The following is a 72,089-nucleotide window of genomic DNA, read 5'->3' on the forward strand; positions in this document are numbered from 1 at the left end:
CTCTGTTTTGGATTAAAACATAAAATAAGTTGATTAACTAGAAAAGGAGTAGATTTTAAGCAATAGCAAACAGATCAAAGCAGATTACCTTGTAAATAAACAAAACCACAAACTGAGCTTAACACACTAGATAGGCAGGATATGAAATAGCAAATTCTCATCCTGAGTGATAAACAGGCTGGCAGATTCTTAAGGCACAAGCTGCTTTAGCTTTGCAGCTTGGGTTTCCCAGATTTTCATACACAGGCTAGAAATCCCTTTGGCCTGGGACCATCACTTCCCCGCAATTCAGTCTTTGTTACTCAGGTATCTTCAGGTGTGTTGTTGTAGGGAGACTGAGGTACCCACATGATGTCATTTCCCCCCTTTTATATCTTCTTCCCACTTGCTGGAAAGCTCTTTTGCTGGGACCTAGGTCAAAGAGTTCCCATTGTGTAGTGCTATCTCTGAAAGGTTTCTATTGTTCACAGTTCCTGGGGTAACCCTTGTGCTTGTGTGCATTTCCTCCATAACCCACGAACATTGTTTGGCCTTTTTACTGTTGTACTTAAAAGGCTGCTTGTGGGTGTTTTCAATTTCACAACATGTTTCAGGAACACGTACATAGCCAAACTTCATCACTTCACATACGACGATAGCACATATAATCCAATGTGATATTAATGTCTAGCAGATCAAGACTTTTACAATGACACCTCACAAGGCCTACTTTGTACAAAACATGTCCTAATTACATGACAGTGGTGAATATTGGGGTGCCAGGATGTCACAGTGCCCACCCGTGTTTGCCTGCCCATGATGAGGTTTTGCACATTCCACGTACCCTGGCTGGTGCAGGAGATTCCCAATGAGATGTGGGGCTTTCCCTGCCTAGGACTTCAGCCCTACCCCAGCATAGCAATCATTAGTTACTCCCACCCAGCACCAGGCGGGAAGGTGAGTCAGAGGCCTCCGTCCAGCACTCAGGGAAAGAGGCCATGGATGGAGGCTCTCGAGGAAGCAGCAGGCACAGATTCTAAATGGGGAAAACAGATTCGTAAGCTGTCTACCTCCCCTGGTGTGGAGCGGGATGACCCTGACCCAGCACAATAAAGGGCCAGGGAGCGGGACAAGGGAGGGGCAGGATGGTACGAGAGCCTGCAAGGCGCCCCCAGCTAAGCGTTTCCCTGCTTCTCCCCATGCTGCTGGGTTATGTGGCACAACATATGTGGAGCCAAGGGGCAGAACTGTGGAAGGGGCTGCTGTCTGGCGTGTTCTCCTCTCAGGGCTGTGGAACATAATAACTCCTGCTGCCCTGATCAGCAGTAACCCCTGCTCGCTTGGCTGTGGGAAACCGAGAGGTGTGTGCTGGGGAGGATTGCTTAGCAATCTCTCAGTGAGCGGCAGCACAGCACCTCTGCTGGGCGGTGCAGAGGCTGAGGGAGGACCTTGCAGATGGCCATCCTGGCCTTCCCTCTGTGTCCCCACTCATCTCAGTCCAGTGCCCCGAAGTCTCATCTCCGCACAACTGCTGATGCAGAGGGCCAGTGGCTCCCCATGCGGCATATTTGGGGCTGCTTGAGCATAGAGGCTGAATTACCTCCTCAAGGCAGAGTCCCGCCAGGGCATGGCTTGTTCACTGGCAGGGCAGCTTGTGCTGTATGTGTCTCCTGAGTCCGTCAGCCTGGCACCTTATCCAGCACCCAACGTTAACTCCCCTTAAAAAGCAATTCATAGATTCATTTATTCATAGGTATTTAGGTCAGAAGGGACCATTATGATCATCTAGTCTGACCTCCTGCACAATGCAGGCCACAGAATTTCACCCACCACTCCTGCAAAAAACCTCACACCTATATCTGTGCTATTGAAGTCCTCAAATCGTAGTTTAAAGACTTCAAGGAGCAGAGAATCCTCCAATTCAGTTCCTTCCTCCCCAAAAATAACCTCAGCCTGGCTCCAGGCAGTTCCAGGATGGGAGCAGGCTCCAGTCTGCGGCCTTGGGAAGGTGTTTCTTGTAGCCTGATGTGCTATTCTCTGGGTGGTTCCACGAGGCCTGGGCTCCCTGCCAGTCTGCTGACAGCCAAATTGAATTACATCGGGAAGGATGTAAAGCAGGGCTAAATTTATACATTAAATGCTGAAGTTACACAAAGGCCCTGTAGGAAAGGTTCATCTCCCCAGGGCAAGTCAAGCAGAAGGATCTGCAGCATCCCTCCTCCCTGCCCCTGAAGGCTTGGAGCCTTCCTGCATGATACTTAAAACTGAAAGCCAGCTGGGCCTATGGTTTGGAGCTATTCAGATACCTGCCGGATCATTTTGCAGGGATATTTTAAAAGCGGAGGTCAGGAACTAACTACACCAGGCCCCACCCAGTTTGGGTGCATGAGCCGGCCCTTGATGCTGCACATCCATGACTGTTCTGGATGCTCCCTAGCACAATATGTGGAATCGCTGATCTTATTGAACAGGAGGCATTTGTTGAACAAAACAGCCTCGGCTACAGACTCAGAGCATGTCTCCACTGCAGCAGCTATGCTGGTGTAGCCTAGGTGCTTCCCACATTGACAGCAGGAGGTTTTTCTATCGATGTAGTTAATCTATCTCGCTGAGAGACAGTAACTAGGTTGATCTAATTGTGAAGTGCAAACCAGGCATTATACAAGTTTCCATATCATTTGGGTCTCCCCACTTTGTCTCTCTTGTTGACCAGAGACTATGCCCTGCATGGAATGCTACGCTGCACAGGGAGACAGCTAGGGCTAGATTCACAAAGGGGAGTTAGGCTGAGCCTTTGAAGGTCTAACTTTAGGCACACTGCTGCCTAGTGGAATCCACAACCCCGAGATATTGTGTCAGAGAGAGGGTGAGAGTGACTTTCTAGCCAGTGGTTTGAGCATGCCCTTGGGCTGTGGCAAAGTCAGGTTTGAGTCCCTGCTCCCATATATTTAAGTAGTTTTTACAAAGCGGATCAGCTTCACCAGGAGATTGAAAGCAGCCCATTCTGGACTATCCCTACAGCTTAGTGGTGAAGGCACTTAGCTGGGAGATCTGGGATCAGATCCCTGCTCCACATTAGGCAGAGTGGGGATTTGAACCAAGTCTTGCACCTGGCGCGTGAGTGCGCTACTCACCATCCTACTGTATACAAGGGAAGGCTCACCACCACCTCTCACCATGTTCCACGCTCACAGCCTGTGCTCTGCCAGCAACACCCTTTCTCTGTCCTTGCCTCAGCACTGCTCCTGGCCACGGCTTTTCGCCACCCACCACCCAATCCTCAGTCCAGTCCCCTTTAAAGCCTTGCTTCTTTGTGCTGCCCACTCGAAGTGAATTAATAGCGCTACAAAAATGAATGCCAAGCCCCTCCCTCCTCAGGGTCTTGCACTGTGTCCTGCCTTTCTAGACTCCCTGGGGCTGGGCCAGGCCTGCATTGTATTTTGTCAAGCCCTGGTCTGCATATAATAATTCTTACTCCTGCTCACATGGAAAGTCAGCCCTTGTGCTGTGCCTTCTGTGAGAACAAGTCAAGGTCAAAACTGCATTCAGTCTTAGGACAACCTTTCCTGCAGACATGGTTACAGGCTGAGAGCAGATCTGGACTGATCAGGGGTTCTGCCCCATGCTGTATTTTTTTCAAGGCTGTTTTTAATTTTCTCTGTTTTTCTTTGGAGCAGCATATAGATTCCAAAGACTGGGGCAAATTCTGCTGTAAGATAGAGGATCTGTCTGTCCTCACACCCCTCTATCTGTCCATCGTTATCTATCCAGAATTTTGCCCTTTGAGTCAAAGGAACAAATTCAGCCATGGCACTAGAGGGTGCGATTACAACTCCTCTCAAATGAAGGTGTGCCAGTCTACACCTGGGTTGAATTTGAGCCAGACTAAAAAACATAAAGTAACTCTGGGAAGTGAAGCTTTGCTTCAAGGGAAGGGAAAGGGCCTCTGGGCCAGTCCTGTATAGGGAATTTGTAGGGGACAAACACATAGAGGCAGAAGGGTGACCCAATGGGGCATTGGGAGCAATGAGAAAAGCTCTCTGTTCTGACCTTCAGCAGCCCCCTGACCCACCAGCTGGAATGTTATAGCGGATTAAGCTGAGATCACCACTCTCATTTCACATGTGATCTAGTCCTAATATTAAATCAGGTCTGCACAAGTGAAAGGCTGACAGCAATATCCCTCCCAGCACTATTCCAGACATCATTCCCAGGCCGTTATTTCATCACAGGTTGGGCCATGGACATGAACCTGTCAGCCTGCCCTTCTTCCACCTTCCAGCGGCTTGGGAAATCCAGACAGCCATGTTAGGATGATTAATATAATTTTACATATGATTTGATACAAAATCCTGGGTCGCTTTTAAAAAATAGAATAAAATCAAAACAGAACCATTATTTAAATAATCTGTGGCTGAGAGCTCAGTGGCGGGGCATAGACGATTTAAGGGGATTGGACTCCTGCTCTGAAGCCTGCCGGACTGCAATTTTCTGATTAATTCTTCCACAAATAATGGGAAAAACATCCTGCCCCTGATTCTGCTGTCCCTGATGCTGGCTCCACATGGGATGCTGATTGCAGTGGAGTTGCTGCCCATCTACACCAGGGTGAGAGGAGAATCAGACCCTTGGGGTTTAACCAAACTGAGATTATCCTTCCATTATAATTAAGGAGAAGCATATACTCAGCAGTCAGAGTTCAGGCTGACAGGACAGCTCTTTAATTTCCAAGGGCTTTTGGCCAAGGGAGAGTTTCCCTTGAAGCCTCCCACTGCATCAAAGGCTTCTGTGTCAGGTTTTCCTATTCTCTGGCTAAGCCATGCTAGGCATGGCTCCTTCCAGGCAGTAGGGGGCATTAGAGAGTGAAGTGTGCATTGTGAGCACCTTCCCTGCCTGCCCATGCGCGGAGTATGTCATGTTGCCACCAAACTTGTGATCAGCCTGTGACTTTTGGAAAATCTGTATCAAATGCAAATTTTCTGCCTTTCTGCCTTAAACAGCCCTCAGAGCATGATGAGCACCAGAACAAACGTACTGGTGAGCTATCAGATTAGCCACTGAGCCAATGGAGTCTGTGCCCAGGGGCCCTGGCCATTTGAGGGGCCCCGGAAAAATGGGCACCTCCATGCACTGACCCCATTTCCTCACTTGCTCTGGCCCAGGGCCCCACAAAACCATAATCCCGCCACTGCTGGTGAGGAATGTGTGCAATAGACACTGCTGCTCCGTTTCACCCCACCAGTCCCTTGCAAGTATTGGAAATAGGCTCTTTATTACATCCCCACCACCCTGTCTGTTCTGTGTACCTAGTACAACAAAATTCATGGCCATCTACAATTTCCCATTTGTCACCATTTTGCATACCACTATCACTAAGAACTTCACAGCAATAATGTATGTGTGTGGTGGTGGTGGGGGCACTGATCTTCCTGCTCCAAAACACAAATGCCTACCTTCTGAGGTAAAGGAGAATCTCCATTCACACTCTATAGGCCCTAGGACATGCAGTCAAGCACTGCTGACTTGATCCTCCAGCAGGGAATAGGATTGGTCAGTCCCATTCTTGTGGAATGTCCCACTGGGTCCTTGGAGGGGTGTCCATAAACCCTCATCAAATAAAATAGGCTTTTTAAAAATCGACCTTGCAATGAATGTTTGATAGTGAAATTCTGCTATGTGAAGTCATCTATCTGTGTGAGAAATTCACACTGAAGAGGTGGAGATAATAATAATGTCATCACTGCTCAGATGACATAACACAACACTCTTGCAATGTATCTCCCACTTCTTCCTCCACCCCCCCAGACTGCTCATGATCTAATTAATACTCTTCTCTGATAAGATGAACTCACCACTGAACATCCCTTGTAATTAAATTACATGTGAGTTTTGTTAAAGGTGAACTAAAAAGCTTTCCAGCAAAATGAATAAACAAATAGAGATTAAGAGCTGAAGCCTATCCAGAAACAATACACAGGGAGACCTAAAACTGCAGATAATGACAGTAGCAAACAAAATAGGAAGGAACATAGGATTTGCAAGACAGGAACAGACAAATGGCCTGTCTAGTCCAGTATCCTGTCTCTGACAGTGGCGAATACCAGATGCTTTGGAGAAAGATGCGAGAAAGCCCTACAAAATAACTGACAATTTTGCATTAAGGGGCCTGTGGGGAGATTTCTATCTACTCCCGGGCAGTTAGTGATTGGCTAGTGTCCCAAAGCAACCTTAGAAAATGTTATGCTACTCTGAAGCCTATCTAATGTAATTCTAGGTATTGGGCCAGATGCTAAGCTGGTGTGAATCAGTGAAACTCCACTGAGCTACAAGGAATTACACAACTGGCAGAGCTGGCCCGCTCTTAGTCATACAAATGTCTACCCTTTTGTTGAATGCTACTGGGCTTGATGCCTTGTGTCAGTGAGTTCCACAGGTTAGCTGTGCCTTGTATATGGGATTTCCTTTAGACATTTGAAATGTATTGCCTTTCAGTTTCACCGAATGCTCGCTTGCTCGTGTATTAAGAGAGAGGGTAAATAGGAGCCCCCAAATTTTTTAACTACTGCTGAAAAGTTAGATGAGACTATCCAGGCCCCTTTAAGAGGGAGCAGGCCCGGCCCAGCTGTGCCTAGTTGATTTCCTTCAGGGGGGACTGAAGAGAAGATACTTGGCCTACCTAAAGGGTCAGGCAGTGGTTCAGAAAGAGAGGTGGGAAGGGACTGCTGGGATGTGGGGGAAGATCTTGAGAGAGTGAACTAGCTGTTGGAGTTTTCCCAGGGAGCAGTAGTGGAGAGCTGCTGTGGGAAGAGAGCTGGGAAAGCCCCAGGCCAGGAGGGCAGTTTGCCTACTGGTTTCTCTGAGCCCAGAGAGAAGGAAGGTTTGAGGGAATAGTCGCAAGCTAGGGGCAGAACCCAGGAGGGACTAAGAGTTTAAGTCCCGGGTGGGTGGGCCTTAGTTACTTTGAATCTTCGTTAAGCCAGCGTGGGTGGTTGATGTTTATTCTGTGCTTTTTGTTTGGGCTTTGAGGTCAGCTGGAGGTCACCAGAGAGTAATCTGCAAACCTGCCCGCTCTGATTGAAGAGGGAGTCTGAGGAAGAGTCTGGTTTTGGTATTATGGTGATGGGCAACACCTGGTGACTTTGGGAGCATTTATGAAAATAAATTATCTGGCAGCAAGGGCATTATTGACCTAAAAATTTGAGGGACCATGCTGAGGCTGGGATGCCTGTGAGGCCACCTTTAGCCATCAGGGACACTGCAATTTTAAAATGAAGATGGGATGTTTTGGTAAAAGATCTGCTCTAGGAATTATTGTGGGGAAGTTCTCTGGCCGGTGCTGCACAGGAGGCCAGACTAGTTGATTACAATGGTCCCCTCTGGCCTTGGAATCTAGGAATATATAAAGAGATAGGTATTAGTAGGTGTCTTTTAACTCTCTCTTTAATTATTGTTTCAATTAACGTACTAGACACAGAATAAGGCTTAGTGATTTCCCAGATCACCCCTAGCAAAGATATGCATGACACTTTTTGCTATCATGTACTCTCCTATAGAAGCTGATTTTCAGTACATATTTTCGTTAACAGTTCAGCCACTTCTTTGGGACTCATCTCAGAAAGAACTTACGGTAACCCTCAACCCCTCCCAGAGCTGAAGTCACCTGACCCAGCTCTGACTAGCCCTGAAATGCATGGCCCGTGCACCGCAGAAACAACTTGTACTCTAAATGCATAGCTTTGTATGTACTCGAAGGATCAAAGACCTTCTCAACTGCAGTGTGGCAGTCATGGTGGGCCTAGTGAGAAAGGTAGAAGAACCTGATGAAGTATTTGGTTATACTGGACTTTTGAAAGGAGATCCAGTACAAGTAACCTTAAGAGACAATGCAGAACAATCCTGTTTACATACATCTCTCAGGATTCCTGTCCCATTACTTCATAGAGTAGAAACTGAGTTAAAGAGAATGAAGTGGATTGGCATAATTGAGAAAATCTCTGAGCCAACAGCATGGTGGGCCTCAATGGTACCAGTTATAAAGAAAAATGGAAAAATATGAATCTCTGTGTATCTTAAAATGTAATGAAGCAGTCGCAAGATAAAAATATATCCTCCCAACAATGGATGACTTCCTCCCCAAAGTAGGAGGAGCTACAGTATTCTCCAAGCTGGATGCTTTGAGCAGATTCTGGAAAAAAATTCCTTTAGCCAAAGAAAGTGCTAAGCTGACTATATTTATCACACCCTTTGGGATATTTTGCTTTCAAAGATCACCTTTTGGGATTCCCAGTGCACCTGAAAGTTTCCAAAGGAAGATCGCAGAACTGCTAACAAACACAAATGGAGTTGTAGGTTTTCATGGATGATATCGATCTTCAGTGGAAGAACACAACAAAACCCTCAGCAAAGTCCTAAGCCTAATCAGTCGGTCTGGACTGAAGCAAAACAAGGAAAAATGCATTTTCCATCTACCCTGAACTGAGTTTCTGAGACAGACAATAAACAAAGATGGAATCCATCCTAGCTCTGAGAAAGTAAAAGCAATTAGAGAATTGAATGCACCAACTAATGTACCAGAACTGAGACATATACTTGGGATGGCAAATTACCTTAGTTGATATCTGCAAGGCCTTTCTACTGTGCTGAAACCACTGAATGAACTGTTAAAGTCCAGCACATAGCCACACACACATACACAGAAAAACAACATGCACAGATTGCAAATGAGTGCCTGTTGAGCATATAGATGTGTGAGAACTTTTACAGATATCTGTGTGAACTGGACTCATTTATACAGCTAAAAGACCATAAACCACTTGTAACTTTCATCAACAGAAAAGACCTGGATCCAGCACCACTGAGATGCCAGTGTCTATTGCAAAGGATAATGCAATTTAACCCAATTGCTAAGTATGTTCCTGGGAAAAATCTGTTAGTAGCAGTCTCTCTGTCATGGAGCACAGCATCGCACTCAACTTCCCATGAGCTCGAAGATGATGTAAAGGCATGCATGGATGCTGTGGAGTCATACAGAAAAAAGACTGCTCCAGCTACAAAAAGCAACCTCAGACACAGAACTTCAGGAGGTTCTAAGTTACATTGGCCCAAGTATCTAAAGGACACTAAGGAAGTGACAAGAGACTACTTTGCCGTGCATGGACAATTAAGCAAGTCAAATGGACTCATGATTAAAGGCAATTGCATCGTAATTCGAAATGAAATGAAAGAAGAAATCCTAAACCGCATCCATGAAGGACATCAAGGAGTAACTAAGTGCTGTGAATGGGTCAGCCAGTCAGTGTGGTGGCCAGACATCAGCAAGGTCATAAAGTATCTGCATGTGAATATTGCAGAACTAACAGAACACCACAACACAAAGTACCTTTAATAACAACACGTCTACAAGGCAAATCTTGGACGAGACTAGCTGCAGATTTGATGCAAGTTCAGAGATCATCATTTTCTGGTCATTGTGGACTATTTTTCCAGATATATAGAAAGAGTGAACTTGAAAGATGTCATGTATTGCAGTGTTACTGAAAACAGGAAGTGCACTTTTGCTTACTTTGGTATTCCAGAACAACTATTGACGGTCAATGGACCACAGTTCACTGCTGCAGAATTTACGTCCTTCCAAATGAAATATGATTTTGATTTTATTGCTAGCAGCCTACATTACCCACAAGCGAATGGAGAGGCTGAGAGAGCTCTATGGACAGCCAAGAAAATCCTATAGCAAGAAGATTGTTTCCTTGCTCTTCTAAGTTACAGATCAGCAAAAATAGCAGCTACTGGATATAGTCCAGCACAACTCCTGAGGAGAGAACTCAAAACTACTGTTCCAACTTTGGAAAAGAATCTATTTCCAAGTGGCCAGACATGAAGAGAGTAGCCAAAAGGGCTAAAAGAAGCTTATGAACATTTTTGCAACAGATGTCACTCAGAGAATTACAGGGTCTCAAACCTGGTGATCGAATTCCTGTCAAATTGGCTGGAGAAAATGGATGGACAACTCCAGCGGTCATAAAGAAAAAGAATTCCATGCCCAGATCATATGTGATTGAGACCGACAATGAAGAGCTCAACAGAAACTGTCAACATCTACAGTTTGTTCCTCAGAAAGAACAATCAACAAAGCAAATTCCAGAGATGGTGAATGAAGAACAAGAAGACTCAAGAATTCCAACTCAACCACAGCCAGTTGATACAATTAAAGGACAGCCAGATGACCAAGTTGTTATACATTTGGGTCATGTAATTAGAAAATCAGTACAATTCAGAGACACTTGACAGACTGATCTGTACTGAACTTCAAAGACCGCGTGATATCGTAATGATTGTAAATGGCAGGAATGTAGAACTTAAAGGGGCAGTGTAATGGAATGCTAAACTGTAATATACTGATGGCACTGTGTATAAAATACCTGCTTTAAACAAACTTCAGCCATGCCTGGCAGAGCATTGAAAGATCTTATGATGAATACATCAGATGGTGTAAGCAAGCTCTGTAGCCAATCCGGATCCGGTACAGGAACAGGCCTCTTTCTTCTGGGGTGGAATTCTGCAATTCACCCACTCTCAGACCAGGACCTGGGTCATAGCCCCCTGGGTACCAACCACGACTCATTCACCAGGTCCAAGTGGGTTTCCCTGTGGAGCTTGTGACAGCAGCTGATTAAAATGATTCAAAACCAACAACTTCTGAACAAAGCAGCATTTATTCTTTCTTCCAACAGTACAAAGTATGCAGGGCCAAAGTATAAACAAAAAGTCCTACATGCATATTTGCTTATCTAACCTTAACCTCTGTATCCATAGCTCACGCAGGCCTGGATTGTTATTTCCCGTCGTTGAATTGGGCGAACCGCTACCTGCAGCCTGATCCCTCTCTAGGAGTATGGTTTCCCAGGCTGTCAGCTTTTCCACTGCCGCATCCTCTGTAGCCTCTCCTAGTTCACCCAAACCCTCTCCCTCTTTTATGGGCTTTGATCCCAGGCTTAGCATTGGGACAGGTAACCCATCCTAGCCCGGATGGAGCCATATTAGCAGTTTCTCCCCTCACTGCTATCTGAACTCCTCTGAAGCGTTGAACGTGAGGATGTCACTGTACTACCTTTCCTGCTTCTTTCTGCAACAACCCCTTCTTGGCCCTCCTTAATTTAATTCTATGCATTCAGACAGGCAGGGAAACTGACTCACACAGACTAGTCATAAAAAAATAGACATTGTCCCACTTTGTCACGACCATGTCGTGCACTTGAGGAACCTGGACTTCAGTGGAAACTCCATTGACCTCAGTGAAGCTGCACTGACAAAAAACTGTTAAAACCCAGCAGAGAATGAGGCCCGTGGACTCTTCCAACACATATGGCCAGATCCTTGGCTGGTGTAGTTTGAAGGAGACCCGCTCAGTTCAGTAGAGCCATGCTGGTTTACCCCAGCTGGGAATCTGGCCATTGCTATCTAAATAGTTGTGAGACCATGGATTATGTGTCAGAGGTTTTGTTTAAAACATGGATTAGTGACCAGATGGGTTGTAGCAGCGAGAGCCCGTTGTATAAATACATATGAAGGCAGGTCTTTGAAAGGACTAATATTTAGCTTTTTGGCTGAGACAGATTGTGCTGCTCTGGGAATATCTATGTAGGGAAGTTTGTCCAACGTTATATTTGAAGGAAATTATTGCAAGTGTAAGGCACTAAATTAAGAGCCCTGGAGACGGAGTTCGTCCTACAAAAGGACAGTGCCAGTGGCAGGCCAGGCTTCCCTCAGAGTGTCCCTGCCAATGTCCTCAGCCCTGCCCTGGAGGCTGCAAGAGGAGGTCAACTTCTGGGGCCTAGTCACCTCTCGGCCTCTCTGCTGACACCAGCACAAGGGGCCCAGCTGTGCCAACAGCTTTTGTGGCACCGATACTAGTTCACTAGACAAGGTGCGGGAAACACGCTGCAGACTCGGTGCGGTCTCATTTGGGTGGAGGGACACACCTGTAATTGGTCAATTCAGTCTGGAATTCAGGAGTGCTCCTAAATTCGTTGTTGATGCTGAGTGCTCTCATAGCCTTACACACAGAGGTGGCTATCTACCGTCTCTGGTTGGCTAGGAGAGTCTCCTCCTTGTGAATGATGGTCTAGTCTTGGTTACACACATCTCTTGAGTGGATTACAGCAATGTGCTCTACCTGGGCATGAAGCCACCATTTATGGACCTTCATCTAGTTGAGAATGCTGCAGCACACCTCAGCCACACTGGCTACTGCAGGCCCATCAGCCCTGTCCTCTGTGCTCTACGCTGGCTTCCCAGAGAATGCTGAGTCAAGGCCTCGATCCTTATCTTTAAGGCACTTTGTGGCCTGGGCCTAGGGTACCTAGAAGATTGCTTGCAGCTCTGGGATGGGGATTGCGGTCGATGGCTCCCCACCTCAGGTGCAATAAAACTCTACCACAAGGGTAAATTCACCTGTGCCGAAGACGGAGCTTTCCCAAGGCTTGTCTGACACCTTGGAATGAACTCCTCCAGGAACTAAGAGCCACCACCTTCAGTTCCAAGGGCAAGGTATAAGTCTTTGACCTGCCTTGGCTAACAAACACAGAGCAAAGTGCATATTTAAAACACAAATCAAGAAAAACACCTTTCAGAACAAACCACTCCACTGCACACACAATTCTTCCCCCTGGGGCAAGGATGTGAGAGAGTGAACCATTCATGAGTGGGGTTAGCAACATCACTTAATGCTTGACCAGAAGGCACTGAGATACAGCAGTGATGGTGGCAGGATAAGAACTTCTATAGAATAGAAATGTTCTGAGTCCCCACAGCCTTTTCTGTGAGCCATCATATGGCAGGGGCACTGGAACAATTTGTATAGTGGGGGTGCTGCGAGCCATTGAACCAAACTGCTAATCCTGTATAGAATGGAAACCACTGGAGCACCCCTAGTTCCAGCCCCTACGTCAGATGGTGACTTCAGACACCACCAACCCAAGCCAGATCTAAACAGGTGAAAGGCCCCTACTTTCCTCACCAGTCTCCGAAGGTATCTAGTCCCCCTGTTCACCAAGGGCACTTTGTGGATGAATTCTCCTGGTGATACGTGGTGCTGCTGCTGGCAAAGTTACTCTTCAACTGTCATTATATCATGACAGATATAATTGGTTGGAGATTTTTCAGTGAGTCCCCCACCCATCATAGATTGGAGTCACCTGTCAGGTCTCATTGCCACTTGTGAGTGTTGAGCTTGGAATGAGAGAGAACTGGGGTCTGCAGGGGAGGTTAGAGATCATTCTGGCTCTGTCTGGTTTCTGAGTGAGATGAGCCCAAGCAAAACCCACAGACAAACATTCGAAGCTGGACTCAAACAGTGTGGTCTAGTTCTGTCTCCACAGCTAAACAAATTCCACCCCCTCCTGGACCATACCAAAGCATCTCAGCTATGAAGTTACAGACATGACATCATGGGAACAAACTCTAATTGGCTGATCATACAGCCAACTGTATTTGTTATAAACAATTCCGCCAGCTCTGACTCACAGATAACATGTTTACAGTAACAGCAGGTACCTGGAGCTTGGCATGTTTCTCCATCCCTAACCATGGAAAAAAATCCTCTCCTAATGTTCTTAGAACTACAGGAGATTAAGACTGCTGTTCAAAGGGCCATTCATGTGGATACACTGAAACAGTGGCACTTTCTCTGGGTTCTCCCTGTTAGAAGTGCTGCTTGTGAAGGAGGTAACTGCGGGAGGAGGTGAGTCAGAAGAAAATCGCATTGTGCCATGAGTCACGTGGTAGGCTATGTAATTTAGATACCCAAGCTACTCACAAATATGTCCTCAGTGGGCTTACTGGGCCTCAAGGTGTCCCTGAGTCTAGTTGGTCCTGGTGATGTATTTAAGCTATGGAACCATTGCTTTTGTTTTCTCTGTACTGCACCATTACATTTCTAAGACCTTTGCTTGTGTGCATGGACTGTAGCCATTTTGTCTTGGGATTGGCTGCAGACGGTTAGAGGGGAGACGCAGACAGTATGTGTGTGTGTGCTCTCTCTGTCATGGAGACTTTGCTTTTGTTCTTTCTTATTGTCCTCTTCCTTAACCTATAATGAAAGCCATTTCAGATGGGAAGTGAAGGGTTGCTCTGGGTGTATGGGAAGAACATAACAGGGTTGGTGAAGTTGTAGCACAAGGGGACAGTCAAGGGCACCCATGTGACACTACTTTCCCAGGAGAATTGAGCCTTGCAGAAGAACTTGCCTTTGGCTCGTGCATGAAGGCATTTCCCTGTAGGGCAATAACACTTTTAGTTGATACAAGCTATAACCTTCCTCGTTACTGTCCTCCTCCTCAGTTCATTTGCGTACTGTGTTCCTATTGGTTACAATTAAGTCAGCTACAAATTAAGTTAGATCTGTGGCACACAGTCAAGCAAAGCCATTATTTAAAGCCACCGAATAAAAGTCCATTAACTCAAGCCTTGAAAATCAGTGTTTGGAAGGTGTCCATGGACATCACTTTAACTACAGTGCTGAGGTGAGTCTGAGCTGCAGAATTCTGACCTGGATCCATGTTGGTCCTTGGTTTGTGCTCCCCTACTGAAATGGTATGAATACTCCTGGAAGTGAGCATATTCCAGAGAGATTATTAGAGATGTTTCAAAAGAAGGCCATGGCTCTTGAAACATAAAACATGGCTGACTCTGCTGCAAGTTCATAGGGAAATATTGTCCCTGAAAATGATTTTTAATGGGAGGGGATCATTGTGGAATTGTTGGGGTTTTACCTAATCCTGGCCAAATTTGGGAGCCTATACAAAGAGATGTTACAACCAGAGCTGTAGAGTGATGCTGGTGGCAACTCAGAGCAACACATTCTTTTTGCTTCTTACTCTAGGTTCCGGAGCCCGAGGGCAAGGCTCAAGGCAGGTTTCTGGACACTTCAGCTTCCCAGGTAAGGTGCAACATAAAGGAGTGGTATTGTTCTGGGGGGAAGCTATTGGAGGGGGGTGAAGGGTCAGTTATGGTATGGAGAGGGCTTGGGCTGTAGGTTTGGGGTTTTTGTTGTGAATTTCATGTAGATGAAAGGCCATGGCTGGAGATCAAGTTCCTCTGGGTCTCTACTTGGCAGGTACAGCGTGAGTGGCAGCAGTGTAAGCTTTCCTAGCCATATTCCTCATTATCATACTCTGATGAGGGGGCTGGAAAAAGCGGGTCAGGTTTCAAGCAGGACCTAGTTTGGTGTGACACCTGGACCTGGAGCCCAGGAGTGCAACCTGGTGACTGGTTGCTCCTGGACAAACACAGTTCTCTGAGCATGTAACCCTGGCCTCTTAGCATGAGGAATAAAGATCTCTCTCCTGCAACTCCAGCTGCGACATCCCTTATTGCTAACTAAGCAAACCTGGACTGCATTTGGCAAGACCTTCTCTGGGAGTATAAGAGGGTTTCTCTGTCTCACTCACTGAGGCTCATTCATTCCTTGGTCTCTTTGCTTAGACTGTCAACAAGACAGTAACTTGGTGGCTGTTGTGCTGATGGTGTCTGTCCAGCTGTCCTCTGTGGTGTGGGTGTAATCCTGGTTCCACTGAAGTCAAGGGGAGTCTTACCATGGGCTCCAGAGAGGCCAGAATTTCACCCAGAGAGTTTGTGAGCATGCAAGGGGGTGTGGACGTGAGGGCAGGGATTTCTGATGCTTCTGTCATCTGCTAGCCAGTCTGAGGTGTGTCCTCCAGTAGGGACAAGTGGGGTTTGTAGTTTTGAGGTGTAGAAACATAAGCCATGGGCTAGACCAGGAGTGGGTAAACTACGGCCCGTGGGCCGAATCTGGACTGCGAGCCAGTTTAAGCCGGCCTGCGAGCCTCATGATGTGGCTCGGCCCTGGTTCAGCGCTCCCGCCAGGGCTCTAGGTTGTGGGCCGCACCAGCAGCTTGGCCCTGCTCCAGCGCACCAGCATGACGCGGATTGCCCCGATCCAGTGCTCCAACACTCAGCTCGGCCCTGCAACGGCCAGGGGCCGGACCAAGCAGCTCGGCCCCGCTCCAGCTGGGGTGCTGGGTCGGGGGCTGCACCAACGGCTTGAGGCTCCTCTCCCGCGCTCCACCACTCGGCTCGGCCCCACTCCGGTGCTCCAGCCGGGGTGCAGGGTCCAGGCCGCACCACACTTGAGGTAAGCGCTGCTCAGAGCCTGTACCCCTGAGCCTCTCCCCATGCCCCTGCCACAGCCCTGATCCCCCTCCTGTTCGCCAAAACCCTCGATCCCAGCCCAGAGCACCCTCCTGCACCCCAAACCTCTCGTACCCTGCACCATCCCAGAGCTTGCACCCGCAGCCAGAACCTGCCCCCCTTCCCACACCCCTGCCCCAGCCCTGATTCCTCCTCCCGCCATCCGAACCTCTCGGTCCCAGCCCAGAGCACCCTCCTACACTCCAAACTCCTCATCCCCAGCCCCATCCCAGAGCTCACACCCCCTCCCACACCCCAACCCCAATTTTGTGAGCATTCATGGCCCGCTATACAATTTCTATTCCCCACTGTGGCCCTCGGGTCAAAAAGTTTGCTCACCCCTGCGCTAGACTGAGACCATCTCACTTGTTCTACCTGTAAAACAGGCTGGGTGTGAGCTCCACTCTCCAGATGGGAAGGTTGAAAGATTTAACCAGAGATGGGCTGAGCTGCAAAACTGCCATTTGTCTCCAGCCTTTGAACCTGCCCTCACTTCCCAACTAAAGTTTGGAAGTTGGGTTTTGACTCAGCCCTTAAGCTTGTCTGAGGGGGACTGAGGATACAGGCAGGTGGCACTGGAGGGACAGGTTGACGTGGTACACTGGAGACTGTTTTGATTGCTTCTTGATTAGCGTGGTTAGGAAAGGGAGGTTAGCTACTGTATGGTAGCATGCAAGATCTCTTGCCTCTCAGATGGGTCCTAGTGGTGGTCAGAGTGCTGCCTTTTATGGATGGGTGGTAGATTTCCCCAGCTGGAATTTCCAACATCTCTGCTAAGGAGGGTCCCAGGTGCTCTGTGATGTCCAGGAAGGGTGGGGATCTCAGTCACATGGGGGTGCCCGGATTAGTCTAATTTCAGCACTCCCAGATGAACACAGCCAAAGGATTTTGATCGTAGTGAGTTTTACTTGCATTTGAGCCTGAAAGAGAATGCAAAGCAGATTTGTCCCCTCTGGGTCTGGGTTTGTGGTGAACACAGCATCCTGGAGCCATGAGGATGATGACTGTGTCATGGCACCAGGGGTCTCGGTCAGACCAGATACTGTGCTGCAGATGTCTTGAAAAAATTCCATGACTCCAAAACTTAGGTGGGGTTTGCTGGCTGCTAGCCAGGCCGGCTAGAGAATTAGAGACAGCTTAAGAGCAGCATTCTTGCTTGGCCTTTAAAAGATGAGAGGGGAACACAAAGAGCATATGCATGATTATATCTATGACTGGAAGCACTGGCTAATGGCCTGGAATCTGTTTTGAATTAGCTTGTCTCCCACTTGGCAGCATCCCAGTGCGCTGGCATGACTCGCCCCCCGGGGCTGGGCTCAGACAGTGCTCGGCTCCCATTACAAAGAGCTATCTGTGTCAAGCCCTGTCATAAAAATAAAGGGAAGGGTAAACCCCTTTGAAATCCCTCCTGGCCAGGGGAAAGCTCCTCTCACCTGTAAAGGGTTAAGAAGCTAAAGGTAACCTCGCTGGTACCTGACCAAAATGACCAATGAGGAGACAAGATACTTTCAAAAGCTGGGAGGAGGGAGAGAAACAAAGGGTCTGTGTGTCTGTCTATATGCTGGTCTTTACCGGGGATAGACCAGGAATGGAGTCTTAGAACTTTTAGTAAGTAATCTAGCTAGGTATGTGTTAGATTATGATTTCTTTAAATGGCTGAGAAAAGAATTGTGCTGAATAGAATAACTATTTCTGTCTATGTATCTTTTTTGCAACTTAAGGTTTTGCCTAGAGGGGTTCTCTATGTTTTTGAATCTAATTACCCTGTAAGATATCTACCATCCTGATTTTACAGGGGGGATTTCTTTATTTCTATTTACTTCTATTTTTTATTAAAAGTCTTCTTGTAAAAAACTGAATGCTTTTTCATTGTTCTCAGATCCAAGGGTTTGGGTCTGTAGTCACCTAGGCAAATTGGTGAGGCTTTTTACCAAACCTTGTCCAGGAAGTGGGGTGCAAGGTTTTGGGAAGTGTTTTGGGGGGAAGGACGCGTCCAAACAGCTCTTCCCCAGTAACCAGTATTAGTTTGGTGGTGGTAGCGGCCAGTCCAAGGACAACGGGTGGAATATTTTGTACCTTGGGGAAGTTTTGACCTAAGCTGGTAAAGATAAGCTTAGGAGGTTTTTCATGCAGGTCCCCACATCTGTACCCTAGAGTTCAGAGTGGGGGAGGAACCTTGACATGGTGGCATAGTGGTGGGATTAACCTGAAATCATTTTGAGATCCAGTTGAGATTTTTTTGAACTAGAAATACAGATTTTAAAAAGGAATTTTTTTTTTTCCTGTGGAAAGGAAGTCCAGAAAGCAGCTTTGAAACTGAAAGCAGCTTGTTGTTCTCTGCTTTGTGGCCAAGCAGAGACAAAAGGGGATTATCTTGTGAATTGCAGGTTTTCTTTGCCTGGAGGCAGGGTACTTAACTCCTGCAGGGAAATTCACAGTCTTCCAACCCGGAGGTTTTTTTTTCTTTTCTTCCTAAAAGTAAATAGGGGGTGTGTGTTCTACCCATTTGCTTTTTCTTTGGGCTGGGTAAACAGGTTTCCAAGTAGTTGGAGGTTTTTTGCTTTAATTTGGGCCCAGAGCAGAGACAAGGGAATTGTCTTTTTCTGTAGGCTGACAGTCACTATCGGAGAATAGGTATTCTATTCCAGCACAGCAAAATTTTACAGCCACGTTTTGTTTGTTTATTTCTAAACCTCGGGTGTAAAGTTAGTTAAAAACAGAGAGGTTAGAATGACCAAATCCTCAGCTCGACTACAGCTGGAATTAGCCAAATTTCAGGCTGAGGAAAAACAAAGGGAACATGAAAGACAGAACTCATGCGGCTGGAGAAGGAGGTACAGGAGGCTGCCCACAAGAGGGAAATGGAGGCAAGGAAGCATGTGGAGGAGGAGAAGGAAAAAGAGAGGAAGCATGTGGAGGAGGTGGAGAGGTAAAGACCCAGCATACAGACAGACACAGACCCTTTGTTTCTCTCCCTCCTCCCAGCTTTTGAAAGTATCTTGTCTCCTCATTGGTCATTTTGGTCAGGTGCCAGCGAGGTTACCTTTAGCTTCTTAACCCTTTACAGGTGAGAGGAGCTTTCCCCTGGCCAGGAGGGATTTCAAAGGGGTTTACCCTTCCCTTTATTTTTATGACAAGCCCTTCACTGCAAGATCTCTGCCACTTCAGGAGTGTCTAACCCCAAGTTCCCAGGCGCTCACAGCAGGTGCTGGGTTCCAAAACTGAAACAATGCAAAGAGGAGATAGAAAAAAGATACATCCATTGTCTGGAAGGGAGGTTGTCCGGCCCTGGACCTGACTTGGTCAGGCTTTACCTGGTCCAAGATCTACTGTCAATCTGCAGTCCAGGTCTCAGACTCTGAATAAGAATGGGGAGAAAGACAGAGAAAATGAGAGGAAGGATGGTCTGATGGTGAAGGTTGTGCCCTGCTACGCAGGATGTCTGCATTCAGTTCTTGGCTCTGGTACAGCCATTCCATGTGACCTTGGGCAAGTGCTTTTGTCTCTCAGAACCCAGTGCCCAAATGGGATAATAATGCTTCCTTTGTCTATTTAGGTTGAGCTAGGGCCTGTCTCCTCCTCTGTACAGTGCTAGCACAGTGGGGCCCTGATCTCAATTTGGGGCCTCGAGGCACTGCTGAAATAAAAATGAAGTGTTCTATTTGTCCAGATGGACTCTTTAATGAAGAAGAGGCCAGCTGAAAACGTGGCTCATTGTAATAGAACATCTGAAGAGAGGGATGGCCTGTACTAAACAATACCCGAGCACAAGGGAGAGCTAGTTATAAAGTGTCAGCCATGGACGGTCCAGGCCCTGCAGCAGAAGGTACATTTTTCTAACCTCCCCTTTGAAAACGAGGCAAGAAGCACCAGTCAACTCAGATGGGGTGCCGAGGAGACAACTAGAGAAGCACAGTTCGGTGGATGGGGAATGAGATTACAAATAAGAAAAGCTGGGCTCTGTCCCTGACTCTGGCCTGCCGTATGATAATGGTCCCTCCTTACCTCAGTTTCCCCTTCTGCAAAGGGGGGATCATATTACTGACCTGCCTTTGTTGAGTGCTATAAGATATATGTAGGAAAGGGCCGTTATGAGAGCTAAGTATAATTAACTTGCTTACACTGCTTTAGTGGACTCGCTCCTCATTTACACCAGTACTGGTCAGACCAGAATTGGGTTCATTGAATTTTTAAGTAAACATGATCATTTGGTACCCAGGGACACAGCATCTGGGAATCCTACCTCAACACAAACAGATTGGGTACAGATTGCCGAGCAACACTTGTTTGTTAGCATCCTTGTTCCCCATTACAGAACCCCGGTCAAACCCAGACACTGAGCCCTGGATCTCATCAAACCCACGGGCGTTTGATGGGCCCTCCACTGAAAATGCTGTCAGGAAAGTCTAATTCCCATAGCTAGCAGCAGGAGCCACCCAGCAGCTCTTAACATCCTGAGCATAGAAGGCAAAAGGGCAGCCCATGAATTATGAAGACACTAACTAGCATTTTACAGTTCCAAGACCATCACTCCCAGTCAAGGACTAAATTGGATTTGATCTACAGCCCGCATGTAGGTTGCACGCAAGGCATTGATTAAAGAGGGAAAGCTGGGCTGCAGAGCCTCTGTGAGGCTCCCTAATGGTGCTGAAATCACTGTCATTAATGCACAAAATTGCTTATGTATCTATAGCATCTTTCATCCCAAGACACAAGCGAACAGGGGTGGTCTTGTGGTTGAGGTCCCTTGCCTGGGACACAGGAGATGTGGCTTGAATTCCTGACTTTACCATGACTCACTCTGTGACCTTGGGCAAGCTGCAGGGGCCCAGATCCTCAAACCAATGGGAGTCAGGTGCGTGAATACCACTGAGGACCTGAGCCTGGGAGCTGGATTTTCCAGAAGATCTCCATATCCAGAAAGTCCCCTTTAGCACAATGAGTAAATCAGCACAGCTGCATTAACAGAGGTGTCCTCTGTGCACTGGTGAGTTTCGCTCCACTGTGTATGTTAGAATTGTGCTCAGGTGTAAATTACAGTGACCGCAGATTTGCGCACACAGCCACAGTAACTCTGAGCAAGCTAAGGTGAAGGGAGTAGCACTGAAAGTGCAGCATATCCTGGGTGGCAAGAGAAACATGCAGAGAGCCCTGGGACTTCAGTGTAGCAAAGGGAGGGCAGTTCTAACAAAGCCAGGCAGATGGTATGCCAGTCTCCTCCATAGGCGTGAGAACTAGGGGTGTGGGGGTGCTGCAGCACTCCCAGTTTTTGTGCGGGGTCCCAGCCCCACGCCCTGGGGTCCACTACGGGCCCCACATGCGGGGTCCCGGCTCCCACCGGACCCACGCCAAAGGCTCCACTCCCGGACCTGCACTGTCAGAGTGCCTCCATTCCCTACCACTATACTATCAAGGAACCTGTGAAAGGTACAACATGGGTCACAGTTCAGCCTCTTGCATATTTTGTTTCCCCTCAGAGTTAGCAAGATATGCTTGCATTGGGGTATTGGAAATGCTTGTGGGAAGCTGTGCTATTCTGGTCAGGTAAGAAATACTATGAGAATAGTAGCTTCTCTTGGAAGGGAAATCTGAACAAACCTGGTCAGTGATCTCCCAACTATCAAACTTTCTTCTACCACCCTGCAATGCAGGCTGGGGCATTCAGGCTGACTAATTGTATGGCACAAAGAATGTGCTGCCCTGTGCAGTGTGGTGGTAGGGAACTTGGGGTGGGGGGCACTAGTGCATAGAGGTTTCCTGTTAAATTTGGAGATAGTGGAACCTACTTATGCAGGGTTTAGACGAGAGGCCTTCACTGTCCTTTCTCTATTTGTTGTGCTTTAAGAGCCTTCTTTTCAACGTATATGGAAAGTGGAAGTGTCTTACAGCTATAAACCTGCTTCCCCTAACATGCAAGTTGGCTGGTGATTTTGGAAAGAGGACTCTTCCTCTCAAAAGCTGAAGTGGCAGCTCAAGCCTGGACCTGCATGTGGGGACCTGGTTGCCGCCGGAACAGCACTCAGGGCTCTGTTCCTGGCCCTGCATGTGGGGTTTCGGCTGCAAGACCCGCATCTGGGGCTCTGCTCCCGCCCTCAGCTGTGGTCTCAGCCTCAGCCCCCTTACCCATGTCCACATCCCCCCGGCTCCCGGAGCTAGCTCTGGGGAGAGAGGGCACGGGCAGGGGTTAAGGAGGGGGTGAGGTAAAAAGTTTGGGGACCACTGACTTTCAGCACCCCCACTGTAAAAATTGTTCCAGTACCACTGATCTCCTCTGAACCTGGGCCTTGCAAAGGGAGGAACATTTTCCAAAGGTGAAACCTGTATGAGGAGCCAGTTTGGAGTTGCTCATCAAGCCATTTCCTCCAGGTTGATATCTAATGGCAATTAAGCCCAACTTTCTCTCTCTCTCTCTCCGTTTATATGGCCCTTCGTCGTCCAAATATCTGATTACCTCCCAGCCATTAGCGACTTTACCCACACAGTCCCCTCAGGGAAGTGGACAAGCATGAGCCTCATTTTACAGATAGGAAACTAAGGCAGGGATCTATTAAGTAGAGCTGATCAAAGAAAGTTCAGCAAAGCAGTATTCTGAGGGAATTCTGACAATACTGCAATAGCTCATTAAGATTATTATGTATCATGTACTACAAAATAAAAGACACCAACCCAAAAAGGAAATTTGGAGGGAATTTTCAGAGAATTAGGAAGTGTTTGGTTTTTGTTCCAATTTGTATCCAAATCTCAGAATCCTCTGACAATCAGAATTTCCACCGTCCACTCAGCTCTGATATGAAGAGAATTCCGTGAAGTCACACAGGGAATCTGGAGCACAGCAAGAAATTGAACTCAGATTTCCTGCCTCTCATTCCAGTGTCTTAGCTATAAGACCACGCATCTCACAGCCATGGTAGGCTCTCCCATGAATGCATTTGGTCAGAGAAGCAAGTTCAGCCAGCTGGATTTGGGAGGAGGCTCACTGCATTTCATCCTCTTCCGTGTTGGTCAAGATCCAGTATCACAATGTGACACCAGAATCACGGACTTGTGCTATCGCAATGTTCCATCATTGTCACATTAGGACGGCATGTCCCCGCTTCAGTCATTTGGCAGGATCATCTAAACATCCCCTGAGATGGCAGGATGCAGTCAACTAACCTTATCGACTTAATTCTGCTGTGGCTCAGACAGAGCTGCCTCTCCATCCCAGTTACCTGCAGCAGGCACTGAATTATTAACCTGACATCTCTGCTGAGATGGGGTGGAGGGAGGAGAGGGAGCTGTAGGAAAGATCTCCTGTAAGGCCGTGTCTCCTCCCTCTTCCCCAAAGTGTGCAAAGCCTCTATTACAGATTCATTAATAGCAAGGCCCCTGCCTAGCACTCAGTAGGTCAGTACAGCCTCGGCAGGGACCTCTCCTTTCCTTCCGCTCCAATCCTATTAGTATTAGAGAGTGGATAGCGCTATAACAGGAAAAAAGTCCATCTCGGAGCAGCACGGCTGACGGCTTGACTTTTAAATCTTTAATAAGCATTAGCTTTAGCAGCAGCTCCGATGTGCTGGGGAATGGCATAGGAATGGAAGCCTAACCGGTGTGCCTCGCTGTTTAGCTGCTGAGAATGGGTCAGGGCCAGGGAGCTGGATGTGTGAACAGTGGACAGGAAAGCTCATTTACTCTCACAGGTGTTTAGGGGGGCTGAGCACAGTATTTCTGCATGGCCGGCCTCTACAATTCCATTTAAACCCTTCCTTTCACGTATCGGCCATGACCTGAATTCGGGGCCGCGTATTCCTTCCAGAATGACATCACTGCAGCTGCTTTCCGCTGCGCCCCTTGCACGCCTTCTGAGGTCATTGCCATCCACCCAGGAAACATAACGACATGACCTCAGGGCAATAAAAAGAGGAACCAATTTGCAAAGCTGTTGTTTGGAGATTCATTTTCTCCACCCCCGTTCAATTCCCGTAAGAGTTACCTGGGATGCAGTGATATTACCTAGCCCTTTAGTGTTTCATTCTGTTCTGGATTTGGGACCTCAGTTTAGTTTGCATTCTTGAAATTTATAATGACCCTTTTCATTTGAAACAGAGATTGAGGGACAGATGGTGGCTATGCAAACTTTACCAGCCTGCATGGGTGATCAGTGACGTGGGAGGCATAAGGGCCATGTTTATGGCTTAGGGAGGAGTTCCTAGATGGAGCAAATGAGATTAATTAAAATAGACTCTAGAAGCGCTGTTCTTTGCACCTGGTGTCACTGGCAGTAGGTGCTGAGCAAACTTGTGCTCTGCTGCCCTCTAATGGATGGATTATTTTATTCCTGCCCATATCTATACTGGCTCTTACAGGTAGAGCTGGTTGCGGGGCACGGCTTAGTTGTCTGCACATCGTTCTCCTGATATCCATGCTTCTTACATCTAGGAGTCCTAATTGACTCAGCCCTTTGCTTTTTGGAGATAGAGGCATTCAGTCCCATCCCATCCTTTCCGTTCACATTTGTGTCTAGCTGGTGCAGATGGGCGTGGAGGGTTCCTTGACATGTTTCCGAAGAGATTTCTGATGTTCTTGACCAAACCCATCCCTCCCTCCCCTAGAGCAGGGCTGGCTGCAGTTCAAGGCATGTTCTTAAAACGCATTTCCATAAAAGGGGGAAGATTCTAATATAGGGCCGTTTCCCGAGAACATGCAACTCCCATTGACTTCCATTAGAGAGGGTAACTCAGGACTGCGCAAACAGAACAGGAGGACTTGTGGCACCTTAGAGACTAACCAATTTATTTGAGCATGAGTTTCGTGAGCTACAGCTCACTTCATCGGATGCATGCCGTGGAAACTGCAGCAGACTTTATATATACACAGAGAATATGAACCAATACCTCCTCCCACCCCGCTGTCCTGCTGGTAATAGCTTATCTAAAGTGATCATCAAGTTGGGCCATTTCCAGCACAAATCCAGGTTTTCTCACCCTCCACCCCCCCACACAAATTCACTCTCCTGCTGGTGATAGCCCATCCAAAGTGACCATTCTCCCTACAATGTGCATAATTAAGGTGGGCCATTTCCAGCACAAATCCAGGTTTTCTCACCCCCTCACCCCCCTCCCAAAAACCACACACACAAACTCACTATCCTGCTGGTAATAGCTCATCCAAAGTGACCATTCTCCCTACAATGTGCATAATTAAGGTGGGCCATTTCCAGCACAAATCCAGGTTTTCTCACCCTCCACCCCCCCACACAAATTCACTCTCCTGCTGGTGATAGCCCATCCAAAGTGACAACGCTTTACACAATGTGCATGATAATAAAGTTGGGCCATTTCCTGCACAAATCCAGGTTCTCTCACCCCCTCACCCCCCTCCCAAAAACCACACACACAAACTCACTATCCTGCTGGTAATAGCTCATCCAAAGTGACCATTCTCCCTACAATGTGCATAATTAAGGTGGGCCATTTCCAGCACAAATCCAGGTTTTCTCACATCCCCCCCCACCCCCATACACACACAAACTCACTCTCCTGCTGGTAATAGCTCATCCAAACTGACCACTCTCCAAGTTTAAATCCAAGTTAAACCAGAACATCGGGGGGGGGGTAGGAAAAAACAAGGGGAAACAGGCTACCTTGCATAATGACTTAGCCACTCCCAGTCTCTATTTAAGCCTAAATTAATAGTATCCAATTTGCAAATGAATTCCAATTCAGCAGTTTCTCGCTGGAGTCTGGATTTGAAGTTTTTTTGTTTTAAGATAGCGACCTTCATGTCTGTGATTGCGTGACCAGAGAGATTGAAGTGTTCTCCGACTGGTTTATGAATGTTATAATTCTTGACATCTGATTTGTGTCCATTTATTCTTTTACGTAGAGACTGTCCAGTTTGACCAATGTACATGGCAGAGGGGCATTGCTGGCACATGATGGCATATATCACATTGGTGGATGTGCAGGTGAACGAGCCTCTGATAGTGTGGCTGATGTTATTAGGCCCTGTGATGGTGTCCCCTGAATAGATATGTGGGCACAATTGGCAACGGGCTTTGTTGCAAGGATAAGTTCCTGGGTTAGTGGTTCTGTTGTGTGGTATGTGGTTGTTGGTGAGTATTTGCTTCAGGTTGCGGGGCTGTCTGTAGGCAAGGACTGGCCTGTCTCCCAAGATTTGTGAGAGTGTTGGGTCATCCTTTAGGACTGCGCATAGCTGCTAATTAGCTGCTATGTTACCTCACCAAGTAGAGGCCTGTTGGATTGGAACTCAAGATCATCATGAGTCCTATTCTCGATGGACCACATACAGGTGGCATTAAGTGACAGTGAAGTCTATGAGTGGATGTGGCCATAGGTCATTACAGGGTGAGGGTCAGCAGCTGGACTGAACTCTTGTGTGCCCCAGGTATTTGTACTGAAGATGAGCTGTGTGTGTGTGTGTGTGTGCACGCACGCTAGAGCCCTCGGCTGGCTGGAATATTTCAGGATCACTCATGTGAGCAAGAGTTCCCTCCATTGACTGAGTTAAAGGGACCACTTAATCCCTTCGAGATCTGTTTTGGAGCCAAAGATCATGATCATAGTCCTCTCACTGAGGCTGCATGTGTACGGGTCAGCTGATGACTTTGGGAATCTGTATATAGGCAGCCATGGATTGCTTACACAGCACATCTCTCTGGGGAGGAAACGGGTCAGACTGGGGAGAGTGTGGTGGTTCGGTTCCAAGCTCCGCCCACAAAATTAGCTCTGCCCAAAGTGTGTGTCACCAAAGTGAGACATCACTCACAGTAGATTGTGCAGATGTTCAAAACATGATTGTGCTGCTCCCTGAGCTCCAGTTCTTGAGCTTGGCTTCCCCCTTAGGGTTTGAATAAGCCCATGGGCTTGGCTAGGCGCTTGTGAGGGGCGGGGGAGATAAGTGGCAGCATCCTCCAGTCATCACCAAAATGAGCCGTCACTTGCATTCATTGTGCTGATCGGTGACCTCCATCTCATGAGCAGTGAAACAGTTAACAGATCTGACATCTGCGCTGTCGTCACTGGGCACACAGGTTAACACTAGAGCAGATTGGAAATCAGAATTTTTCAACCATCTCTAATCACAGCTCAAGTGACTCCTTTAGTCCAAAGAGCAATGTAATGTTTTTGGTGCTGAATAGCCCAGGTTCCATCCCTGCTGATGCCCAGGATGTCCGTATCTGTGCAGCCCTTATTCCTTACCTTTAGCCCTTGCTTGGGCAAATCTTCTGTTTAAAGCAGATCAGAGGTTTGTTGTCAAGACCTTTCTTATGATGGAAAATGGCTTTTTGTTCAAAAGGAAATTTTTCTGTGGAAATTTTCATTTTGGTCAGAATTTTCTATTTTACATTTTTAAAAAATGGAAACCAAAACTGAGAAATGTTTAGTTCAAATTTTCATTTTGGTGTAAAATTTGTCATTTTTCACCCTTGATTTTCAGTACTGTGTTCCACTGTGTACTGCATTAACTTGAGTCGGAGAGGTTATTTTAGCTCTGTTTTCAGCACTTGTGACTTGTGTGTCCAGTTCTGATGCCCACAAGTCAAGGGGGATGTTGATAAATTAGAGAGGGGTCAGAAAAGAGCCACAAGTATGATTAAAGCATTAGAAAACATGTCTTACAGTGATAGACTCAAGGAGCTCCATCTATTTAGCTTAACAAAGAGAAGGTTACGGGGGGATTTGATCATAGTCTAGACTCTATAGGTACCAATTTGGGGAGCAAATATTTAATAATGGGCTCTTCTGTCTTGCAGAGAAAGGTATAACATGATCCAAAGGCTGGAAGTTGAAGCTAGACAAATTCAGGCTGGAAATAAGGCGTACATTTTTAACAGAGAGAGTAGTTAATCATTGGACCAATTCACCAAGGGTCGTGGTGGATTCTCCATCACTGACAATTTTTACATCAAGATTGGATGTTTTTCTAAAAGCTCTGCCCTAGGAATTACTGTGGGGCAGTTCTCTGGCCTGTGTTATACAGAAGGTCAGACTAGATGATCACAATGCTCCTTCTGGCCTTAGAATCTGTGAAACATGCAGTAGGGAAATTCTAGTGTGCAGCACATTGGTAGACTTTAGAATTCACACGCCTCCAATGTGCGTTGCTGCACCGTGTAAACCAGCCCTTAGTGACCTGTCCAATGTCTTCTCTGGCAAAGCCAACAACTCCGCTCTCCTGAGTTACAGTCTGACTTTTTAACCACCAGATCATTTTTCCATCTGTCTGCCCATTAACTCACTGGGCTACTGACTCTGAATGGGGAAGTGGGGAGCGCTTTGGGAGAAAGAGAGATGTTATGGAAAACTAGATCCCATTCTGTCCTATAGTGCGTACGCAGCACAAATCACTTCTCCCCATGGCAACTTACTGAGTACTGCCCTGGCTGCACAGAATGCTCTCTTCAACACCACTTCACCTCATCAGCAAACAGCCAGAGCCTGAGACTCCAGATTTCTTCAGTAATTGAGTCTTAATTTGCTGTTTAGAGAAGGGAAAGGTGGAGAACAGGACTATAGAGCGTTGCCCCCAAAATTCAGGAGAAATGTGACAGATGCGACTCATGCTCCATCAGCAGATCAGTAGCATCATGGGAGGGGAGTGGATTCCACAGGGAAGTTCAGGCAGGAAGCGGGAGGAACTCCAGCCAGGAGAGCTCAAAGGGGTGGAATGGTCCAGTGGCTCCCAAAGACCACACATCTGCGCTCTGGAGGCAGCGGGCACAAGTGGCCTCGAGAGAGTCCCCTTCCCCCAGGGGAGTTAGTTTGTGGAGTTATAAGAAGGTGCTGCTTAACGTTATTCAGGCCACTAGTAATCTTCTGAGTGCTCCATAGCTGACAGCGGCATCAATTGTCTCTCCAGTTCTGCTAGCCCCCTTGACGACAGGCTGCCTAGAGCCTGACAGTGACATATCATCCCTGCAATGACTCTGACAGCTGCAGCGATGCCCCTGGGGAATGTGTCAGCGGGGGTGCACTGGCAGTGAAGGGCGATATCCCGCTGCCCAATCCACTCCAGCATGTCTTTGTGCTCCGAGCACTTTTCCCTCAGATGTCAGCTTTATCATATTCATGTCCCCTTGTTTTTCTGGAGGGCTCTTTCCTGCTGCAGGGCAGCCCTCCCTAAAGCATCCTCGCTCATCCTCCCCAGTGCATTTTGGGTAGTCTCTCTGCCAGCTTTGAAGTTCTAGATAGCGGTATTTGGTATTTATCACTCTCTGTTAAGGTTCCCCTGACCTCCCCGTGAACCAGCCAGTCCGGGCAATGGGACATTCATGGGCTCTACTTTGATGTGGGGAAAGAAGCCCCTCTAAAATGTAACTTTTCCAGAGGAAATAATATTCTCTTCTGCTCATGGCATAGTTCTGATAGGGCCAAGAATGACACCCTTTATGCTGTCTATGGGCTCTGGCTGTGGTCAGTGATTTCATAAACAGAACAATCTCTGGCTGTGCTCTAATCCAGGGGCTCTCAACCTTATTTGATAGGGCCCCCCTTCTTTGTGTCTGTAGTCATTTATGCCCCCCCTCCCAAGTACATATACCGCCACCCAGCTCTGAAGGCAGAGCAGAGAGCAGCAGCTGCTAGCCGGGCACTCAGCTCTGAAGGCGATGCCGCCACCAGCAGCAGCACAGAAGTAAGGGTGGCAATGTGAAAAGTGATATTCATCAATATTACTTTTCACAGCAGACTTAGCACCCCATTGCCACCCTTACTTCTGCGCTGCTGCTGCTGCCACTGTGGGGTAACAGCCAGGGCCCAACCGCCTCCAGGTGAAGGATTGGAGGTGTGGGGGGAGGAGAGCCTGAGTCTGGGCTACCTCCCAGTGAGGGAATGAGGGTGTCAGGGGAAGGAAAGCCCAGGTGGCGGGGCTCCGGCTGTCCCCTTCTTCATTCCCACCTCCTAGGTGTGCACAGCCATGCTGTTCGAGCCCCAGCTACCCTGGGCTCAGCCAGAGTTCTTAAAAAAAAGAAAAAAACACAAAGCTTACACCTCCCTTGACACATTCCCGTGCCTCCCTTGGGAGGCCCACCCCATCATTTGAGAACCACTGCTCTAGTTGGAAAGGCCCAGTTTGTGCCACCTTCACTCACATGGGACCAGATCCTGACCTCAGTTAAACTGGTGTAAATCAAGAGCAACTTCACTGCAGTTGTTCTTGATTGTCCCCAGTGTAACTGGTCAGGATCTGGGCCATGGAGTAGTACCTTATTGCTCAAGTAGTCACATTGGGCCTGATTCTCCTTTGTTTTTACACTGCCAATGATTCCAGTAGAGTTATTCATGATTTAACCCCATGTGAGAAGATAATTAGGGCTACAGATGTCAATGGGATACCTAAGGTGTGAGGCGCTGCTCAAGGCAAATAAGGGTGCTGCTCGCTGGCCACAAAGGAAAAGGCTATAGGACCCAGTTCCCCACTGCCTTGCCCTTTGCTGTGCAAAGTGAGTGCATTTGTGGGAACATTTTACACTCTCTCCTAGCACAAAGGGCCTGACATTGGACGTTGGTCTCACGTGGCTGGAAAATCAAAAAGCCACATTTTAAGTATATATAAAGATTAAAGTGCTTTTCTTGGCTAGATGTTAGCCAGAGAGGAAAAGAATTCTCTCTTGGCCACCAAACTTAACACCACGGCTGTTGAAAGTGAGAGACAGGAGACTTTAGCACTCTTTGTTGTACAATTTGTAAATAGTCGTGTTGGTCTATTGTTCGGGCCCAATATTGTAAAACTTGACCCTTGGGGTCATGTGTGTAACTTGTTTAACCTGGAAATGGAGGGGGAAGGAGAAAAGGGAAAGATAAGGAGCAAAATGGTATTTGCAGTGCATTGCCTCACTTGTTTAGCACGCTGAGCAATAATGTAAGAGAGCTGACAAAGAGCTCAAACCTAAAACAAGATCAAAATGGGAAATTAAAACAGCAAGTGAGTAACTGGAATAGCCCTCTTGCCTACAGTGTACAAGAAACTGAGGGAAGACTAGGAGATTGTCAGGCAAGATGCAGCCAGCAAGAGGGAGGAGAATTAGGCTAGCAAAGACAGGCTAAATCGCTTAGAAAATGAGTTGCCCAAAACCAGTGCAGTCAAAAATAATAATTGCTGAGTAATTTGCTTGTGTGTGAGAGAGAGAGAGAGAATATGCAGAGATGAGAATGTAGGAGAGAAAATGTGCACAAAAGTCTGTCTGTCTGTCCATCACCCCTCTTAACTGACGCCAAGCCTCACCCTCCACACCACACCCCTGCATCCATACCAGAATAGCCCAGAGGTGGAAAGCCGTAGCACGTTCTCCAGTGAGAGTGTATCAGTGTCACACCCCTGGGAGCACACGCTGCTGGGGAGCAGCCCTCAAACGGTGAAACAATCTCACATAAAGCACAATGCGATCAATGGAAATGAAACAGCCTGGACTTGGTTCAGCCCAAAGATCCAAAGGGGGCATTTACAGTTACTGTTGGTTTAAGTATCTTGTTACAAATACCATAGTGTGGAAATGCATCCAATGAAGTGAGCTGTAGCTCACGAAAGCTTATGCTCAAATAAATTTGTTAGTCTCTAAGGCGCCACAAGTCCTCCTTTTCTTTTTATAGTGTGGAAAATGCACTGTCTGAATGGTTCTACTGGCCCTGTATGGGTAGGGGAGTGGTTATGTTATATCAATCCTATTAAAAAGGAAATATCTATTTAGCTACCTCTTTACAGTATGCAAGGTAGTTTCTAGAAGGGAGGAAAGTGGGTGGAGTGGAGAAAGACTGGTTTGCTAGTTGTATTCTATGATACACAATTGTACAGAGCTTCTCTGCTCCTGCCAGTATATTTTGGGGCCAGACCAAGTCTTGAGAGCTGGAGATAGGAAGGGAGTGAGAACAGACAAATAGGGCTGTTTGGAAAATTTTTGTCAAAAGAGTTTTCTGTCAGAAAACGTCCATTTCAACAAAACTGAAATGTTTTGTGAAACTGCATCAATTCTGATGAAATTTCATTTAAAAAAATCAGAAAATAGTTTGAACATGTTGTCCCATTTTGAAATTTTCTGATGGAAAAATTTAGATTTTTCATTTTGAAATGACTTTTCATTTGGACATTTACTTTATTTGATGTGTTTTAGGGGTTTGGAATCAAAACAGTGTTTTGAATTCATTGAAATGAAATGTTTGGATTGACTCAAAGTGACTTTTTTTTTTCATTACTTCATTTTCTGAAAAATTTCAAAATGTTGGCTCTTTGTCCCAAATTGGGACAAAAGGATTTTGAAATCTTGACATTTTTCACTGGATGGGAGAGTCCGTTTCCGAACCAGTTCTATGGACAAAGGAAGAGCAGGAAACAGATAGAAAGAACCAGATCTCTTTAAACTGAAAGAGTATTGTCATGCTCTCCCTGACTGTAGAGTGTATGCTGTGAAATCCTGTGGTGTGACCTTTACATACTGCCCAGGGGAAGGTACCTTCATGTGGGGATTAATAGGCTTGGAATGTATTAGAGGAGAAGCAGCATCTGATGTTGTCTGTATCCGGGAGGGCAGCAAGACCCTTAGAATGGGAGAGATTTCATAAGACAGTCCCTGCACTCCTGCTACATATGGCCCTTGACTTCTCTTCAAGTTTTCTGGTCAGGAATCTCACCTTAATCACTCTCTTTGGGTCGGGGCTTTTTAGGTAGCTCCTGCCTCAGCATGGCTGCTCCCCCTCCTGCAGAACCCGAGCAGAGCCTTAAAGAGCATCTCTCCTCTTCTTCTGAGCCCACGCTGGACCTCAAGGCACATGAAGCTGCATTACTTCCAGGTGAGAACGTTTGCCATTTGGGTCCCACATGCCATGGGCGGTGGGCACATGGGGCCAAATGCAGACTCTTCGCAGAATCTCAGGGTCTTGTTGCCACAAGCAGAACAATTAATTCACTTGGCGTCACATTGGCAGCCTTGCTTAGCAGCACCTCTAACACGGACCTGGGTTTTATAAATCATCCAGTTAGCAGGTAGGAATATGATTATTCCTGTTGTGACGGGACTTAAAAGCCTTAACCAGAATCAGAGCCCTGCTGTACTAGGTGCTGTACAAACCCATAGCTCTTGCCTCTGAGCTCAAAGCCTATTGAGCTGAGGTGGAGAGAGGAAGTAGAACTCTTCCCATTTTATAGGTGAGGAACTGCAACACAGAGCGATTAAAGGCCAAGTTTTTAAAGGGATGTAAGTGCCTAAACACCCAGCCCTAAGTCACAGGGGGTCTTGAACCCAGCTGTTGTAAATTCCAGTCCAACCCCTTAACCAAGAGATCATCCTTCTGCCCCATGATGGTCTAAGTTTCCAGAGGACTCTTACTTGGCTATGAGTGTCACTTCATCGGGTCCAAATTCCAAAGTCATTACTCAGCAAAACTCCCACGGACCTTCAAGTGAGAGCTTTATTCAAATAAAGGATGAATAAGAAGTGAGTCAGTCAGACTCTTTGGTCTTTTTCCTCTATCACCCCACAGGTAGTAACAGCGAGAAAGCCACAAAGCTCAGCCCTTCTGGCTCCAGCACTCCAATGAGAGGAAACCTTTTAACATAAGAGGTTCCCTTTCCCACTGCCGACAGCATGGATTCATTTACAGTACCCTCTGTTAAGCCTTTCACTAGTGCTGTCTGCTGCACCCTTTGAGTGATGGTGGATTTTAGCTGTGGTATATGAAGCATTTATGTTGCACTTCAGGGCTGACCAAGGTTCAGCCTGAGAGTTGTAGTTTCCCAGTCCATGTCTGACATGTGTTGTACAGCACTCAAGTGATTAATAGAACGTCTTTGAAGTCCCTTGGCTCCAGAGTTTTCCAAACAGCATAAAACATTTTTAGGGAGGCTCTGGCCATATCAACAACTGAGGAGTTGTCTACACAGGGGAGTTAGTGAGGAGTAAGCTAGGCTGTGAATTTAAAGCGCACTAGCTACTCTGCACTAACTCCCTGTGTGGACACTCCTGCTGCTCACTAAAAGCACCCTCCTGTGGTTTAGCTTAATGCACAAGTGTCTACCTGGGGAGGTAATGAAGAGTAACTAGAGCATACTAGCTACTCTGGGCTATTTACCCATGTAGACAAACCCTGAAAGAATCCTGATCCAGATTCTCAGCTGGTGTAAATTGGCATAAAATCTGTTGACTTCAATGGAGCTACCCCAATTTATACCACTTGAAGTCCGACCCCTGTGCCCAGTAGGTCAGGTCAGTTACGTGACCTAGTTTAGTTGCCAACAGATATCATACTGTGACCACACTTACTTCCTGTTCTATGTGTAGGGGAGATATGAGGACTCTCACATGGTCATTACATATTAACTAATGCTAAATACTGATCTTGTAATGGCAACCACTGTGTTTTAAAATTGATAACTGTAGATGGAGAATAACAACTGGATTCTAAGTGTGAAAGCCTGACTCTGTTGGAGTCAGTGGAAGAACTTCTGTGTACTACATATGGACCAGGATTTCACCCTAAATATCTAATATCTGTATGTATATAATGATTGTAATATAGCTCTGTCTAGAATATATCTAGATCTCTTTCTAGATTCTCTCTCTCTAATCTCCTTCTCTCTATCTGAAATATAGCTATATCTATTCTTAGATATTTAAAATATATCAATACCTATCTATATGTTTAAATTTAATCATACTATTCCTGATTTAAAATGGCAAATCTGAAACCAAGCTTAGATTTTTGTAAAAACCAAGCATTTAAAAACTATAAGAATAACCCAAATATTTGTATTTTACCTCATTCCAATGTAAGCAGTTTATCTTTTTAAAAAACAAACATTGCCTTCTACTGTTTGCACTCTCCATTTTGCAGCATTGTGCTAGCAGGAGCGCTTGAAAGTAAAATTGACTGGAAACTGGCTATACTAAAACATGAAACTGACCAGTCTTATTTTCAGTACTCAGACTGAAAGGGAAAGGGGATGGGGAGAAGAGGCAGGCAGCAAAACTGGATAAAGGTAAATGAGTTTTAAAAAAAATCATTTTAAATAATCAAAGGCATTATTTGTAACAGAGAGAAGTATTTTTTAGAAAAATGTATGATTTTTAACCTGTCAGTTAAAATAGACAATATTTATATAGAACCTACACCGGACCAAAATGTGTTTCTGTTAAGTAGTACCATCCTTGGCAGCCTCCAGTGTAATTTTCTGTATTAGAAACTGAATCTTTTCTTTATGATTGTGATTCAGGCCCTATTCAGTTTCCTCTGAGTGTGATGATGTGTGATCTTCTCTCTTCATACTTATGGACACATCTGATACCATCTGGCCAGAAACAACAATCGCACTAAAATCGGTGGTCCTCTTTCTAGGACTCCTTGTGTCCATTGTTGCTCAGGGTGAGGTGATTCCCCTGTCCTGATGACTTGCTACCACTATAGCATTTTTGTTGCTATTGTTTGGTTTCATGGAAGGATTCTGGGCCAGTTATAATGGGGATATGAGGGAGAAACAGAGACATGGCCCAAATACGATCAGCAGAAGTGAGATATGAACTCACAAGAGACATATGGAAAAACTGGAGACAAAGGGGTCTAGCTTATGTCTCACCTGTTTCTTCTGGGGACTGAGCAATAAAATGGAGCTAAATGAAGAATTCCCTATTTCCTACAGTTGCGGATGCATGTACACACACCTACACTGCATCGTAGACAATTTCTGGCTGCCAACCCACACATCCTATTTGTTAGGCAATAGCTGACTATGCTTGCAAATGTACACACGATGGGTTAGGCTATCTCTGCCTGTACCTGCACACACCCCAAATGGTTTTGGTAGCTTCTGTCTGTACCCACACACACACACACTCTCAGTGCATTAATCTCTCTCTTCCTCTCTCTCTCTCTCGTTCACTCTTATATATATTCAGATTTATAGACCCACTAAAAAGAATGCTTATTACACTGTAGGTGCCCTTGACATGACTTAGAAAATACAGCTAAATGAATACCCATACATAACTAATCTGTTGTATACACATGGTATATTTATGTATGTCATTGATACACACGATACATTGGATGTTGCCGCTACAGGCTCTCCACATGCACAATGAATTGGCCACGCGCAGGTATATCAAGAAATCAGTTTGCCAGGATGCATGTCATTGGCAACGACCCGAGCAGACTAAGATGAAATGGTGCATGTAGACATGGTTGGGTTTCTTCTCTCTGATTGGATGGCAAACCTCTTAGAAAGGAAAATAGAAAATGATAAAAAATCATCTTGGTCATACACCAACAACCTTTACCTCCTGAAGAATTAATAGCTATTTGCCTAACTTTTGTGTGAACAAAACCCATTTGCTGGAAGCTTCAAAATGGGGGATGAACATGGACCCTATGCAAACCTGCTAGAAATCTGAGTGAATATTTGTGGACAGTGTTTAGCAGGATTCACCCAGCTCTTCTAAGCTCCTTTGAGGGGAAACAGAAGTCCAGTTGGTAAGAATTCGTCCCCAGAGCTTGTAACCCTAGAAGGTATGATGTCCTTACACCGTATTGCATCCAGCACTCAAGAGAGACTGTGAATCCCCCTTTTCCAAAATCAATTCCAAACCATTTCCTGATTAATTTTTGAATTTGCAAAGTCTGTTTTCCAGTAATCTTGCTACACCTGATCAGTGAGGCTACCATGAGGATTGGGCTGTCCTTTCACTCACTCACTGGCGCACACACACACAAATAACTCTAGATGCGCTGGCCTAAATTCTGCCTGAATGGCAGGATGAGGGGATTATTGAGGAGGAGAAAGGCAGAGAGACCTAAAATAATCACCCCTTAAAATCTGCCAGTGGCTTCAGCTAGCTAAACAGCATTTCCTCAGTATTTGCATCATTCTTTACCCATTCCCAGAGCGAGATTAGGAAATAGTGCAAATATTGATAGGTTTCAGAGTAACAGCCGTGTTAGTCTGTATTCGCAAAAAGAAAAGGAGGACTTGTGGCACCTTAGAGACTAACCAATTTATTTGAGCATGAGCTTTCGTGAGCTACAGCTCACTTCATCGGATGCATACCGTGGAAACTGCAGCAGACTTTATATACACACAGAGAACATGAAACAATACCTCCTCCCACCCCACTGTCCTGCTGGTAATAGCTTATCTAAAGTGATCATCAAGTTGGGCCATTTCCAGCACAAATCCAGGTTTTCTCACCCTCCACCCCCCCACACACAAACTCACTCTCCTGCTGGTAATAGCCCATCCAAAGTGACAACTCTCTACACAATGTGCATGATAATCAAGGTGGGCCATTTCCAGCACAAATCCAGGTTTTCTCACCCCCCCACCCCCATACACACACAAACTCCCTCTCCTGCTGGTAATAGCTCATCCAAAGTGACCACTCTCCCTACAATGTGCATGGTAATCAAGGTGGGCCATGTCCAGCACAAATCCAGGCTTTCTCACCCCCCCCCTTTTTTTTTCCCGGGGACACACACACACACACAAACTCACTCTCCTGCTGGCAATAGCTCATCCAAACTGACCACTCTCCAAGTTTAAATCCAAGTTTAACCAGAACGTCGGGGGGGGGGGGGGGTAGGAAAAAACAAGGGAAAATAGGCTACCTTGCATAATGACTTAAATAGAGACTGGAAGTAGCTAAGTCATTATGCAAGGTAGCCTATTTCCCCTTGTTTTTTCCTACCCCCCCCCCGACGTTCTGGTTAAACTTGGATTTAAACTTGGAGAGTGGTCAGTTTGGATGAGCTATTGCCAGCAGGAGAGTGAGTTTGTGTGTGTGTGTGTGTGTGTGTGTGTGTCCCCGGGAAAAAAAAAAAGCCTGGATTTGTGCTGGACATGGCCCACCTTGATTACCATGAACATTGTAGGGAGAGTGGTCACTTTGGATGAGCTGTTACCAGCAGGAGAGGGAGTTTGTGTGTGTATGGGGGTTGGGGGGGGTGAGAAAACCTGGATTTGTGCTGGAAATGGCCCACCTTGATTATCATGCACATTGTAGGGAGAGTGGTCACTTTGGATGAGCTATTACCAGCAGGATAGTGAGTTTGTGTGTATGTTTTTTGGAGGGGGGTGAGGGGGTGAGAGAACCTGGATTTGTGCAGGAAATGGCCCAACTTGATTATCATGCACATTGTGTAGAGAGTTGTCACTTTGGATGGGCTATTACCAGCAGGAGAGTGAGTTTGTGTGTGGGGGGGTGGAGGGTGAGCAAACCTGGATTTGTGCTGGAAATGGCCCAACTTGATGATCACTTTAGATAAGCTATTACCAGCAGGACAGTGGGGTGGGAGGAGGTATTGTTTCATGTTCTCTGTGTGTATATAAAGTCTGCTGCAGTTTCCACGGTATGCATCCGATGAAGTGAGCTGTAGCTCACGAAACTCATGCTCAAATAAATTGGTTAGTCTCTAAGGTGCCACAAGTACTCCTTTTCTTTTTGCAAATATTGATGTAACCTTTATCTAAGGAAGAACTGGCAATGCTTTAAGGGCAACAACAGCTGTGAAGTTATTGACATTATTAGACTGCAATATGCATTTCTAAGGCATCCATCCCATCCATGAACTAGGTGCATTTACATCCATGTATAAGCGTGCCAGAGGCCCTTCAGAGAGTTAACTACTTCTCATCATCTCCCCTGAACTTCTGAGTAGTCAGGTACAAATGGCTTCCTCCAGGGATATGTTTTTCCAGGGTCATGCCACAGCCTAGAGAAACCCACACACAAAGGGAGGAGTCTCATGAAGCACACCAATGACTTGATTGCTGCTGTGTCCAACCTGTGTCTAAGCAGCTCTATGCTTGATCTAGCGTACACTGTAGATTCTGACCCAGGGAAGAAACTAAGTGGTTATAGAGGTGGGTTGACTTTGAAATTTGTCATGCTGGCAGGACTCCTTTTCCTGGAAAATATTTGCCATGTGCTACCCTGCCACCTTTTAGAGTAACAGCCGTGTTAGTCTGTATTCACAAAAAGAAAGGAAGACTTGTGGCACCTTAGAGACTAACCAATTTATTTGAGCATAAGCTTTCGTGAGCTACAGCTCACTTCATCGGATGCAAGTGATGAATCCGATGAAGTGAACTGTAGCTCACAAAAGCTTATGCTCAAATAAATTGGTTAGTCTCTAAGGTGTCACAAGTCTTCCTTCCACCTTGTGCCTGATGTCCCATAAGGGAGCTGAGTAAAGATTTCTGCCTCAGAGACCTCTCTGGGCTGTCACTGTAGTCGTGCCATTTGCACTCCAGTGTCGAAGACAGAGACACATACACACTGTGGGCCAGATCCTCTGTTGGTGTAAATCAGCACAGCTCCACTGACTTCTGTGGAGTTACACCGATTTATGCCAGCTGAGGATAGGGCCCTGTGATGTCAGTGGATACATAAGGGCTGTGTTCAAGTCCTGAAAAAAGAAATGCTGGGACACACTCCTGGTATTTGCGGGACTATCCACCAGAAGTGCTGGAGCGCTGTTACAGCTCCCCCAAAACTGTGCTGGATCGGCATGCTGGAAAGCCGGGCATTCACAATGGTTTTGACCCATATCTTCAATGAAACTGAACAACTAGAGCAATGACCAAACTTCTCCTTCAACACCCCAGCCACATCATCCCATCCTTGTCATTTGACTCCGACATTGTGATCTGATTGTTAAAGTTCTTGATTAAGCAAAGTACTGGGGACTCCTGCTGCCATCCTGTTGGAAATTTACCTCCCCTAGGCTGGACATGTTGTTTGACGCACCCTGAGAGTTCCTCCAAAGAAAATTTTCTTTAGCTGATTGTGTGCGCACCATTTCTACTCCCTGAAAACAGATGCTAGCGCTCAGATCAATCCTGGTAAATCCCAGCCTCTTGGGAAATCAAAGCACCTGGAGAACAGCAATCATTAAAACTGGTCGCCCTTGAGGGAACTTCAAAGTGGGTTGGCTGCTTGTTCTGGATCTGACTGCACTAGTTCCCCTTTCCATCTGCTTGATGTTATGATAACAAGGGATGATGCAGATACTGCTAATCCTAATTACTGGATTTATCGTGCTGGGTAGAATCTGCCATCCACCAGTAGGAACCATCTGAGATAGGACAAAACTTGTGAACTGTACAGAATGGTACTGAACAAGGAGAGTGTTCTTGAATGGGGAAATGGTAAATACAAGTGAACAGAATAGGGACCATCCTTCCTGAGCAGAGATGGTTTGTATGCGTGAGTGATTACACAGGAGCAGGTCTGTGGCAATAATGGGCCGTGTTACTATGGTGAAGAAGGACCATAAGACCTTTCTCCAACCAACCAACTCATGCATTAGTCTCTTCCCTAGCCTAGATAGTTGCCAATGACTGACTCAACTTGCCCCACTAAAACTAAATGTCAGAGACACTAAAAGTGCAGCACAAGTGCCTCCAATCAGGATGCATACAGATGAAGTGAGCTGTAGCTCACGAAAGCTTATGCTCAAATAAATTGGTTAGTCTCTAAGGTGCCACAATACTCCTTTTCTTTTTACTAGAAGTCTGTACCAGAGGAGGAGCCTGAATCCTAATCCCCACAGTCCCATGATGTATTCTAACCACTGGCCCATCCTTCCTCTCTTGGTAGGTCTTTGAAGGTTTCTGTCTCAGTCAATGGCATTCTTCACTGAGCCACAAACATGGTGTTGAGTGGCACTGAGTGTCTGGAGAGGTCTTTCAGATGACACTTGCAACAAACATCATAACCACTTGGAACTCAGTAAAAGTAGAGGTGTTAGATTTGATGGCCTGGACAAATCCTAGATTGGGTACTCATGGTGTTCCTACCTATGCTTCCTCTGTGGATTCATCAGGAAAAGAGTCTTTTCTGTTTCCTCTTCAAACGCCTCTTTGGTGCTGCTGCTCACTTTTACAGAGTTGTTGTGGCTAGACACTAGTTGCTGAAGTTATCATTGGCTAGACTCTACCAATCTCCGCAGCAGTGGTTTCACTAAGCCCCATGCATAGTTCATATACCAGTTCTCACAATGTTGTGTAATCCTTTGGGCTATTGTGGAGATCTGACCTATGGAGTATGGGTTGTTTGCATATTCAGTTATGACAGTTGCATGCATGATCACCTGTGACAGGTGCAGGGACTATTTTATAGGCATATCTTAATAATTCTAAACATGTAGGGACAGATCCAATTCCCACTAAAGTCAATTGGGAGTCCCTTTGGCTGATTTTCTTATGCACCAGATTGGGCTCCGACATAGAAGGTTGCAAGTATAAGGGCCACCATCGTGCACAAAGCTAGGGCTGGTACTGCAGATCTCTAGAGCTAAGACCGTGAGTGTCCATAGCTTGCTCCAGGCTCTGTAACAGAATCACACCCTCTTTGAATTAAACACACAAACCATGAGTTACATATTGAAGAAGCTTGTCCCAAGCATCTGAGGCCTGCAGGAATTTGAATCCAGACAAGCCGCCACCGGCTGTAACCCAAGAACCCACAGGCCTTAAGCCTGTGACACAGTTAGGTTAGCATAACTAAGGCCGAGCTTGACACGAATAGCTTGGAAGAAGGAACTAACTGATAAAAAGACCCTAAGTCACAACCTTAGTATGACAGTAACCAAAACTATTACATGTTGGGAAAAGGTTACATATGGAACCATGAGAATACACTTTTGGAAATGTAGGGCAAATTTAAAGGATGTTGAGCTTATCCGAAACTTACATGTACTAGTCGCAGATATACCATGGCAACTAATTGACATAAATGCTAATGAATATGTCATAAATGACCAAGTGACCTATTGAAGTTAGGGCCCCCATGTTACTGAGGGATGGAATTATGTATCAGGAAAGGAGGTTGAACCCATCATTAAATATGTATAAGGCCTGGTGGGTGTCAGCCTAACCCTGTGGGAAAGGTGATACCCAGCCTGTGGGCAGTGAGACCCATCAGAACACATTGGCCTGATGATCGCATTGGGATCACTGTATCTACTTCAGGGTTCCCGCAAGGGATGATGTGAGTAACACAGCGCAAGTGTCAGACGTGCTGTATTGGCGGTCTCCTTTGCTGTATTCCGGTGTCTGTAATTCTGTTTTGCTAATAAAGTTGACAACATTACTATTAGAGACCACGTAGAGGACTGCTTCTCATGTGCTCCTCAAGGGCCTCATGCTAATGACAACCTCACCACTGCAGCCGATTTGAAGGCAGAATCCTCTCAGACTCATGCATGACAGATGAGGTTAATCCTCCTTTTATAATTAGGGCTACACCAGGGACTTCTAGAGCTGAAAGCATGACCTCTCTACAGGTTGAACTACAGAGACATGTCCATAGCTGGGACACCTGTGCCGGACTGATATCCTCTGTGGATCAGTGTGACCGGGGTCCCAGTGGGGCCCAGCTGTGATCACTCAATTAGGGTGAACTGCAAAGAATGGGGAAGACAAACCCCAAAAGCTGGTGGATATTCCAATACTTAGATTTACCAAGCCAGCATAAAACAGCTTCTTGATTACCTTACTGGTTATTCAGAAACCCAAACAACACAGTTCCCTTAAAGTGATCCAGCCTCAGGCCTCCATCCAGGTACCCACATCAAATGTGATGAAAATTTCTGTAAATCCTATTTCATCATATAAAGAAATAGGTTATATCAGTCCCAAAGGATCGGACACATCACCTCCCTGGTTATTGAATATTCCAGCTCTTACCCAAATACACGCTACAGCCAATTCTTATTAACCAAACTAAACTTTATTTAAAAACGAAAGAGAGAGTATGGTTAAAAGATCAATATACATACAGACATGAGTTCAATTCATTTAGGTGCAGATTCATAGCAGAGATGGTGAGCTTTGTAGTTACAAAGAGTTCTTTTAGAAATAGTTCATAGGTTATAGCCCAATGTCCAAATTCCATATTCAGGGCATACCAACATAACTGGGACCTCAGTCTTGCGACTCAAACTTCCCCTGATGAAGCCTAAGCAAATCTGAGATGACAGAATCAGGACCCAAGGATCTTTTATACAATTTCATGTCTTTTGACAAGTTGGAGTTCAACAGGTAATTAGCGTGACTTTGGAGGAGGTCCATCACTGGTACTTAGCTGCAGAAGTAACATAAGGCAATTTGCTTGTTCCTCCACCATTCACAGATTATTTGCTGTACATTTCAAAGAGAGATGAATACAGAGATATCCGGTGTTTACAATTAATTTACATAATAGGATGTTCTTTTGACCTCTGAATTATCAGAATACAGCATAGACAGGGACTGTTGATTACATTGTCCACCCTACTCACACATATGTAAATACACAAAAACACAAATATTATCTCCCCACATGTCTTTTGAGAGTTATTTATTTTGCGAGATGTTTAACCCTTTCTGGCCATGAGTCACAATCAAGCACAGAGGGACTGTATAACACACTGACCAGAGAATTACACAAGCATTATGAATAGTTTCAATCAATGGCACCATCGCTCTTTACAGAGCATGGCCAATTGATGGCCGCTGAGTCTGATGCATGAGTGACAGTCCCATTCACAGGAGGGCACACCCATGTGCTAGCAATGCTATTAATCCAAGCAGCAGATTCTTTCCTCCTCTGATGCCAGTCATCGCAAAGCTTGATCCAGTCCACCTCGCTCCATCTACAAGCTGGCTCCGCCAGCCACAGCGGCATTCCGCGCTCCTTTAATCATCCACAGAGATTCCAAAGAATACTAAGAGGTTTCAGAGTAACACCCGTGTTACTCTGAAACCTGTCATTATGCAAGGCACTGCATTTAGCCGTATGGAGTGGAAATCTATCAACTGCTGTACTTTCCACAGTATGCATCCGATGAAGTGAGCTGTAGCTCGCGAAAGCTTATGCTCAAATAAATTGGTTAGTCTCTAAGGTGCCACAAGTACTCCTTTTCTTTTTGCAAAGAATACTAAGTCCTCTTTACAAGCATCCTGAAATCCGCGCAGTGTCCTGCCTCTCTTTCTAGGTCCTTTGCAAGCTTCAGAGTACAGCACACTCTTCGGGATCCTGTAATCCAGCATTCATGTGACATGTCCAAGCTGCCTGAGTCTTTTACTAACGTTCCCTTGAATGACATGCCAGCATAATTTAACACTTCTGTATTTGTCACCCTATCTGGCCCTCTTATTCGAAGAATTTTATGCAAGCATCTGATATGAAAGATCTTTAGTCTTTTGGTACATTTGGCATAAATCGTCCATGTTTGTGAGCCATATAGAAGAGTGGGCAAAACACATGTCTCATAAATATGGCTTTTCACTTTAATTGACAATTTGTTATTGTTCCAGGCTCTGTCATGCAATTCAACTAGTGAGCTCAGGATCAAGATCTCTATTGCTGGTAACAGTAGAATGAACGTAGCAAAACTGTTCAACAACATCCATCTAAGGTGCGGTTTGGAGCTGGTTCTGAACAGCCTTGGTGCATTAACAGACTATGCAAAGACTAAACCAGGAACAGAGAGGCCTCATTAGCCAGGATGTTTCCATCTAATTCTTCCCCCACTATAATTCCTCCCCTTCCCCATCCCAGGTATTTTGAAGGTGTTTGGACCTAACCATGGAAGCAACCATTGATCCACGTGTCCTCCCTCCACTTCTAGAGCTCAAAGTCCTGAGGGGCGAGTCCAGCAGCCCAGGTTCCAGATAGCTAATTAAAATGCGCCTGCTCTCCCCCTAAGCTGACAGCAGCTCCTCTTTGATTTTCATTTCACCTGACGCTGCGCGTCCCCAGCCTCTTGCTTTGCCATTCCCGAGCGCTGAGCCCACGTTGCATCCCTGACAGCGAAGGACAAGCTGAGTGGCAGAGGGAAATCAGAATTATAATTTAAACTCAGCAAGGTTAGTTCTTTCAAGGGCTCAGGCTTCTTTCTCCACCTCCCACACCCCACTTTGGTGCAGCAGCTGCAGGAGTTGATCATGAAAAGCTGCATTAGGAAAAAGGGGACTCAGAGCAGTCAGGGAGTTCCTGACTTTCAGTTCTGGAGGCCTGTTTGCAGCCTGTCTTGGGTCACAGGTGAAATGAGTTTTGTCTGAAGCTGGTCTCTGTGAACATCACAAACACCCACATGGTGTAGCACCTTATCTCAAGATTAGCAGTGTTTGCTCCTCAGGATATGTCTGCACTGCATGCAAAACCTGGGTTCTGACCCAGGTTTGAGCCCAAGCCCTCCTGACCACAGTCTGATTCAGGTCAGCAAGCACTCAGGACCTGGATCCTAGGACCCTGCTAGGGGGATGGGTCAGAGGCTGAGTCCTGCTGGACTCGGGTCCAAGCCCTGTCATTTTGGAGTGTGGATGCCACAGTCCTGAGTCAGAAGGTTTGGGTAGCGTAGCATGGATGCATTAGCACAGCTGTGAGCCCTGGGTCCAGCAACTGAAAGCCTGGATTTACCATGCAGCATGGATTTTCAAGCATAGGGTTAGAAACACCAAGTCCATAAGCCCAGGTCCCACAAACTTGGGTTTACAATGCGGTAAATACGTACCATGTGAGGGTAGGTCTACACTGTGATAAAAATCATGCTGCACTGAGTCTCAGATCCCGGGTCAACTGACTTGGGCTCGGACTGCAGGGCTATAAAACTGCAGTATGGAGGTCTGGAGCCCGGTTTCTGATCCTCCCCCCTTCCGGGGTCTCAAAGCCCGGCTCCAGCCCTAGTCCAAACATCTACGCTGCAATTTTATAGCCCCGTGAGCCTGAGTCAGCTGACCCAGGCCAGCCACAGCCATGCCGCAGGTCTTTCATTTGCAATGTAGACCCAACCTGAGGGACCCAGGACTGGACTAGCAAGGGCTGTTGCAGGTCAGGACTCATTGGCATTGGCAGAACTCTTGGGGAGGAACCAGATACTGGAATAGCAAGGGGACGGTGAGTCAGGAGGGAGGCACATTGGCAGAGCTGTGTGAGTGCCTGGGATCGGAACTGCACTGGGTGCTGCAGGTCAGGAGTGAGGTGCATTGGCACAGCAGCAAACTTGAGTAGTAATTGCTAGCCGTAAACTGGTTCAAAACTACAGGCTCTCTGTTTGATTAACCTGGTGCAGGCACTCTGGTGGCACAGATGGGTTGCCATGGCAGTTAATCCAGCTGCAGTGTTGATTACGTTGCAGATTTAACAAACAGCCTTTGCTGGCACAGCCAGCCTTAGCGAGCAGGGAGATGCTCCGAGGCTGTGGGTCGGAGATGCACATTTACAGAAAGTTTTGCTCGCCCCTGATGGTGTATCAGGGACCAAAGCCATGCAGAAACAGCAGCACAGGTTGACTTTCCCGTCTGCAGTCTGGACAAGTGCAGGAGTTGAGATTCATATGTTCCAGGAGCTGCCCAGGTGACACAACCATTCTGCATCGGCCCCATTTGTCACCTGGAATAAACATTTGGGGTGTGACCAGAGTAGCCTCTCGGATCACTTTAACTACCTTGAGTTCACTGGCAGTCAGCTCACGTGAGGTAAAACCTCTTTGTTGGTGTAGCCTGAGTGATCCTGGTGGAAAGCTTTGCCAGTGACATGCAGTGGTGGTAACCATCACAAGGTCAATGCACAGCATCGTCCATCACAGCACACCTACTGCTGCTTTCGCTCTCCATTCAGGCTCCCTCCTGACTGTGGGCACGGGAGTCCCTCTAGCCAGGAGCCTGTGACTAGAGCCGTGGCCTAGGCCGTCTTCAGAGAAAGGTTTTGGTTGAGATGAAGGAGAGGACACCCTTGGAGATCATGGTTGAGATGGAGAGCCCTGGCCTGGTGCCCTTTGGCTGAGATGAAGTAGAAAACATCTTGGCCCCCAATTTGTGGGAAGCTTTGCTCTCTCTGAGCTAAAAGAGGGGAAGGGGGCACCAATGTAAACAAACCATGCTTGGAGGCTGGCAGAGTCCCTGAGCCTACCAAAGTGTAAAAGTACCCAGGCTGGTTATGAAGGTGGAACCTGAATTAGCTGCTTCTCCTGGGTCTCTTTATGGTCGTTTCTTGGGAAGCCGCATTGTTGCTCCTGCTAACACAGTGCTGGGTTCAGCGTCCTCTTTGCTTTTCTCACATCCCTGAAGGCCTTGCTCCGGCACAACCAACCCACTGAGTTAGATCCGTGAGATGTGCCTGTCATGACATGGCATCACCACATGGTGGCAGCCCCCTTAGCGTTTCTGGACACTGCCAATGCCCTCTAAACACAGAAGAGTCAAACCCAGTCTTCTCACCTCTTGGCAATGAGCAGGGGTAACTGCCCACCAGGGCTGGGTCTCCACAAGGGGGCAATTAAAGCAGGATACTTCATTTTAGGCAGCTCTTGACTTGGAAAGGCTGTAGATGCATCAGGGAGTCAGAATCCTCATGGAAGCCCAGGGCTGATTTCAGCCAGCTGGGGTGGAATGGAGTTGGCTCAGCTGCCTCACTTGGAAGGGAGATCGTGGACTCTGGAGTGGAGGAAAGACAAAGATCCACCTGGGGGAGCTGCCTCGGCCTGCCATGGGGCTGGCTCCGCTACACCCTGCTCATTGCTGTGCATTGCTCAGCTTCATTCCTAGGTGCTGGGACCCTGCAGAGAGAGCGGCGAGGCCATTGCTGGCTTCCTCTCAATAGGAATGTTCCCCCGCCTTCCTCTTCTATTCCAAAATGTTTGTAGAGTGCACTGACAGTCCGAGGACGTGTTAGAGACTTTGGATTCCTTCCTGGATCTTGGATGCTGTGAAAGACCATGGAGCTGGAGGCATCAGACAAAGGAGTGCGCTGAATATTCTAACGGTGCCGGGGGGGCCCGGCGCTCCCAGCCCATGGTAAATTCATCTTGGGAGTAAATGCTGACCAAAGAGATCCAAGGGCCGGGATATGCATGCATGGCTCCCGCTCCAAACTCCGAACATAACTGAAGCAGGGATCACGTTAATAGCACCCAGCGGGATTCTGACAGACAGAATGGCGCAGAAGAACTACTTGGTAAATGTCACTTCCGCACTCTACCTTACTCACTGAAATGGACAGAAGAGCAAGGCAAGGAGCAAAGGCTTAAGAAAAGTGAGGGATGAAAAATTCAGGCGAAACACCTGGGATTTTTTCCTGACAGAGCAGCTGGCCCAGGAGGTGTGTCTAGGAGCAGGTTAGCTAGTGCTATTTATTGTTTGTACTGCGATAATGGCTTGAGCTCCCAGCTGAGATCAAGGCCCCATGGTGCTGCACAAACACATAGTAAGAGACAGCCCCTGCCCCAAAGAACTTACAGTCTACATAGCCAAGACAGACACAGAGCGCAAGGAGAAACTGAGGCGCAGAGCGAGGATGTGACTTGCTCAAGGTCACCCAGCAGGTCAGGGGCACAGATAGGTCATGGAAGGAATAAGAGCTGAGGTGGAATCTGTCCCAAAATCAGGACGGGGGGGTTGATCTCAGGTTTAATCCAGGCTAATCTCTGTGTTTCAGGACTTGCTGAAATGCAGAAGGGATCTGAACTCTCATCCTTCACAGCAAGCACTAAGCTCTAACTGATGGGGTTGATGAGTTGATTATCCCACAGTTGCCCGCTTCTGGGTTTCTAGCACCTTTCATGCAAGCATCTGGCCACTGATGGAGACAGAATACTGGGCTGGATGGGCCACGCGTTCGCCTTGTATGGCAATTCCTACATTCTGTGATAGAAAGAGTCCGTAAAGCACAGAGACACCAGCCTGGAGGGTTCAAATGATCTCCCCTGGTCTGCATAGCTAGGAGTTCATTTCCTTTGGGATCAGTTCTGGACAGAACAGCCTCTGTGCCCCATGGCCTTACTGGATGTTACACTCAGAGGACACACACGTGAACCTTGGGTAGGGTGTTTGCAGGGGAGGCGGGCATGTGGCCAGCAGTGGCTGAGGACAGCAAAGACGCCCTGAGATCTGCACTGCTAGCAAAGTGCAGATAATTACAGCCATTAGCATAAGGGCCCTGCTGGATGGGCTAAGCGAGGACATGCCCTCAGTAAAGGGATAAAAACAGGCTAAGCTGATATCTATGTGCTATTACTGAGCTAAGGCATTTCCAAGGGCCAGTGATTAGCATCTGCCTGCTTCTAAATGCAAAGCCACGCGGGCACCCAGAGATGGCGTAATTTTCCTCACGCTGAGGACATCCTTACATGCAGCCTGTGCTGTGCAAGCCAAGACGCGGCTCCTCCATGGAGCGTAAATCACCCAAGTCAGTGGAGTGGTGTTGATTTACACCAGCTGAGGATCTAGCCCTGAGCATGCACGTATATGTATGTGCATATACAGTTATATATAAGGAGGCTTGTGCAGCAGGGCTGGGTACTGCACTGTGGCGTTTGCTGCAGTATGTTGCAGAGCGCCTTCCAAGCCATTTTAACACTGAGATGCACCCTCTGTTCAGGAAATATAGCTCTGGTGCAGGGTTTTCAAAAGCACCTCTGGGATTTAGGAACACAGGTCCTATTGAAAGTTAATGGGACTTGTTCTCCTAACTCCTTTAGGTGCTTTAGAAGATCTCCCCTTACCGCATAGCAAAGCAATGGCATTCACCAGGATCAGCGTATGCTCATCTCATTCCGAATGCACCCCTCCGGAGACCGGCTCCTAAATCCCCTAATTTCCCTCTGGGCTTTCTAGAAGTAGAGTTATTCTGCATCCAGTCCAATCCAAAAGGACAAAGCAAAGCCGGAGACAGAGAGAGCTACAAGAGCAATGGTCAGTATTGCAGAGAGTTCACAGTTTGTCCATACTGATGCCTCTGACTCAGGATTGAGGCGCGTTGGCAGAGCTGTGTGTAGGGCCCAGAGCTGGCCTGCATTATACCTTGCTTTGCTCAGGGATACCATGCCCTTTAATGACCCTCCCATCTTTTAAGTGCACCATCACCTGTCCCGATTGCTGATGTTCTATTTGTTATGGATTGTTCTCCCCAGGCTCTGGAGTCAGTGACATACCTGCAGACAGGCATGGATGTGAGGAGGAGCTCGGCACAGGAGCTGGCGGTTCCAGACAGGATGGGGTTCGCAAGCCTGAAGGCTGGTATCTGATGTGCCTTTATTTGCAGCTCACCCACCCCACAACACACAGGCAGTGTTGTCTAGTGGATAGAGCATGGAAGTGGGACTCAGGGGTTCTAGTCCTGGCTTAGCCACTGCCCTGCTGGGTCACCTTGAGCAAGTCACAGCCTTGCTCCAAGCCTCAGTTTCCCCATCTGTAAAATGGGGATAATGATACTGACCTTTGTAAATTGCTTTGAGATCTGTCCGTGTTATTCAAAAAATTCCACTTCGGGGAACAAAAATTCCCTCCATGTGACTCAACTGATCTAAAATTGGCAATGCAAAACGACTGCAGAAATGGAAAAACAAACAAAAATATTTAACAGGCTTCTTTCCCCCCTCCCCTTAAAAGCTTCTCCTGAAAATATTTGAAATAAGGGATTTGAGAAAGAAAAAAAAGTTTTTGCAAAAAATTCTCATTTTGAGAAATGGTCAAATTTCCACCAAAAAAATAAAAATAAAATAAAAAATAAAGGTTTTGTTTGAAAGTTATAAACCAGCTGTAGTTGTTTGCACTTCAGCTATAACTCAGAATCAGACTAGGGAACTGTGATCTTATATCAGTGGTTTTCAATCTTTTTTCATTTGCGGACCCCTCAAAAATTTTGAATGGAGATGCGGACCCCTTTGGAAATCTTAGACATAGTCTGCAGACCCCAGGTTGAAAAACACTGGTCTAGATGAAATTACTATATGTGGGTGTATAACTTGTTGAAAAAAAAACATACTCAAAGAGTAGTTATCAATGGTTTGATAGGAGGACATATCTAGTGGGGTCCCACAGGGGTCATTCCTCGGTCAAGTACTAGTCCATAATTTCATTAATGACTTAGATAATGGGGTGGAAAGTACACTTATAAAATTTTGGGATGATACCAAGCTTGGAGGGTTGCAAGCGCTTTGGAGGACAGGATTAGAATTGACAACAAACTGGAGAATTGGTCTGAAATCGAGAAGATGAAATTCAGTAAAGACAAGTGTGAAGTACTACACTTAGGAAGGAAACTCAAATGCACAACTACAAAATGGGGAATAGCTGGGTAGGTGGTAGTATGGAAGAAAAGGATGTGGGGGTTATAGCGGATCACAAATTGAATATGAGTCCACAACATGATGCTGTTGCAAAAAAGGGCAATGTAATTCTAGTATGTATTATCAGGAGTGTCGTATGTTGGACCTGGGAGGTAATTATCCCACTCTACTTGGCACTGGTGAGGCCTCAGCTGGAGCACTGTGTCCAGCGTTGGGCACTACACTTTAAGAAAGGTGTGGACAAATTGGAGAGAGTCCAGCGGAAAACAATAAAAATAACAAATGGTTAGAAAATGTGTCCTCTGAGGAAAGATTGAAAGACCTGGACATCTTTAGTCTAGAGAAGAAAAGAGAAGACTGATGGGGGACCTGATCACAGTCTTCAAATACGTTAAGGGCTGTTATAAAGATGACAGTGATCATTTGTTCTCTGTGCCTACTGATGGTAGGACAGGAAGTGATTGATTTAGTTTGAAGCAAGGGGGAGAGTTAGGTTAGATATTAGGAAAAAGTTTCTAACTCTAAGCATTGAAACAGGTGACACAAGGAGCTTGTGGAATCCTCATCACTGGAAGTTTTTAAGAACAGGGTAGACAAACACCTGTCAGGGATGGTCTAGGTAATACTTAATCCCACCGTAGAGTGAGGGGATGGGCTAGGTGATCTCTTGAGGTCCCTTCCAGCCCTATATTGCTATTATAACAATATGTGGCTAGAGAGAGACGTCGCCCTGCATACAATGCTCAGCTCACTGTTCTCAATAATCCCCTAACTGTTTTATCATTTGAGATGATCACATGGTAGCAGCTTCTTGTATCGGTGATATTTCATGCACGCCCCAGTATGCAGTTGGACTAGATACATGCATGCTGGGAAAATGTTTCCTTATGCAAAATGAGTTACCCACTGAGTTTTTTCTACCCAAGAGAACCTCAGGGAGGGCACTGTCATGATAACCTGCAGTCTGCAGCCATTAGATGCATTTAGGGAATTAGCCCTGTAATCTCTGAACATTGCTGGGCACAGGGATCAGTAAAAGACCCACTCCCTTGGGTTCTGCTGTGGCTGCATATGCTGCTTTTCACTAACTCAGGGCAAGGGGACAGGGCTGAACTTGCTAAATGGTTTAGTATCAGTTTCCATTAAAGTTCCTTATTGCATGATTTGTTCCTGTGGCTAGAAATTGAAACACAGTGGCTGTTTCCAATACAGAGTCACTGCTTGTTTCCCACCAGTGCTAACATACAGAGATGCGCTGTGACTGTTTCAGACCAACTCAGAAGCTAGAGATGTAGGAAGCTGTGCAACTTATTCTTCACTTTCCAATTTCCATTCATCTTGGTTTCATGATTGAATCACCCCAAAGCTCAGCCTGAAATCCTCTGAAACCAGCGAGCTTTTCACAATTTCTACCCCAACCCACAGATCAGCCCCCATGCTTGTCCAAAGTTTAGCCCTAGGCTTGCTGAATGATTCACGAACACAGCCCAATGTGTAGCAAAAACCCTGTTTCAAAGCAAGAGCTGAGCCGAGCTCTACGCATTATGCTGAATGTTGTTACCTCTTTTCGACCCAAGCAGCTAGTCTAAGTTTGGGGCCCTGGGGACATTCCAGCTGGAAATAGAAGTTGAGGGCATCTGGTATTTTCTTTGGTGCCGTCTTGTTTATTTACAAAGAGTGTACAAAGTCCTGTGTCTCTGAATGCAGAAGGAACCAAGAACAAAGGAGCAGTTTCTTGGCTTACAGCCCCCAAGACTCGTTAGTCAACACCAAACCCAAATCTCTCTCTCTAGTTTCTTCCAGCGTCACACTGTGCTTACAGGTTCCTGCTTGGCTTTATTAACTCGCCTCAGTCCCTCTCTCTGTTCTTGCCTGATCTCAGTTTCTATGTGATCTCTCTTCCCCCGCACATCCCTACCCAAAACAATACTCAGCCAAAATCTCCTGTGTGAGTTCACCCACACCTTTTGTCTTAGGTGGGGGTTTATGCTTACAGTTATGTTAATTGAAGGGTGAGTACTCCCCTATCAATCTCAAGGGCGTTTTAACTCAACCCATAACAATTTTCACTCAGCTCCTAACAACAGCAGTGTTCAGTGTCCCAAATCCTTTGAAACCAGTGAGCTTTATAAAATTTCCACCCAAACCCATAGATCAGCCTCCAGGTTTGCCCAGCATTTAGCCCCAGGCTTGCTGAATGATTCATGAACACGGCCCAACAGGTAACCAAATTCCTGTTTCAAAGCAAGAGCTGAGCCCAGCTCTACACACCATGCTGAATATGTCCCATCTTGTGGGGTTTGACCAGGGTCTGTAGAGAATGAAAAACAGCCAAGCACTTGTATGGGGCTCTATTACTGACTGAACCTCCTCTCCCAGCAAGGATTATGGGTGAAACCCTGTTCCCACTGAGGTAAATGTGAGTTTTGTCAGTTGGGTCTGGATTTCATGCTAGAGCCCCTATTTTGTTGTGTTTGGCCTACAGCAGTGGTTCCCTAGCTATGATCCACGGAGCATGAGGGGCATGTGGATTGGTCTCTTCCTGTGCGCGGTTGAGAGAAATGGTGGAGGTGGGGTGAACTGAGAAGCCAAAGGAAATGGTTAAATAAAGGATAAAATGCTGTGCATTGAAAACAGCTAGCAATACATCAGTACTTTCCTTGCACTTCCTTCCCCTCAGAGCAGTAGCTGAAGAAATGGCAGCAAAACAGCTAAACTCTGCACTGGCTTCTGGAGCCTCCACTGAGCTCAGTGTGGTTGTGTGGCATGTCAGCGGGCACCAAATTTGGCCCATAATGTTGAATGTGCCCTTATGCGAGCCACCTATCCCTAACGTTGGTCTCTGATTTTTCCCCTCCAGTGCCAGCAGCAGACAGTGCCCCAGAGGTGACAGAAGAGCCAAACCCAATCCTGGAGACACACAAGGACTCGGCCGGCATGGACAGCAGCTATGACTTTTCAACCTCCAGCTTGGACAGCCATTGTGAACCTGACCTGGCTCTGGCCCCTGGAGACAGTCTCCCTGACAAAGGTCCCCAGTTGGAGGCTGGTGACCTCAGCTCCACAGCCTCCTTACCCTGGCCGGAATTGCCGGAGGAATGTCCGCCTCAGCCTAACACCCTGGATTTCTCCAACTCCCTCAAATTCCTGGAGGAGGTGAAGCAGATGGGGCAGAGGAGGAATAGTGACCACTCGAACATCCAGGAGAACGGGGTGGAGAGATGCCCCGAGGCACCTTCCGTCAGTGAGGAGAGGAGGGCACTGGAGTCGGAGCTGGGGAAGTGCATCGAAGACTTCAGGAAGATCAAGATCCCCGTCTCCTTCCCCAACAAGAAGCGGCAGTGGCAAAGCGAACTACTGAAAAAATACCATGTCTGAGGGGAGGGGCTGGGATTGAAGCCTCCCACCACCCAGGACTGACTGGCTTCCAAAGCCACAAGAGGCACCTTCCCCTGCATCCCGTCCATGATGGGCCAGCCTGCCAGGTACTGGGTGTCCTCGGCCCCTATTGATGACCAGGAGCAGCTCAGCATCTTGAAGGATTGAGCCCTCCTTGAAGAGGGATTTAAGAGAGCCTCTTACTTTAAACCAGTTATTTGGTGGCACTGGGACTAACTGATTTACCTCCTGTCTGATTTCACTGACTTTACCCAGGTCACTCAGGGGTCATTGACAACAGGATTTGGTCCATGTATTCAAAACAAAGAGCAGTGGTTTCTTGGTCAATGGGTCATTCCAGGAATTGGTGCTCCACAGGCAGAGATTATAAACCTACAGCCTGCTTGTTTCCAGGGCAGTCAAGGGTGAACTGTGCATGAAAGGAGCTGTACAAATCCTAGAAGTGAAAATATTTGAAGGAGTCAGGATGGGAAGGAGGAAACTGAGACTGGTTTGCGTTGTGTCTGTAGGGACAAACCTACGCCCAAGCAGTATGGACATTCCTGCCTTTACGACAGCATGACTGTGATTGGAGCTCCCGGGGTTAATAAATGTAGCCGATGATTAACCTAATTCCAGTCCCTTCCCAGCTCTTTTTTTTGTTCTTTTCAAAATGATTGGGCTGAGCTATTCAAAGCTGCACAAGGGATTTAGACACATAGTTCTTGTTGACGTGAATGGCAACTGTGCATCTAAATCCCCTAGATTCAGCTGGAACTGTTCAAAAATTTTCCATCTAAAATGATTTTAACAGAAAATTGCATTATTGACTAAACAAGTGTTTTTGAAAAAGCCTCTGCTTTCCATGGAGTTTATTTATGTTTTCGGTCAAAGAACTAAATGCTTGAAAACTGAAAAGTTTTTGCTTTTTTTGGCTAAAATCTGAAATTCTTTGATTTGAAAATTCCACCTGGGTGCTTCATGGGAGTTGTAGTTGGGGTTGCCTCATGTTCTTGTTCTCTACTATGGGCTGGGCTCTCTTACTAGACTACTTCTCCCATGATGCACCATGTTCATAGAAATCCCACAATATACCGCTTCCTTTCACCAGGAGGGAAGACCATGGTGCATCATTGGAAGTGTAGTTCAACAAAGGTCCCAGCCTATAGAGGAGAAGAGGAGCATGAAGCACCTGGACTACAACTCCCATGAGACACCATGGCAGCAATCCCAACTGAAATATTTCAGATTTGGACCTAAGTATTTTGGTTTTGAATTTTTTTATAAGTTTAAATTTTCAATGCCTAAAAAACCCAAAGTTCTGACCAGCTCTAGATTTGGCTTTGAGAACCTCAGCCCAGATCTATAAATAAGACCAGAGTGAATGGAAAACTAAAATTGGCCACCGAATGGTATGTGTATCTGATATAAATCAACAGCGCACAAAGAGCTCATCATATTACAGGGCATTTTCATTGGGTTGCACTGGAGCATTTCACACTGTGACATTGCCCAGGTAAATCACCACTTCCTATGTGGTTGAAGCTTTGGCTTACATCACTGTGACTTCCCAGCATGCCACAAACATGCAGATATCCAGTATAACCACATGGTCTTTCAGCAATGATCAAGTGCAGTACCACTGAAGTACCAGATACACCCTTGAGTGGTGAGAAGGGGGGCAGGCTATATCCTGTACTGATTGAGTTCCATTTCATCATAAGAACACCATACTGGGTCAGACCAAAGGTCCATCTACCCCACTATCCTGTCTTCCGACAGTTGCCAATGCCAGGCGCCCCAGAGGGAATGAACAGAACAGGTAATCATCAAGTGATCCATCCCTGTCGCCCATTCCCAGCTTCTGGCAAACAGAGATTAGGGACACCATTGCTGCCCATCCTGAGTAATAGCCATTGGTGGACCTATCCTCCATGAATTTATCTAGTTCCTTTTTGAACCCTGTTATAGTCTTGGCCTTCACAACATCCTCTGACAAAGAGTTCCACTGGTTCACTGTGCGTTGTATGAAGAAATATTTCCTCTGGTTTGTTTTAAACCTGCTGCCTATTATTTTCATTTGGTGTCCCCTAGTTCTTGTGTTATGAGAAGGAGTAAATAACACATCCTTATTTATTTTGTTCACATCAGTCATGATTTTATAGACCTTGATCATATCCCCCCCTTAGTCATCTCTTTTCCAAGCTGAAAAGTCCAAAAGTCTTATTAATAAATCTCTCCTCATATGGAAGCTGTTCCATGCCCTAATCATTTTTGTTGTCCTTTTCTGAACCGTTTCCAATTCCAATATACCTTTTTTTTAGATAGGGTGGCCAGATCTGCGTGCAGTATTCAAGATGTGGGTGTACCATGGATTTATATAGAGGCAATATGATATTTTCTGTAAGATTCTCTATTCCTCTCCTAACGATTCCCAACATTCTGTTTGCTTTTTTGACTGCCGCTGCACATTGCGTGGATGATTTCACAGAACTATCCACAATGACTCCCAAATCTCTTTCTTGATGGGTAACAGCTAATTTAGACTCCATTATTTTGTATGTATAGTTGGGATTATGTTTTGCCATGTGCATTATTTTGCATTTATCAACATTGAATTTCACCTGCCATTTTGTTGCCCAGTCACCCAGTTTTGTGAGATCCCTTTGTAGCTCTTTACAGTCTGCCTGGGACTTAACTATCTTGAGTAGTTTTGTATCATCTGCAAACTTAGTCATCTCCCTGTTTACCCCTTTTTCCAGATCATTTATGAACATGTTGAACAGCACTGGTCCAGTACAGACCCCTGGGGACACCCCTATTTATCTCTCTCCATTCTGAAAACTGTGTTTTCCCTGTGTTGCTATGTAGAGGTCCCATCTGGACCATGGGACTTGGGGATGCTGTCACGCTGTCTGGAGTGGCTCACAGCTGTGAATGCCAATCTCTGGTCAGACTATCAGAAAACAGGCCCCCCAAACTGGTGGTATGTTCTATAATTAGATTTCACCAAGCCAGCAACACACATGAACTGGATCACTATACCAGTCTTACCATGGAGTCACAGACAGTCTCCTTTGACTTTCCAGCCTATCTTGCCACCCAGATAAACTGCATTTGATGACAAAAGGTTATATAAACCAAAAATTACACCACATCAGGTTCCTCCCCATCCCAAAGGATCAGTCACTTACCCCAGATCAATTTGGTACTCTGGATCTCACACCCAATCAATGCTGGCAGCCAATTCTTAGTAAACGAACTAAAGATTTTTTAGAAAAGAAATGAGGGTTATTGAGAGGTTAATGCAGGTAAAATACAATAACAGGTGAGTCAAAGTATGTAAATCCAAAATGGTAGCAGAGATGTAGTAATTTGCTAGTTTCCGCAAAGTCTTTCAGGGTTACCCAGAATAACTCTGGGGATCTCCGTCTTCTTGTCCCGATATTCAAATCCAAACAGTCCTTTGGATCAGTATTTATAGTTTGTGCTGACAATCTGACAGTCTTCACTCACGTGGGCCAGTGAATTTCCATTGTCAAACACAATGGCCCTTGCTTTGAAGTTAGCACTCTTCTTCCTTTATGTTTCCAAGGCTCTAATTGCATTTGATGGGTAAGTTAATTACAGGGGTAGACACAATGTAAAAGGTAATGTAATAACAAACAACAATCCTTCATTAGTTTTCCTGAAGTTTACACATCACATAGATTCGCACTGTAACACTAGCAAACACTTTTGAACCAGGGTTAACTAGTTACGCGGATAGACATAATGTAATGTGACAGCAATCAACAGGTTATGGATGAGTGAAGATAATACCCTTAACATTTCCTTTCAACTAAACTGACACAGAATTGAATTGGCCAGACACTACACTATCTCTTGGGTCATACCCTGTTTGATTTCTATTAGCATGTGAGTGAATTAGCCTGCAGCCCTATCGTGAGCTGGCACCTGGGTACACAGCGTCACAGATGCTACTTCGGCTGAAGAAATTTTATAGTCAGAAATATACTCTCAGTAGATCATAAAAGTGAGACCCCTTTTTCCTCCAAGAATATGATGTGTCTGAGGAAACATGGTGTTCTCCACAGGATTTCAGACAGGGGTGGGTTGGGAACTGGGGTGTTAGACAGTCTCTGGTTATAATCTGAGAAGAGCCAAGAATAACACCAGGTATAAACTATCAAACACATTCCAGCCTCTTGGCAGTGGACTCGAGAGCATTTCTCATTTTAATGTAAAAGTTTCAGCATTCCACCTAGGAGAGCTTTATCATCTAATTTCCATGATGCACATCTAAATTCTTATAGGATCAAGAGAGAGCCTGTGTAGCATCTCCTGTCTGCTATACCAACAGGTTGACATTGTCCCCCTGTTGTGTCATACCCTTCAGTACAATGGTACTATCACAAAACATTGCATGGGGACCCAGGTGCAATCTAAGGAAAATGCTGATGAGAGACTGAAAGAAAGGAAGTGGATCGGAGGGGGGATTGTGGTAATGGGAGCAGCTGCACTGGAACTCCATGCAGTTTTGTCTCTTGCCTTGTAACTCAGCAAGGTTGTTTGATGAACAGCTACAACCCAGTGCTGCCAGCTCTTGCAATAGTTATTGTTCAAGCCCCAGCTCGTGGAGTCATGTGATTAGTTGAGACTGTTTTCATTTACTTTATCAAAGTACGTTTCTAGGCCTGATGGTTACGGAGAAGAGCTTAGAAACCTGGTTAAGGTGCAGCCCAAAGGCTTGGAAACCAGAAGGTAAATGGAAAAAAACAACATTTAATTTTTTTTTTTTAAATCATGGTTTTGAAGCCAATCTCAGGATTTTTCATGGCCTGATTCAGGATTTACAAATTCTTGGGGCTGACAATACTGATGACCTTATACCTTGCCATGAATTTTATTGTTTACATATTTAAAATCCCTTCTAATCAAGTGAGGGTCATAGCATATATAAGGGAGGGTGGTGTATTTGCAGGGTCTGTGTCATGTCTAATACTTTTTTGGAAGGGGGGTTATCTGACAAATAAAGTGGGGTGTGGGGGAGGTAGAAAATAAATACCCATTTCTCCCCATGGGAGAGGTCTCTGAAGTAACACACATCTCATCTGTGCCCCTTTGCAGTTATGCTGTGCCTTGCATGCTTCCCACATGGAAAGCACAGTTTTGCCCCCGCCCCCCTTAACAGCTTATGTTTGCAACTCCTTGTGGGGAAGCAGGGGGTGGGGAGATTGCAGCAAGCCAGAAAGCAATTGCCCCAAATTTTGCGGCAGTTCCAGCCTCATTCCAAACAATTTACCCAGGCTGCTCTCTTCAGTCTAAAAGATCAAGCATGTCCACCCCAGAGCTGCTCCCTGGCCTGGCTGAAATACACAGAGAAATAGTGGTTCCCTTTTTAAATTAAAAAAAAAAAAACCCCAACTCTTGGCTTTTCTGAGGCACTGTTGGGAGTGAGGAATTTCTTGGCTTGTCAGGAAACTGGGGGGGGGGGGGGGGGGGGAGGGTGTTGTGTTTAGTTGCATTCTTCTTCCTTTTATAAGCAGCCCCCTAGGGTGGGAGGAGAGTGTTTACAAGAACCCAGGCAGTCAGAGGAATGCGGGATGAGCCTGTGGCTGTGGGCTCACTGTAGTGGAGCTGGAAGACAGCAAAAGCCTCAGTGCAGGGGAAATCAGCCACCCTGAATCCCAGTGCATGCTGTTTAGCTGCAGGGAGGAGCCAGATCCAGGCACAAGAGCATAGGAATTACCAGAGGGGGCCAAACCACGTGCATCTAGTCCAGCCCCCTGCCTCCATAAATGGACAGCACTAGCTGTGACAGAGGAAGCTGCAAGAAACCCCCTTAGTGGATAACTATGCAATAACCTTCCTATGGGGTGAAGTGGCTTCCTTACCCCAGCTGGGTGATGTCCTGAAGCAGACAGGTTTAAAAATCTTATAATTTCCTTCTGTCCCATTTATTGTAAAGGGATATTCTCATTATCCATGTACCTGCCTAAGCCTTTTAAAAGTCCTACTTAGCACTTTGACTCAATGATATCAAGTGGCAGGGAGTTCCCCAGGCCACTTATGCATGTGTAAAAAAAATTCCCTTGTCTCAATGTGTTGCCTTTCAGTGCTGTTGAACGCCCCTTTTTCTTGCATGCTGAATAAGGGTGGCTACACATGTCAGGCTGAGCACAACTACTTGCAAAACTTTCCCCAGTGATGTCCCCAGGTCTTAATCCTGAATGATTTCTGTTCATTTAGGTAAAAATCACAGAATGAGGGCAGTGTAGGGCTGGAAGGGACCTCAACAGGTCATCAAGTCCAGCCCCCTGCGCTGAGGCAGGACCAAGTAAACCTAGACCATCCCTGACAGGTGTTTGTCCAACTTGTTCTTAAAAAGCTCCAGTGATGGGGTTTCCACAACCTCCCTTGGAAGCCTGTTCCAGAGCTTGACTGCCCTTAGGGCTAGAAAGTTTTTCTTAATATGTAAATCTCTTTTTCTGCAGATTAAGCCCATTTTTTCTTGTCCTACCTTCAGTGGACATGGAGAACAATTGATCACCATCCTCAACAGTCCTTAACAGGTTTGAAAACTATTATCAGCTCCCCCCCGCCCCCCAAGTCTCTTTTCTTGAGACTAAAACACGCCCAGTTTTTTCAACCTTTCCTCATAGGTCAGGTTTTCTAAACCTTTGATCATTTTTGTCGCTCTCCTCTGGACTCTCTTCACTTTGTCCACATCTTTCCTAAAGTGTGGCGTCCAGACCTGGCTGCAGTACTCCAGCTGAGGCCTCACTAGTGCCGAGTACAGCGGGACATTTACCTTCTGTGTCTTACACACGACATTCCTGTTAATACACCCCAGACTGTTATTCACCTTTTTTGCAGCTGCATCACACTGTTGACTCATGTTCAGTCTGTGATCCAGTATAACCCCAAGATCCTTTTCAGCAGACTACCACTTAGCCAATTATTTTGTAGTGGTGTATTTGGTTTTTCCTTCTTAAATGTATTACTTTGCGATTGTCTCTATTGAATTTTATTGTATTGATTTCAGACCAGTTCTCTAATTTGTCGAGATCTGTTTTTTAACAAGTGTTTCAGTTAGCGTAGATGATATTCTTTGGGTGTGGAGGCTCTGGAGCTGGGAGCATGGCATCCTGTTACAATGCACTAACTCATAGAATCATAGAATAACAGGGTTGGAAGTGACCTCAGGAGGTCATCTAGTCCAATCCCCTGCTCAAAACGGGACCAGCACCAACTAATCAACTGTTATCCTCCCATGCCGAGAGCTTAACTCCAACCTGAAATGCTCCAGAAGCAATAGAGGGCTCCCATGACCACTTTGCAACCTGTCCCCCCCAAAAGCATTACTCCCACCCCCACAGCACAGGGCTGCTTTCCCCCTGCAGGAGATCCCAAGTTACCAATGCACCAGACTGTAGCATTTGCAGCAAGGGAGATTTTACAAGGCCGCCTTTGAAAGTCAAAAGCAGCTTCTTTCATTGCAACTTTCCAACAGGAGGCCAAGCAGGGCAGAGGTGTGTCGGGCAGACTATTAGGGACCTTGTCCCCCCATCAGTGACTGTGTCCCCACACATAACAGCAAGACAAGATCCATCTGCCTTATCCTACTGTAGTGGAGCATGACAGCTGAGCAATAATTCAGAACATAGTTAAACACAACTTGCTTTTAGCCCCAGATCTTGCAAAGCACTTAAGTATGTGGGTAACATTGATCACATGAGTAGCCCTATTGAAATCAATGGAATTACACACAAGAGAAAGTATGGGACTACTCAAGCACATGCTAAAGTGCTCTGCAGGATCAGGGCCTTGCTGAGCAATGACATTGTGGAAAACATGAATGACGTGGAAATATTTTATATATTTACAAGCTTATTGGCATATAAACGGTTAACAGAATCAATGCTTAGCCCGAAACTTTGTAGTGTAACGCTTCCTCCCTTTTCTTATATCCAGGAGTTTCCTTGCATCTTTTGTCCTGTTGCATAAGACCATTGAGAAAGAACTGAGGAAGCTGATGCATTATTAAACTCATCATTATTGCCTCTTTCCTGTGAAAACTGCCACTCACCGATCTGCATTTGGAAGGGATCTGACATTTTTCAAGACAACAAAATGAGACCAAAAGTCTAGCAAGGCAGGGCAGTTAACAGCTTTCTGCATTTTGCATTTCTTACAAATTCCAGCAAGGTAAAAGCTGAAGTGGGGGGAGAGGGGGTTGGGAAAGAGGGAGGGTGATAGAGGAGAGGCTGAAAATAGCTAAAATGCAGTGTAATATATAAGCAAGAGTAAGAAACAATTAATTATTAATGGCATCATTAAACTCTTGGGCAAAACAATTAGAACTAGCAATCAATTCCTTCAGAGGAGGCACCAGACACCAAGCTACGAAAGGCCAGTTTGCATATTTTCTCAATTGATTTACATTTTTCAACTGGGCACATCAATTTTGAGCAAAAATGGATTCACACTTTCTGGAAAAAATATGCAGCAAATTGCTATGAAAGCTAAACAAGCCACTGGTCACTTAGCCACAGCATTTAGAGTGTGTACCCTGTCCTTTACCCTGTCCTTGGCCACCTGGTTTCTGAAGATCTGGGCCAAGAGTAAATTCATTCTGTTGTAGAGGGACAGCACAAAGCCTGGCATCTAGAAAGACTCCTTTAAACCCACTGTGGGTATGTCTACACTGCAATTTGAACCCCCTAGAACAACTGTAAAGTGAAAGTGGGGAGAGGGACGTGCTGAACCTGGGACATAGGAGGGTGACAGCTTGGAAGTGCTGTTTGACCCAGCCTGCTAAGCCCAGGGACATATAAGGGGTCAGCTTGGCCCTGGGGAACTAGGTCCTGCAGGACAGCTCCATTGGGAGGGGACTTGCAGAAGGGAGAAGTAGAGCTCTGTAGGAGAACACAAATGACACAAGCAGTACATTGATAGAATTACAGAATCCCCCCCGGAAAAGTAACCCTAATAAATAAGCAGACCCCAAAGTAATGGGCAAATCTGGTAACAGTAACCCACACACCTCCTGGGTGTGGTATTCTGTCCCATCTAGTGGCACCGAGACCACTTAGAAAGCGAGAGATTAATGAGTTTGCTCTACAGCCTTAGCTAACAGCCAGTTGGTTTTTAGCTCATTCACTAAATTCGGGGTCTGTCCGTGTTACAAGAGCACATGAGTGGACGCAAGCAAAATCGAGAGTGAGACGAGCGAGCTACAGAGTGATGTACCCAGAGAGAGAGCACGTGCGTACATCTACTCAGCCCGATGGGCTCTTCCCCTCTAGCAGTGGCTGGGCGGCATACACAGACTCATAAGCCTGCTGCAGGTTGGCTCACAGAGGTGGGTGTTTAGCGCAGGCAGCAGTGGCTCAGAGGTTTGAAGCCAGAGGTGTTAAGTTCATTCCCATGGAAATTGACGTGAATTAGGAGGCTACATGCCTGTGAGGACTGGGGCCTTAAGCAGGTGCTTTGCTTTCACCACATTGAAGACCCTCGATGTGGAAGTGCTTGGCCGAATCGGGACAATCTTGAGGGCAAATAAACTCTGTGGAAGACGTGAGTTTTTAGGAGGGAGTGGAAGGAAGAGAGGTTGACACGTGAGAGCCCCAGGCAGGTGTAGGAGATTCCGCTGAGAATGCAACACCTTCTCCTGCTTTTAGGCTCCTATTTTAATCCATGGCAAGACTCCCATCACATCACTGGGGCAGGATCCATCCCTTCCAGAACAGAGTTTTCCAAAGTGCTCCGCAGGCTTCATTCACGGGAGACACGGAGCCCTGGCCCGCTTGTGACTGTGCTGAGCCCATGTCAGTCTGGGTGGGCGCTTGTCAGAAAACCTGCCCCAAAAACCCCTCTTGCAGAGCTGTGCAACCTCACTCCCAGAGGCCAGTCTGGAAATCACACCTGAGAAACCCCCTGGCTGATTGAGGTTTGCAGCCTTTTCTTTCCTCCTCCTCCTCCTCTTCCTCCTCCTCTCAATGACCCAAAAGACCAAATCAAGAGCTGTTTGCTGGGCTTGCATGTGCTATGGGGAGCAGCGACAAGGACTAGCATGTGGGGGGGCTTATTAATAAGCAGGTGCCATCTAGATCTCTCTGTCATGCCATGCTCCTTACCAAGTGTGCTGATGGTCTCCAGTCTGCAACCCAGCTCTCTTCCTGTTCCTCTGGCTGCTCACCAAACCGTTAACACCCCAAGTCCCAGCAGCTGCTGAAGCAGAAGTAAAGGATTTAGTAGCTGTGGTGTTTTGCTGGTGCCTGCTAGGATGGGGGCACACCATCAGCACTGCATGGGTAGAGGAGCCCAGCACTGGAACAGCAGAGGGGCTGCAGGTCAGGAAGCATCAAGGTACATTGACAGAGCTCTGGGGGTGTGGCCCGCCAGCCTAGGACTGGAATAGCAGCAGGGCTGGGGATCAGCATTCAGGTTTGTTGGCAGAGTTGTGTGTTTGTGGGGGAAGCCTAGGACTGGAGTAGAGGGAGGGGAGGGGGGCAGGTCAGGATCAAGGTGCATTGATCAAGCTGGTTGTATAGGGAGCCTAAGACAAGCCTAGCAGGGGTGCTGTGGGCCGGGGCTGAGGCACATCAGCAGAATGGTGTGCTGGTGCCTTGATCAATCAGCAACTGCTTACCCCACTGCTGGCTCTAGCCAGCCCTACCCACCCCTTGCATTCGTTGAGCATCATCTTCACCCAGCCATGTGTTTAAAGAGTCCCTCTGGGCCAAACAATTCGTAGCTGGGCTGCTGAGCCCTTCTGAGAGGAACACAGTGAGCCCAGGGAAAGAATCCAAGCGCTTGCCACACTGAAGGGAAACACAGCTGCTCCAAACCCCTCCTCTCTGACGACCTGCAAGGGCAGGAGGCATTTGTCTCTGACCAGGAAGCTCCTCTTTGCAATGTTGATACCACCTCCTTAGATGGTATTTCTGGGGTGGGGTCAAGGAGGTGGGTCTCTACAAAGGCAGGCTGGGCACTGTGAGCTAGACACAAAAGGCTTTGTATCCTGTCATGAATTCCCAGAGCCATCCATTTCCCTGCAAGATTTAAGGCCTGATCCAAAGCCCAAAGAAGTCAACGGAAAGACTCCCATGGGCTTTGAACTAGCATCTCATTGCTTTATTCATAATTCATTGGGCCCCAGAGCCCATGGGAATTAAATGCCTAAATACCTTTGAGAACCTGGAAGTCCAGGAGCTTGGGCCCTGGATCTGACCTCTGGCAGCGTTCAGCGGTGCTCCGATCCAGAGCTTTGGGGCAGGCCCATCTCTAATTACAAGGCTTCTGTGTTTGCAGTGTCTGACTCATCCCTTTAAATAAGTCAAATTCCCTGGCTGTAAAAGGAGTGGTAAAGCCATGCTGCCCCCAGGGTGCTCAGCGGGATGGTGAGCATTCCTCCTGTTCCATCTGGTAGCATTTAAACAGTGGATTGGCAATTAAAAGCATATTCAAATATAGGCCATGGTGACTGCAGGGAAATATGATTTATTTATGTTGGGGGGAGGGGACCCCTTCTGCATCTTTACAATCTGGTGCTCGGCCTCGTGGGAGAGCTGCCCTTAAAGGGACGTCGATGCATGCACTGCTTTGATGCAGGGGTAGGCAGGAGACTTTGAAGCATGTCTGTTCTTGGGAGGTTTTTTGGATGCAGCTTTGGATAAGAGATCTGACAACCTACCCGGGAGCAGGGGGTCACATCCTCCACCCAGCATCCCCTGGACCACTGGGGATGATCACTGATTTGCCTACTGGAGGCAAACCAGCTGTGTTCACCAGCTTCCTTCCGCTTGTCCTGAGCCGGAGACAGGGAGACGAGGACAGAGCACTCGTGTCATCCAAGGGGGATTCAGGCTTCCTGGAGGCAGGGACAGTGGTATTGAGTTTTTCTGTGGGTTGGAGCAGAGGATGTTTGGAGAAAGGCTGGCAGCCCAAGAGTTTTCTCCTATGGTGTCCCCTTCCCAGGTACGGATCCGGCCTCATTCAGGAGTCCAGGCAGGTCTGGCTTTAGATTTCCTAGGATGGAGCATAGGTGCTGCCAGGAGAAAACAAACTTCCCCATGGAAATTGCCCCCCATTAATTACCCCAGGCCAGGAAGTGGAATGACACGCCCAGAATGTGCCAGGCAGGATTCAGATTCCCTCTGGCGTTTGGATGCTGGATGTTGAAACAGGGATGTGTCCTGAGGGCTGGGGATGGCCAGGGTCTGCCAGAGGCCAGATACTCCAGGGGAACCAGCCTGGGGGCCCAGAGCGCTGTACGAGAGCAAGAAAAGACGCAAGGAATAGAGGCCAAGAGGGCAGGTTGAGGAGAAGCCCCCAAAGGGCTTTTTGTCTGCTGGGACTTGTTATTTGGGCTTTTGCTAAGTTTGTTTGAGACTTGGTCGGAGGGCCAAGCCACATCTCCAGCACCGAAGGCAGGCGGAGAGCTGAGGAGACCAACTACGGAGAAGGAAACTGAGCAGAGAATGCTGGCATAACCCATGCCTGCTTGGAATGGCACTCTGTTCCTCTCTAGTGAGCAGAAGAGGGTACTAGGGATGACCACAGCTGATGACAGGCACCTCTTTGTCTCTGGCATTGTGATCCTAACTCATACTCCATCTCCCCTACTGATTTGTGACACCCATAGACAGGTCCATTTGTAAGGGCTATGCATGCTATTAGAAATGATGCCCCTACCACATGGTACATCAATCAATGACTATTTGATCTTGTAATATATGGCTTCTCACCACTCTTATCCTGAGTGTCATGATATTTGGCACTTTTCTCCAAGCCCCAAATGCTGGAGTCATGTTATTTATTGAGAATCTCAGATTCCATTGTTTAAAAAAAGCTTCTAGTCTTCATAGTTGCACAAAAAAGCTAAAAAATATAAGCCTAGTGTGACCTAAAGGTTGAAAAATTGGCAGACAAAAGAACCCCTAAAGTATTATTTAAAAAAAACATCGCAATTTTTTGGCTAATCTTGTGATAGGGAGGAGTGGCTTATTCATGATTTTTGAGCATTTGGGGTTGGTGACCCTACGTATTGCTTGACTGTCGTGCCGTTGCAACCCTGCTGGAGAACACGAGGTGTGGAAAACCTCAGCACCCTTCCAGAGCTCAGCCGAGCTTCTCATTGCCCTCCATTGCGTCCTACTCAAGTGATGGCATCATCTCCCATTCCCTAGAGACAATACCTACCTCCACTCCAATGTCTCTTCTTGCTGCCCGTTGGTTTTATAAGGGCATTTAACTTCCATTCCTCCTAGCAATAGTCCAGTTTCTAAATGAAGGAATGATGAGGCCAGAGGCTGGGTGGTAAGTTGCAAATTGTCTCTGACTCTGAGAGACTCAAAAGGCTCTTACCGCTATTAGCAGGCAAGTTAATTATTAGTAGTATTATGAGAGTGCCTAGGTATGGACCAGGCCCCCACTCTGCTAAGTAGTGTACACATAGAACAAAAAGATGGTTCCTTCCCCACAGATCTTACAAGCTTAATTCCTATCAAGAAAGGAAATATTGCTCCTGGTTTTTCATTCATCATCATCATCATGGCAATTGCCAAAGGGACTTAGCGCCCACCCTCAGGTGGATCTCTAGCTAAGTCCCTACGGGGGGGAGGGAGTCTGGCTGATTTTTTCGTTTTTGTCCATCACTGGTGATCTTACTGCACCACCAAAGCTTTTTGGAGAGTAGGTGATCGCCAGCCATGTAACAGCATTCCTTGGAAGACATGCTCCATAATTCATTGGTCTTCCATCCATGTCTGTACCAAGAAAGCCACCAAAACCAAACTAGTGTTGATGGAGGAGGTTGCTGGGTTCAGCTACGAATATCCGCATTGCTGATCTTGTCTTTTCACTAAATTCTAGGAACAGACAGACACTAAAATCTGAAATATGTATGTTCATTCCACATCCATTATACAGCTATAGGACAGCTAGACATGATTGGCCAAATTACTCGCTCTTTAGAAGCTGTGATTTGGGGAAACACTGTCAGGATTCGTTCTCCTCTCTGTAAAGTGATCGTTTGCTGTGGGTTTATTGGAGCAGACTCCCTCTTTTCGTGTCTTAGTATCCCAGGAATTCCTCTTGGGCCACGTGAAATGTCCCAGGTTTTCATTTTGTCAATCCAAATCTGGGGGGTTTGTTATGTATGTTCAAGGTTGCATAGATACACTGAGTAGAACTTGTTCTGCATTTTCCAGGAGCAAGCAGCCCAGCAGATCAAGGGTTCAGAGTGCTGAACAGGGAGTGCAGACTGTCAGTGTCGGGGTTTTTTTGCTCAGAGTGGATGTTAATGACAATGTTTCATGATAAACTCATTCAGACACTAAGTTCCAGGGGGAAAAAAGTCCCCACAGCTGAGAGCCGCATACGTGTCACTGCTGAGAAAGAATCTGGCAGTGGTGACAACAGGACTTTTTAAAAGTATGCCTGTATCTTTTGAATGAGTTTTCCATGTCCCTAAAAATATGTTGCCTAGTGGTTAAAGCACTGGACTCTGGAGACCTGGCCTCTGTCCCTGACTCTGCCAATGGCCTGTTGTGTGATGTTGGGCAAGTCTTCAGAAATCCTAACACTTTTGCCTGGCAGAAAGATAATGTATGGAAAACAGTAAATGTAAAGGAGTGTAGAAGAAATGAAGGTTTGGACTATATCTGTGAAGACCAAGCATTAGGGGAACATGATCGTGCCTCAGTTTCCCTAGCTGTAAAACTGGGATGGTGAAAAGCACTTTGAGACCTACTGATGAAAAGAGCTGTGTGAGAGTTGGGTGTTACTGAAATGATCACAATCTCCCCTCTGCTTTCTGCCTAGAGTCTGGGCAAATGAGGCCCATCAGGATCCTTAAAAGGATGGTGTGAGATAAATTAAGCAGCCCAGGACATTCCCTGGACTGGATGAATGTTATAACCGCTGAGCTGAACAAACAATGCTTCCACCAGTCAGACGCTAGCTGTTCCCTGAGTCGATCTGAATGCCACAGGGCAATAACGGTATAACTAGCAATGGTCCCGCTCTGGCACCAATGTCCAGCAGATACCACGACTACGTCAGTTGCGTGGGGCAAGAGGAATAGAGACCACTGGCCCAGAACAGCGTCCTGCTGTGGAAATAAACATCTGTCTCTCCTCAGTGTTTGTTTTCCATGAACGCCTCCCTTTTGAGTGGGCACTTGCGTAGCAGCAGGAAACCATTAATTACCCTGCCACACTGACATGCCTTAATTGAATGCCATTATCCCTTAATTAATTAAATACCAATTAATTATCGAGACCATTGTATGACATGTAACAAATGCCATGAGCTACTTCAGACCGAATAATTGAACACCCAGTATACGAGTTCCTAATAACAATGCACAGCAATCGTCTGCCGAGTAGGCGAAATTCTCATCCTTGGAGAAGCGATACAAAATTGGGTGATGATGCATGTGGCCTGGGAAACAACAGGTACAGCTAATTGGCAGCCAAGCTGTCTTATCTCCCTTATGCTCTAGGTTTCTTACTTCCCATTGTTTCAGTCTCCAGAGTTCTCCTCTTTGATGGAGTTGCCCCCTGTATGAATTTGGCCCCATGTGTATAAAGAAATCGCCTCTTCTGACAGCTCTTGAGAATGAGCGGGTCGGCACCACAGATGCTTCCCATATCTGCCACGTTGGCCCCACAGGGTATCTGATCATGGGCGATTCTGGTCTCTTCTTTCTGTGGTTGCCCTTTCTTCCCCCTCTCTCCTGGATGCAGTCAGGATAGCTAGGAGGTGCTGCGCCCTATACAGCGTGTGCACTTACACCTATGGACCTGTGGAGGGCTCCAAAGAGCCGGGCAGCTACTCCCTTACCCCAGTTGGTGGGAAGAAGGCTCAAGATGACTAGAGGTAGAGTTGTTACCTCTGAGGCACAGAAAACCGTCACCAGCAGCCTGACCCCTCCCCTCCAGCCTGAGCCCCTACATCCACCCTCTCCTAGGAGCTTCAGCTGTCAAGGGAGCCTCCTGGTCCCATCCCAGGACCCTCTGCCTCCCACACCCTACCCTTAGCCTTACCCTCTCTGCCAGTGAGCCTGGTCTTCAGGCAGGGGTGAAAGTAATATTAATCTCTTACCGGTATGGGGGCCAGCTCTGGCCCCCAAGGGTCATGGCCTTGGGCGGAAGGGGTGGGGTTGGGGATCAGCTTCCCCCAGCCAGCCCATCCGTGCTGCCTGGCCCATGCCACCCGGGGCTCCAGTGGCCATTTAAAAGGGCCCGGGGCTCCGGCCGGGAGCCCTGAGCCCTTTTAAATCACCAGCTTCAGGGCAGCTGCCCCTTTTGCCCTCCCCGGTTGGGACATTAAAGCTGCGGCAGCGCTTTAATGTCAGCTGCGTACGGGCCGGCACTGGCTTCTTCCCGGTACGCCCTGCCGGCCCATAGCAGCCCACTTTCACCCCTGCCTTCAGGTGCCTGGTCCATCCTGCTTCCTAGCCAGCCTGAACAGAGGAGTTGCCGCAGTTTTGGCAGCCGTTGGATGGGGGCCAGGCATGCTGCATGCATGCAGAGTGGGACCCGGAGGCTGGCTGGGCCGTGCGCACTCCGAGCTGTTATGCGAGCAGCCAGTAGTAAAGACTGCTGAGCGTACACGCAGCCAAAAAACCGGCAGATCAGGTCTCTTGACTGGCAACCCGCCAGGCAGTGGAAATCTTCCCAAGCTGGCCAGAAACCAGCCCGGTGGCAACCCCAGCTATCAGACCTGACCACTGGAACCTACTCTGCCTGGCCCTTCTGCGGGCGCACAATGCCAGAGAGGCTGCAAGCAGCCTCCCCCGGAACACACCTTGGGCAGCCTACCAAAGAACCAGGCTGATTCCCCATCCCTCTGCTCTGGGAAGCGCAGGGTCTGCTCTCTGCCTGTCCTTCTGGGGATGCACCAACCCTGAACAGGGGGTGGATGACACCCCCCTCCATAATCACCAGCCAGTGCAACTGATTGGCCAGCTGGGAACAGTAAGATGCACATCACAGGAGAGTGGAGCAGCTGGCATGCTGACTGTGTGCCCATGCTGCATCCCCAAAGTACCTCTCCCTGTGGCGATGCAGGCTCCCTCCATCCCAGTGGGGGCGGGGCTGGGGCGGGGGCTATGCCTAAACTGTTACAATCTAACTCTGTGAGTGATGGCACCACCTACTGTCCGGGGATGCACTGGGCTCCCCGAAAGGAGCTCTTCATTGCCTGTGCATTGGCTGCTGAGGGAGCAGGGCTTTCGTTCCAGCTCTCTGTGTGTGCGTGAGATTTACAGTGATGCTTGGCTGTCTGCAGCCGGAGGCAGCTAGGGCTGCCTGGGAGCTTCTTGCAACGGTGCCCACTAGGTTGGGCTACTGCAACTGGGCCCAGATTGTGGTGCTGAGCCTCTCTGAGAAACATGGCCCTGCCTCTCTCCATTACATGCCCCCATCACATGCCCTCCCCAAAGCTAGAAACCCAAATTAGACCGGACACCTCTTT

At 46.8% G+C, this 72,089-nt stretch overlaps 1 protein-coding gene across 1 annotated transcript; it reads left to right on the top strand.

Annotated features, from left to right (window-relative positions):
- Nucleotides 1-14,469: 14,469 nt before the first annotated feature.
- LOC311525912 (BTB/POZ domain-containing protein KCTD16-like) lies at nucleotides 14,470-55,232 on the top strand. Its single transcript, XM_084638398.1, has 5 exons — nucleotides 14,470-14,501; nucleotides 14,861-14,917; nucleotides 32,847-32,972; nucleotides 50,064-50,169; nucleotides 54,082-55,232. Exons 3-5 carry the CDS (start codon nucleotides 32,952-32,954, stop codon nucleotides 54,597-54,599), a joined length of 645 nt encoding a protein of 214 aa, XP_084494524.1. The 5' UTR covers nucleotides 14,470-14,501; nucleotides 14,861-14,917; nucleotides 32,847-32,951; the 3' UTR covers nucleotides 54,600-55,232.
- Nucleotides 55,233-72,089: the final 16,857 nt, after the last annotated feature.

Source organism: Lepidochelys olivacea (genome assembly GCF_965140295.1).
Source record: "Lepidochelys olivacea isolate rLepOli2 genome assembly, chromosome: 9".
Taxonomy (NCBI): Eukaryota; Metazoa; Chordata; order Testudines; family Cheloniidae; genus Lepidochelys; species Lepidochelys olivacea.

Bases quoted from the DNA above. Each gene is read 5' to 3' on its own strand.
- LOC311525912 (XM_084638398.1), top strand. From the start codon at position 32,952: ATGAAGCTGCATTACTTCCAG. The intron at 32,973-50,063 runs GTGAGAACGTTT...TGTTCTCCCCAG, and splicing joins TGAAGCTGCATTACTTCCAG to GCTCTGGAGTCAGTGACATA. The intron at 50,170-54,081 runs GTATCTGATGTG...TTTCCCCTCCAG, and splicing joins GTTCGCAAGCCTGAAGGCTG to TGCCAGCAGCAGACAGTGCC.